Genomic DNA, 71,590 nt, shown 5'->3' with positions numbered 1-71,590 from the left:
GCTTCATATATTTCATTTGCGCTGGTATCTTGGTATAAGGCGGTATCGGAGTATTAGCCGATATAGGTTGGGTTTGCTCCATCGGCTATGCTATGAGCACGCATAATCTCTTCTTTGGAGCATGTTTAGATATGGAGCGATTTATACTGTTTCGGTGCCACCACCGATCTATCCCAGTCGTCTCGATCTAAGCATGCCCCATCTAATGGATTACGTATCGCTGATATCTACAGCCGATCGAGTACACCGAACAATCTCCAAGTTTTTGCTTGCCTATGCCGATCCGACTTAAGTTGCATCGGCGTGGCCCCCAACAAGACAGGCTTGGAGCATGTTTAGATGGTTTGATCCTGTAATCAACAAGACAGGAAACAGCAAAGAGTTAAATCCATCAACGATAGCCGATCGACATTTATTTTGGAGATGGAAAAAGGGCTTTATGACATCGGCATGACATCATCGCCGACACACACTGGACCATGAGGTCGCCAGCACTAGAAGGCTCGGCTCGGCTCGGCCTTCCGAGGCATCAACGCGAAGAGGACGACGAGACGAACTCACCGGTACACGAAACGACGATGGACAATGACCAGCAGCGAGCTCCGGCGGGCTTCGGCTCGGCTCAACGTCAGCGGCGGCGCTCCGGCAGGCTTCGACGGTGGCGAAAGGGTGGATGGTTTGCGGCTGCGCACGGCGAAACCGGCGGTGGCGACGGCAAGCAGCGGCGCAAGGCGGCTGAGCCGACAGCGGTGTCGGCAGCGCTAGGGCAACGCGACGGCGACGCTACAGGCAACGCGGAGCTTGGGACTTGAGGGAAAAGGTAGAGGGCGGCTAGGGGATGCTTTATATAGGCACGAGGAAAGGAGATCGATCCCCAAACGAGAAGAATCGAAGTCGGAAAATCCTAGTGTTAGGTGGAGAGATAAACTCGAAAACAAGTTTGATTCAGTTGAAATACGAAATAATCAGCTCCGATTTTTGGGGGGCAAAGATAGAGGACGTTGAGGGGATAAAAACCCCTCAATCAATCAGACTCGGGGATGACCGGAGGCGGCAAAAACAGCGGGGAGGCACAGCAGCTTGGACTCGGCCGGCGGTTGGAGGTTGAACAAGGGCCTGACATGTCGGCGAGAGGGAGGAGAGAGGAGGCGGGCAGCTCAGCTGGGCCAGCTTGGGCTACTCGGCCGCGCGCAAGGGGAGGAAGGGTTGGGCCAGAAACGGACCAACGGCTTAGGGGAGGATTTTAAAAAACTTTTCCAATTAAAATAATTCATTAAATGATGTTCATTTATGAAAAATACTTCACTTTCTCAAATAATTCCTAGAAAAATCCAGAAATTAGATAAACAATTAAAGTATTTAATGAAATTTTATCTAGCTCAGTTTTATGTCGCAATTTTTCCTAGCTTTTATTAGGGTTTACCTTGTAGGCTTTTAAATTATTCTAAGAAACGTATTAAAGAATGAATTATTACATTAAGCGATTTTTTAGAGTGTGACATAGTAGCTATGTGCTACAATACATGAGAGGAGGAAAGGGAGAGAACAATAAGAGCTCTTGCATGCGCATGCAACGATGGGGGTATTGAGTGTAACATGAAAGGGGTAAGCAGGTGCCCGAATTGAATAAATCGGTGTTCGATTTTCTGGGAGGTCTACTTATTCCTACAAAGTACGTCCTTATTTTTGCATGCCATCCAAAAATATCATTAAATTTGTAAAACAAATTTAACAAGATATATCGATACATATCACTTCACAAAGATGAAAAAAAACTGAAATTCAATTTATATAAGTAAAAGAAAAAATAATAATTTTTATTTTGAATAGAACGCGTAATTCACATATTGATATATCTTACTAAATATTTTATACTTTTTAGATGACATGAGAGCATATCTTACTATGGACAAAAATCCATCTCCCTATCCCATAAAAGCTACTCCCTCCGTCCCTAATATAAGGGATTTTAACATTTTGCTTATACTGTTTGATTATTCGTCTTATTCAAAAAAAATTTGGAATTATTATTTTTTTGACTTTCTTTATTATCCAAAATACTTTAAGCACAACTTTTCGTTTTTTATATTTGCACAAAATTTTTAAATAAAACGAGTGGTCAAACAGTACCAGCAAAATATCAAAATTTCTTAGATTAAGGGACGAAGGGAGTAGTAGCGATTAAGGTACAATACGATATGAATTCTTATTCAATTAACTAGAGAATTAACCGATACAACTGGAAAATTAATATTAGGATGAAGAGGACGCAACTAACGTAGCCAAGAGCCTAAGACCGCGAGTATGAGCTACACACATTTGCAATCAGATGCAATAATGCATGCTCGTAAGCATGGCATGGCCGCGTACGTAGCTAGCGCTTATTATCCGAGATGAAGACGAGCAAGCTAAGCTAGCTAGGTGGAGGTGGAGGTGGAGGTGGAGGTGGCGGCGGCGACGCTGGCGAAGATCTTGTCGATGGCCTGCAGCGCCTGGATGGCCGACCTGACGTAGAACGCGATCTGCCCGGCGACGGGCGCCAGCGGGTTGGCGGCGACCTCCTGCCTCACGTCCTCCTCCGCCGACGGCAGCGCCGCGCCGCCGGGGTCCTCGTCGAACCGCCACGCCTGCTCCAGGTACGCGTCCATCCGCGGCGTCGCGAAGAGCCGCACGCCCTCCGCGTCGCCGCGGGCGGCGAACCGCTGCCGGTCGTGGGACGCTAGCGACGACACGGCGTACGCCCGCCCCGCCCGCTCGTACGCCTCCTGCGTCTCCATCAGCCGCAGAAGCTGCAGGAGCTCCTCCCGGAGCATGTCCACCATCGGGTTCGCCTGGTCCAGTACGTCCTCCAGCGCGTTCTGCGCCTCCACCAGCCTCGTCCTCGCGCGCTCCAGCTCCTTCCCGTCCGCCATGCTCCGCGCCTCCCGGATCGACTCCGCGTGCCGCCGCCGCGCCATCTCCGTCTCCACCTCCGGCTTCCTCGCCGGCGCCTCCTCGCTCGGCTCCGGCGCGCTCCCGCTGCGGCGGATGCTCACCGGGTCAGGGTTGGACGCCACCGTCGCGCCCTGGAGGCTGTACCTGAACTGGGCCTCCACCACCTCCGCGTCGTACGGCGGGAAGGCGGTGCTGTCCTCCAGCGCGAGGTAGACGAGCACCCTGCGCACCTCCGCGCTGTACAGCGTCCCGAACTGGACGGTCACGGACGACCCGTCGGCGGCGGCCGCCTGCGGGTACGTGCCGGCGTCCACCTTCTTGATGGCGGCCTCGCCATCGACCCGCGTCACCGTCAGCTCCAGGTCCTGCGCGATGATGGTGAGGAGGCCGCCGAGGAGCTGCGAGAAGGGCGCGGTGAGGTTGACGCCGTCGGCGACGTAGTGGAACATCCCCTCCCGGCTCTTCCCGGCGATCGCCTGGAGCACGGCGGGGTCGTGGTCGGCGCCGAGGCCGAAGGTGTGGACGGGCACGCCGCCGGGGTCCAGCCGCGTCGCGTCGCCCCGGTTCTGCTGCCCGTCGGACATGAGCATGACGTTCACCGCGCGGCCGGCGGTGAGGCGGCGGCCGGCGGCGACGGCGAGGCCGATCTCGAGGCCCGCCCTGATGTTGGTGTTGCCGTCGGCGGCGAGGCCGTCGACGAGGGCCCCAAGGTCGGCCCGCGCGGCGTCGCCGGCGACGAAGCGGAGCGGGCAGAGGCGGGCGGCGTCGTTGGAGAAGGTGACGATGGAGAGGCGGTCCACGTCGGCGAGCTTGCGGATGACGAAGAGCAGGGCGGCCTTCATCCTGTCGAGCTTGTTGCCGGCCATGCTGGTGCTGACGTCGAGGACGGCGATGAGGTCCAGGGCGGCGCGGGAGGTGGCGGAGGAGGTGCCCTTGAGCTCGAGGAGCACCTCCTGGTCGTTGGGGTCGAGGGGCGCCTCGGCGTTGTGGTACTTGGTCAGCTCCACTTGCCCCACCGGCACGCCGGTAATTCCCGGCGGCCTGGTCGTCGTCCCGCCATTGTTGTTCGCCACCGGAGCGCTTTGCTCGTCGTCGTTGAACGCCATAGCTCTAGCTCGCTTGCTTTGTCATCATAGCAGCTACCCCCTGCTCCTATATATACACAACAAATTTGCTCCGATCTAGCCAAAAAAAAATATCTTAAGGAACGGGTACCTTGTAGTACTAAATAATTTTCAATCGTTGGATCTAGCTGGACAGGATATATATTGTTAGATGCAATGATTAGAAACGATTTGGTACCGTAAGGTACTAGTACCTGAGATACTTAATGTTGGACCAGAGCAAATCTCATATACACAAATAAAGGTTTTCCAAAATAGTTCAGAATGCAATTTCCTAAACTTTAGGAATTTGGGGGAAAAAATTGGTGCAGCCCGGCTATAGACGGCCTCCCATACAGCATCCTTCTGCAAGGGTGCACTAGGTTGGATACTTTGTGTAGAATGATGCTTGTAACGTTTGGGCGCGCGTCCCTTCTCCCAGCGAGAAGTTGCAAACTTGGAATTGGGAGAGCTCAGTAGTTTCACTTTGGGTTACATTTTTGGGTGAATTTCACTTTTGACCGTGCTTTAACCAATAATTTTACTTCAAAGCTCGAACAAGGTATTTTTAACCTCCATATAGTATTTTGGATTACCCTCAATTCTTTTATCGATCTACGTTCAACTTTCATGTGTTAGAGAAATACGCTACATACAAAAGCGGGAGTTCAGTGATGAGTAGGACCTGACATAGTCAAGATCGTTCATATGCTTAAGACAAGAGTCGGAATGGTACATTCAAAGTTCAACAAAGCTAAGATTCGATCGGTACAAAGTGAAACCATTGGTTAAATGATGGTTTAAAATGAAACAACAGTAATAAAAATGTGACCTAAAGTAAAAAATTATTTATTTTTTCCATAAATTTGATCCCTAATAGGGTACTCTTTCAGAAAAAAAAAACATTTTTCTCAGAAAATTTGACTAAAATGTAATCAAATCAATACAAATTTAAACGTTTTTAAATTGGAAATTCTGCCTTCTCTCCTTACCACTAAAATAAATTTGATTTCAAGATATAGAACTGTCTAGTCAATCGGAATTAATGATAAACTTTACCTTCAAAACTTGGAGAGAAACAACACAACATGAACTTTACCTTCGAAGCTTGAGAGAAACAACACAACACCTGTTCCATCCCGTCGAGTAATAGTTTCCCGACAGAATTTTTACACTAACGATTTTTCCTAGCCCCTACTTCTTCCACAGACATTCTTGATAGATAGTAAATTTTTTATAGGGTTGACTGAACAAAGATGACTACTGAAATAAGTATTTATAGGTGGTCACAGGGTGACGCCGATCGATGAAGAGATTATAACGCACCTAGTCACATAATTATATACTATTAATTCATGATAGGATAGCTATGGTGTTTAGTCAAATACTATGGGGGTGTTTGGGAACTAGGGACTAAATTTAGTCCCTCTCATAAAAGCATAAGAGGGACTAAAGTTTAGCCCCACTTTAGTCCCTCCAACCAAACACCACCTATAATTTAGTGTATAGACCTTATTAGCACAACACTCCAACTCTAACATTTTTTTGAGCTTGGTGTCTATAACCGTAAAACTTCTCAGTGTGCACATTTTATCATTTTTCGCATACTATATTTGAAAATTCTACGTAAATTGAGGAGTTACATGATATAATAATTTAATAGATAGGCCAATATGGTTGGTGACTTGGTGCATCCTGTCAGATAAAGTTTTTCCTAATAGATTTTTATATCAATAATTAAACTACTACCTCTGTTTCAAAATATAATAAATTTTAAATACATATATATACAAGGCCAATATGTAGTATTATTTGTAAGATCTGATTTGGCAGGATGGTTAACTCACCTTAATAACCACAAATAACGTACATCTTGGGATATCTATGCAATTGCCAACGGTCAGCCCCTTCCAAATAGGAGTAGGAGAGAGTACTCTATATATTGCCGGCGGCAGACCGATTGTCAGGGAATTTCATAAAAATCCAACAGCAGTCTGGCAACTCTAGTTATGATCGACACTGTAGTGCGTCACGTAGCACGGCCCTACGAATTAACGTGAATTAATCAACATTGAATTGTTACAGCAATTGCCAGCTATATCCACACATGCAGTCACATGGGCTGACCTATATATACCAATTAATATATAACCTCTGTTATTGATTGAACTGCATTGGTACCGCGCAAATGACTTTATTCCAAATATTTCATACGTTTTTTTTATATAGTGCTTGAAAATACTTTTTATATATTGGATTTGTGTTATTCTGTGTTTCCATATTTATGTTATTTAGAAACTAATTCGTCATGAACTCCAATTTGTAGTTAATCTGAATTTCTATATTTTGTGATGTAGAATTGAATTATTATTAAATCATTCTCAAACTTAAAATATGACTCACATTAGGGGAAAAAGAGATAAAACAAACATATGTGAGAAAATTGTCCGGAATGCCGGCCTTTTATACTCCCTCCGTTTTTTAATAGGTGACGCCGTTGATTTTTTCTCACATGTTTAACCATTCGTCTTATTCAAAAAATTTACGTAATTATAATTTATTTTGTTATAAGTTGTTTTATCACTCATAGTACTTTAAGTGTGATTTATATCATATACATTTGCATAAAATTTTTGAATAAGACGAATGGTCAAACATGTGAGAAAAAATTAACGGCGTCATCTATTTAAAAAACGGAGGTAGTACTATTTAGCAAATAAACACCAATCCAAACACTTCACTACTACTGGTTTATTTATAATTGTTATGAATAACATTCATTGTTGTTTAATTAAAAAACTATCATCGATAAATATCGTCCAATAAGAAACTTGTTGAAGGCGGCTGGTCAAAAGATTATTGACTTCTACCTAATTCAGGTCCCGAGGTGTCCTACTGCGTGCTGTGCTAGGACGCAGACACGAAGTAGCACACGTGACCCTCGCGCTGGCTGTGCCCTCCGGCCGCTACTCCCAGCGCTTATCTATAACAGCAAGTTTTATATACTCCCTCCATTTCAAACTATTTGACACCGTTGACTTTTTAGCACATATTTGACCGTTCGTCTTATTAAAAATTTTTATGAAATATGTAAAATTATATGCCTACATAAAAATATAATTAGCAATGAATCAAATGATAGGAAAAGAATTAATAATTACTTAAATAAATTTTTTTAATAAGACGAACGGTCAAACATGTGTTAAAAAGTCAATGGCGTCAAATATTTCGAAACGGAGGGAGTAGTATATATATCATCCACTCATTAATTAAGAGGTAATATGTACAATATATTAGTTGTTACTAATACACAAATATCAACAATCTTCTTTTATTAGTTCACTCTCACACTATCCCACTCTCTTTGCACATTTTTAGGGTCCCTTTTATTTGGAGAAAAAACATGGAGGAATTTTGGAGGATTTTAATCCTATAGGGAAATTTCCAATAAAGGTTTTTGAAAGAAAGGATTGAATCTTGTGTTATCCTTTGAAATTCCTATCAAATGGACAATCCTATAGAGATTTGGAGGAAATTAGCGAGAGCTTCAACCTTTTGGAAACTTCCTTTTGAGTCTATCTCTCTCATCTCTATCTCTCACATCCGATTCATACGTTTTTCCTGCGGTCCAATCAAACGATCATTCCTGTGTTTTTCTTATATTTTGCAATCTTTTGTTTTGCACTTACATTTTTATTAGAATCCTGCGTTTTTTCTATTCCTTCATTTTTGCATTCCTGCGATTCAAAGGGACCATTAGAGTTTGTATAGAGGCTGCCCGACCTATACATACATAAGGGGTGACTCATCCTCTCTCTCCACACACTTTTCTCCTCCACCTCATCACTCAATGCTACGTGGCACTTTTAGTACTTGTTCTAATACTACCACTATTCTAACATTTAGTGTTCTTACAATAAAATAATAAATATATAAATAATTGAATCAAAGGAATAAAATATGATTTGTAAGTTCTAAAGCATTGGCGAGACGTGCACAATTGTGAGGGCCCGCGTGGGCTGTGTGGCCGGTGTGCGTGCCAAGGCACAGCTGCATGAAATAGGGATTTCGTGCGAGAAAGCTAATTAGCGCATACGCGCTACCTTCGTACCCGGCACCTAGTTAGGCCCACGAAGCCCACACGAGGGTGTACGGCAAAGAAAACAGGTTCGTAAAGAGAGTGATACGGAAGCGGAGAAGAATACGATGTTCTTTTTTCTCCCCTGAAAGTATATGCATGTCTCATCTGTGTCAACTCATTTGTTTTAGGGTGTATCAACTCAAATTTGAAAAAATGATTTGAATAAAATTTTCAACTAAATTTTTAAAACTTTCACTTTAACTTTCAAAACTTTCAACTCAAATTTTAAAAATTTTTATCTCAAAATTCAAAAATTTTCAACTCAGAATCCAAAACTACCATCTTAAAATTTTAAACTTTCAAGTCAAATTATGAAAACCTTCAATTCATGTTTGAAATTTTGATGTCTGAATTTTTCAACTTTTAACTCGATTGTTTATTAATTATTTTATTATAAAAATGCTTACGCTAAATCATTATTAGCGGCTTAACGCTAAGCGCTTTGGAGAGGCAGGCTACGTGTGGGGTGATGCGCGCCAACTTCGCTCCTAGCGCAGCCGCACACGATAGGATCCCCCCCACCCCTCCCCCCATCACCTCCTGTCCCCCTTTCCTCATCTCCTCCACTCCCATAAAATACTCCAGAAAAGGTGTGAGCATAGCAGCAGATGTAGCAAGCAGAACCACATACGATATCTGAATTGGGGTCAGGTGCAGTTATACTTGCAACTGCAAGATATAGATTCGTATTACCGAAATATATTATATCTCATAATAGATTTGTTTATTTTGGGATAAATAAAATATGTGCTATTTGGCGGCCCTCAAACACGATCCATACAATCTTATCACCTGCTCTTAGTGACTTCAATTAGACAAAGCAGAACAAACTTGCACTATAATTTACTCATTCGGAAAATTGCAAAAATCCATCATTTGCAGAGCTTGTCAAAAGAGAATCCATCATTTGAATAACATAATTTAGATATTTCAATCCCATGGATCCATGGATTCAAAACAAACTTGCAGTTGATCAAAAGAGTCCGTGTCTTTGCTCGTTTGATCTATGGCTAAGAAGCCGTGGAATAATGAACTAAAACAAAATTATAAGCGAAACTTTTATATTTTTATGTTTTTAACGGTTTAAAAGCTAATCTGAAAATAAACTATCATGAAAAAAACCTTAGAAATCCAAAGTGTAAATTTTGGCTGTGGCTGATAAGACCATTGTTTGAAATTTCGGAACGAATTACGGAAATTTCGCCCACCACCGAAATGCTCATATTTCGTCCAAAAGTTTCGGTTTTTTGCAACTTTTTGTTAATTTGGTCAAATTTTATTCAAATCCATTCAAAATCAGTCAAAATTTCAAAAAATTTCGTACGAAAAAAATCCTAAATTTCCGGAAATTTCGGAAATTTTGGTTCTTTCGCTCCCCTCCGAAATTTTGGGGCATTCCGAAATTTGAAACCCTGGATAAGACAATAACCGGACGATAAGAGGCAAACACATGTATTCCCAGACATGGACTTCTCAAGAAAAATGTCTTTGGAAATAATCTCAGTTGCAACTGAGAATTAAGCAGATAATATCTGCGGCCCTCCCAAACAGGGCCTTATTACTATTTCATGTATCCAACAGCACTCCTAGCAGAGAGCTCACTCGGATCGGTTGGAATGGAAAGAAACTAAAAAGTACAGGGAATTTCAAATTTCTCATTAATTATGGCTGGATAATTAGGCATTGCTTAATTAGCTAGCTAGCAGCATCTCTTGGGGAGGAGGAGGTGGCCGGTCATGTGCCAGCTGTCGCCGCCGTCGGGGTGGGCGTAGGGGCAGGCCGGACGGTAAGCCGCCGCCTCCTTGGTGGTCACCAGCGTGCTCCACTGCGCGTTGGGGTCGTCGGTGGCGAACGTGGTCCACGCCGGCGTGGAGTTCTCGTAGCGGCTGTGCGTCACGCGGTGGAACGCCCTGACGTCCCTGTTCTTGCTGATGTCGTCGGGGTCGATGTCCACGGTGAAGATGTCGCCGTAGGGGCGGACGGAGTGCAGGAACAGCGGCAGCGAGATCGGGTCGGCGGACACCGCGGCGAGGTCGGCGGTGACGGCGATGCTGCGGCCGTCGGGGCTGAACACCGGGTGGTTGACGTGGCCGGCGACGCTGTCGGCGCTCCTCACCACCCTGACCACCACCGTGGGGTCGGAGGCGCGGACGAGGAACACGGCGAAGTAGCCCGGGTCGAGGCCGTTGTCGTCGGCTGGCGCGGCGGCGGGCTTGTCTCGGGTGGAGGAGAAGACGATCCAGTCGCTCCCCTCACGCGGCGACCAGCTGCAGTGGGTGTCCGTCCACGCGCCGCTGGTGAGGCGCGTCACCTTGCTGGTGCCGAACTCGCCGACGGCGGCGTCCTCCATGACGTACAGGTTCTTGTGCCGCCTGCCGCCGCCGCCGCCGTCGCGGGTGGAGCGGAACACGAGCCTGCCACCGTCGGGGCTGCTCGAGGGGAAGGCGTTGTTGGAGGCGCCGGCGGTGAGGCGGCGCTGCTGGCGGCCGCCGAGCGCGGACACGTCGTGGATGGCGTAGATCTGGAGCGGCTTGTCGGCGCTGAAGGAGGGGCCGACGCAGACGTAGAGCGTGTCGAGCGCCGTGTTCTGGTTCCACGCCGTGGAGAACACGCTGTTGGGCCCCTTCTTCTCGTACACCACGCGCAGGCCATGGCTGTCGGCGAGCCACACCGCCTTGAACTCGTTGTCCACGAACGCGAGCTTGGAGCCGTCCTTGGAGATGGTCGGGCACACGCCGGACACCCTGAACAACCCCACGTCCTTGTGCGGCGACTGCAGCTTGTGGAAGTTGTTGGCTACACTGCTGCCGCCTCCACCGTTATTCTGGTGAAGCTGCTCGCTCTTGCACCGGTGGTACCCGATGCGGCTGCCGCCGTCGAGGACGAAGGGGTTGAAGTGGTCGGTCTTGGGCCTAGTCTTCTGCGTGATCTTCACCGGCTGCTCCGGCGAGGCCACGTCGAAGATCTCGATGTGCCGGTACTGCTCCTCCACGCGGACGTCGCTGAACTGGGACTTCCTGCGGATGGTGGCCACCGCGACCTTCGTCTCGCTGATGGCCGCCGGCGTCACGGCGTCGAACTCCTCGGGCGTCACGCGCGCCTCCTCCCCGGTGCTCATGGAGAAGCGGAACACGCCCCAGGTGGTGCCGACCCGGCGGTGGAAGAAGATGACGTCGTCGCTGCCCCACGTCGGCCACCCGGCGTTCTTGACCACCGGGCCCGTCCGCCCCAGCGGCGGCTTGTGCACGTTCATCACGTAGATGTCCGTCCTCAGGTCCTCGATCTCGCCGTCCCACAGGCCGGGCTTGCCCTGCCACGACGCCACCGCCACCCTCTTCCCCGACGGCGACACGGCGGGGCTCAGGTCGAAGGTCCCCCTCGGGGTGAGGCGGGCCGTCTCGCCGGTCCTCAGGTTGGTGCCGTACACCACCGTCCATGGGCTCCGGCGAGCCGCCACCGGCTCCCTGGTGGACACGTACACCAGCGTGTGGTCCACGGCGCGGCCGCGCTCCCTGTAGCCGCCGCCGAAGCAGCCGCTGTCCTCCATGCGGACGCCGCTGAAGTCGCCGCCGGCGCCGAAGATGTCGGCCAGGCCGAACACCTTCACCTGCTTGCCGCCATCGAAGCGCAGGGCTACGTGCAGCGTCTCCAGCCCGCTGTCCCTCTCGGAGACGAACACCAGGCCGGTGATGCGGCCGGCGTCGACGTCGGCGGTGGTGGCCTCGGAGGCCAGCTTGGGGCGCTGGAGGAGCGCCCTGAGCGCGGCGGCCGGGATGGGGCGGCAGCTGTGGTTGTAGGAGACGCCATCGGTGAGGTGGAGCTCGTCTCGCGGGGAGGACGGCGGCGGCGCAACCGGGCAGGAGAAGACGTCGAGCGGCACCGGCGGGCGGTAGGTGGCGAAGAAGGCGATGCTGCCGCGGCTCTCTCCCGCCATTGATCGTCGCTCTCTCTAGCTTTGTTTTGCGATGAATCGATATCGACTCGATCTGCTGGCTACTGAAGGTTCAACTAAGTCTCATATCCATTTATAAGTTATAACTCATAAAATCACACGATCTCTTTTCATCTCTGCTGATACCACAATTTTTGATGCGCGCGCGCACATACATACATACATACATACATACATACATACATACATATCCGACGGTCAAAAATCAAAAGTTTTCTCCCAACAGTATCTTACACTCTTTGAGAGTACAGTACCTATATAACATTGAGTTTTTTTAAAAGTAAATTGCATTGGTGGTACATAAACTTGTTAGGTGGATACAATTTAGCACATGAACTTGTAAAATGCTCGTTTTAATACACGAACTTATCTAATCCGTGCGAACTAGGTCCAAATGGCTTGGCAAGTTTAATTTTACCTAGCTGATGTTGATTAGAATGTGATGTACATACGTATAGTGAGTATGCATAAAACATGCCATATTTATAAATTTGTTCTATACTTTATCTTGAATTTCGTATGTTTTCTAACCCATGTTCCATTGCTCGGTATTTTATATTTTTCTCTACAATCACTATATCTCTTTCTATTTTTTTATTGAAAAGTGTATAACCAAGTAGTAACCTTCTCATATATATATATATATATAGATATATATATATATATATATATATATATATATATATATATATATATATATATGTGTGTGTGTGTGTGTGTGTTTAAGTAGCAACCTTCTCATATATATATATATTTACGTACTCCCTCCGTTCCAAAATATAACAACTTTTAGCCCTCAACATTTGTCCCAAAATATAACTTCTTCACCAACATTCTCTTTCCAACCAATCACAACCCTCCACCATTCACTTTTCCCACCTACCTCTACTACTCAACCAATCACAACCCTCCATCATTCACTTTTACCTACTTCCTTAGTAACCGTGTACAACTCTAAAAATGATTATATTCTAGGACAGAGGTAGTAGTATTCTAATCAGCACCTAAATCAACAAAATTAGTCATGTAATGTCCTTTTGACTTTAGATCGCACAGGCAAGATAAGTTCATGTATCAAAACGAGCATTGCATAAGCTCATATACTAGATTGCACCCACCTGACAAGTTCGTGTACCGCTGATGTAATTTACTCTTTTTTTTAAAAAAAAAGAAGAACTTTTAGATGTAAGTATAATATAATAATAGTATAATTGCATTGTAATTACTGTGCATTTACAATATAACTATTATGTAAAAAGTGGCAGGTGATTGTTAGAAAACCTCACCAGTAAAAACGGCGCATACATGCCTTATGCAAAGGGTCACGGGTTCAATCCTCTCCGAGCGCATGTGTTAAAATCACATGGTTTTTTTTTCCTATCTACTGATAACAGGAATCTTGATGTATACATCTGATGATCAAAAAATTAAAAGTTTTCTTCCCTATTATCCGTCGACGACGGTAATCCAGCAATTTCTTTTTTTGGCAATTCATATCCAACTATGGCCTTAAGGCTGCGGATGCTAGATGGGCGCGTGATTAATTGAGTTTTAATTATTAAAAACTTAAAAAATAGATATATTTGGTATTTAAAGCAATATTCATACGGAAAATTTTCGTACAAGTTGCCGTTTTGTAGTTTGAAAAGCATGCTAACGAAAACCGAGATAAAAACTTTATCTTTATGAGAAAAAAACGGGGCCTTAATGTAATGCTGGGAGAGGCAAAGCCTTAGGAATCGAATGTGTAAGACCGGACAAAGCATGCAATACAGTGCTAATAACTTTCTCGTTTTGCGTGCCCGCTTTTAATCTTCATCTTAAGAAGATTTGAACGGGACCTGAGATAATTGATGGTGTTTGAAACTGATAAAGATGAAGATTAAGTTGACGTAAAACGAGAAAGTTATTAGCATATGATTAATTATGTTTTATTTATTACAAAATTGACAAATGGATATATTTGATATTTTAAGGGAAAAGTACGAATTACACCCCTAAACTATTGCGATCGATCGAATTACCCCCTGAACTCAAAAGCCAGACATTTTACACCCTAAAGTATATAAAACAAATAAACCCCCTAACTTAATCCGGAGTTGATGACGCTCTCTCTCGTGGCCCGATCTTCTGGTGAGGGGATAACTCTCGCTTTGATCGAGTGACGTGGCTACCAACCAGAACAAGTCCAGGACGCCGTGCAATCGCTACACCACAAACGATGTCGTACCAACCGTGACGCGCGGTTGATGATCCCTGCAATGCAAACGAGAGAACACTGCAAGAACAAGATAAGATGCAATCTAAATATTGCGAATAGGTGATTAAGCACAAAGGAATAGTTGCGATTGAAGTGGTAGATCTAATCAACCCGGCAAATCAACACACCAACTATTGGGGGCTCTGAATCTATAGTCGCCGACTAATCGAACGAGGACTAGAGACAAGGTGAATGGCACTTGGCAAAATTCAACTAAATAAAACCCAATGTTTTTGAGGATGTACAAAGCTATTTATAGAAGAAAATAAAGCTAGGGTTAAGTGCTAATTCGTAGAGGTGGAGGGAGACACTTCCGAGATGGGCCTAGTTTATTACAAGGCCCAAGGCCCGAGTTCGGTTTCACCAACAACGCTGTCTTGTTTTGGCGATTCCCGTTGACTCGAGATGAATTTGGACATGAGACTAGATGCGTTTGAAAGGTAGAGAGATAAGCTTTCCATAAGTCCAAGATCACCCAAATTGGAGTTGGCATGAAGGCGCTAGGTCCGTTTGAAGTCAGTGCTGTCTCCGGAGGCCGAACTGGATTCCAAAACTCATTGGACTTTAATATCTTCTAGATCCTCCATTCATCCGATGTATTCTTTGGCAATGTTTTATATTTCTCATGCTTGGTTGTATGCATATACTTGATGGTCACATCAGGAGTGGTTTTGGTCCTACGTGGCAGTCCAATCAGTAATTTTTTTATTAAAAAATCAGTGGGGCCTGCATGTCATACTCTCCCTCTCTCACCCCTCTCTCTCCCTACTCTATCATCCTCATTCTCTACTCTATCCCTCTCTTCCTCAATCCCCATCCTCTCTCTCACAAAAAAGAGCAAGGAGGAGGCGATGGATCCTTGCCGGCGGTCTCCAAGGGCGGCGTTGGACAGCGGCGGGGCAGAGGAGCTCCCTATCCCCTCTCTCTATCTCGCGGCTGGGAGCAACGGGCGGGGTGGTCGAAGGCAGCTGGGGGAAGTGAGCAGCGGTGGCGAAGGCGGCAGCCACGACGATGACCACCTCCCATGCACTCGCGCGGATGGCCTCGAGCAACCTCCCGTAGAACACATCCGCCGACGATGACGATTCGATTGCGACGGGCGCAGGGAGATTTGGAGGATGTGCTTGCGGTGGGGTCGGTATGCGTCAACGACGGCTGCGAGCGAGAGAGCTTGCGGAGCGGGAGGTGTCGTGGAGGAAGATGAGGGGCGCCAAACATTACGGACGCTGAGGCATTATATATCAGCACCAATCTTGATGGTGCTGAGCCGATGACTCATTTTTGCAATTAGTTTTTAGCATGGATCAATCTTAAAATAAGTTTTCTTAAAGGGTCGATTTGTCAAAATTTCTCAGCTCGACGATGACGAAGACTATTATGGGGTGGCAACAGGGCAGGGCGGGGTCGGGGTGGGTCGGAATGCCCCCGCCCCCGCCCTCATGCGGTATCCCCGGCCCCAACCCAGCAAAGAAAGTCAGGTGAAAAACATTACCCGTCCCCACCCCCATAGGGGACCCAACAGGTGACCGGGGCCCCGCATCACCCGAATGGAGCTAATACTACATAAAAATATTGCAATACACTGAATAATATTATGATAAAATTTCAATAGCCTTCGGTTGTGTGGGTTGGTTGAAGAAAGGAAGGGATTATGGTTGAGGGGAACTAGGGTGTTGAGCTTTTATATATGTCAATTTTGAATGGGTTTGTTGGGTCTATATTATTGCAATGAGATACTTTTAGAAAAAGTAACTCACATCCGGGACCCCTTCGGGTCACCCGCAGGTTAATTCTGATCCCTACCAGGGGCGGATCCCATGTGATTCATGGGTATTCACCTGAATACCCATAGAATTTTACCAAAAAAAAAATTATATGTAGGTATGTTATGCATATATACATAAAAAGTTAGAGGAAAGTGCATCATGTATAGCCTAAATGATAAAAAGCCCACTTATTAGCAGCAGCCTATAAATTCCTCCCCACCTTGGCCCAGCGAATAAGCCCACTGCCACTGGCCCAAAAAGAGACTAAACCCTAGTCCCAAGTCCCCACTCCTCCCAATCCCAATTCACGCCTCCACTCCCCGCCGACGGGCGACGGCGCATTGAGGGCTCGGCGCTCGGAAGTTCGGCGACGGCGCGTCGCCACCGGCCTCATCTCCCTGGCTGCTGGCTCCCTGTCCTGGTGTCCCCAGTCTAGTTCCCACTCCTCCCAATCCACGCCTACACTCCCCAACGACGGGCGACGTCGCGACGGCCGATGGCGCATCGAGGGCTCAGCGCTCGGCAGCTTAGCGCGTCACCACCGGCCTCATCACCCTGACTCCATGTCCCTGATTCGACACAGCGTCGCCATCACCGAAGCCGAGCCGCCGAGGCCATCCGCTGCCGCCGCCGCGCTGCCGAGTCTGTCCGCTGCCGCCGCCGCGCCGCCGAGCGGCCGAGGCATCGTCCGGTCCTCACTTCACACCTGAGGCCTCGACAGCGACTGCTGAAGCTGAGCAGCTGAGGGATCAAGATATTGGTAATGCAATTGAACTAATTTATGATACAAAGATGCAATTGCAGCTATTGCGTGAGGATGATGAAGATGAATGGGAATCTTTTCTGAAAGATATGTCACTTCAAGCCAGTTGACATGGCATCAAAGTTGTTGATATGGATGGCTTCTACAAGCCAGTTGGAAGATCTAAAAGATTATTCAAAAAGGTCAAGAATTTCCCTCGCTTCCATGTTGACATGTTTTATGTTTATAAGCATCATTGATAGACAACTTCGAGAGTTTAATGATAGATTTGATGAGGTAAATTAACACAAAGTTGCTTCTTTGCATGGCATCCTTCAATCCTATTGATTCATTTGCTGCTTATGACAAGGAAAACTTGGTTAAGCTTGCACAATTTTATCCAAAGGATTTCACAAAATTAGATCCAAAGGATTTGCACAATTTATTTCATTTGTCATGTAATTAATTCAAACCATTTATAATTTAGACATCTTTACTTTTGTGCTACTGTTTGTACCTTTAAACATGTCATTGCCACTATGTTGTTATGCTATTATTTATACTTTAAAATTTGCCAGTCCAATTTTTTGAGTTCTGTAAGATTTTTTTTCAACTTTGAATATCTTTTGCTGAAATCCTAGCTCCGCCACTAATCCCCGCCCCTGCCTCCATAGGGGCGGATCCCAGGCGCCAACGGGAAAATTGCCACCCCTATACGTACTCATGCATGCGTGCACATATGCCATAGTTCTCCGGTGGTCTCTCCCATGCATGTGGGCTACCATTACTAGCTACCAACCATCAAGTCTTGATGAGATTAATTGGGAAGACCGACGTCCTCATCCGATCCGGTACAAATGGCAGATGGATAAGGTCATAATAATAGAATCAGTTAATGAGCGAGCTCGCTAGCTTGCTAAAACTATTCATCGCGGGGCCACAGATCCATGCATGCGTACGTTCCTTAATTTGCTAACAGGTGTGGTGGTAACGAGGATAGACGTGCGGTATCGAGGATATCGCATGTCCAAATTAAGAGGAAACGGGACATTGGGAAGCCGAGATCGATGACGCCGCATGGCACATAGGAGGCGAATGAGCTAGCCGGAGTGCACTAACAAGCAGCTGCGCGCAAAGCCGTGAGGAGCTTGAAGATGGAAGACCAGGAACACACGGAGGTGTCCTCATCGGCGCCGTCGCAAAGGCCGATGAAGCTGTGGCCTATTCAAAACGGGTGCGATGCATCTCAGTTTGTAAGATGGGAGATTGGAGAAGACATGAACATTATGGTCACATTTAACGGAAAGAAGAGTAGGGTGACGGGAATGTGGGACGTAACTTTGGATGTTATTAAACCTTTATGTGCTATATAAAATTAAAATTAGGAACTTCCGGCGCTAGCTACAGAATCTATTTTGCATTAATAATTTGGCCAACTTATATAGCTTATTACAATTACAACTGCACTGTCATTGGAGCGCTCTGCATATGTTTAAAAACTCTAATAAACATAGCTCTTAATAACCGTTTAGTTTAATTAGATGTGAGTAAAAAAAGAAAGATCTATATTACTCTCACAACATAGCACGCATTACTGTTGGGAAGAGTTTTGTAAGAAACACTTTTCCCGTCGATATAGAATGAACAATGAAGTGCAGAATTCTCTGGCTCCTCATCTATATGTTGTTTATTCTTTTCCATTTTCGGAAATTGTTAAAAAAACACAGTTCAATGATTTTCTACACATATTCATTTTGGTCGAATTTCTGACTGTACGATCTGATTCATGAACCGTATTGCCAACACATGATCTGTCAGGCAAGTAGGCCAGGTGGTGGAATTGCTGACAGACAGTATGTTTGTGCCCCTAAATTATGATTTCCAACGGACATAGCTTGAATTTGTATGGATTTACTGACCGCTTGTCGTTAGTTGGTATAGTTTGTTCCCCTAAATTGAGGTGGCATCCACGAGCGTTGCAGGCTGGCCGGTTTTAAGACGATCAGACGCCGAGGCGAGACCAGAGGAGGAGGAGGAGGACAACGAGAGTATTGACGCATGTGTTGCACATTCCATAGTACGGCGTCCCATGCATGTGAGATGCTACGTACAACTCCTAATTAATTGGAACGACCTTATCCGATCCACAAGTGGCAGATGGGGATAAGGTGAATAATGCAGTTTAGAGCAAGTATAATAGAGGGCTATAAAAAGAATGAATGTTGAGATGGATGAGAGAGGAGAGGAGAGAGATGAGAAGCGGGCTATAAGCTTACAGCCGGCTTAGCCACAGGAACCAAGAAAATCTGTGAGACAAACAAGTGTACCATATATTTATATATAGTGAAGGAGCTGACCACTAGAAAGATCTATACAATAAGCAATTGCCTGTATTATTAGCCTTGCTCAAAGCGCTAAGAGCATGGCTAGTGGTTTCACCGGCCGCTGGCGCAATGAGGTGGCCATGTCACTTTAAGCCTTTGAGAAAGTCATTGCATATAGGCTGTGTTTAGTTCATACCAAAATTGGAAGTTTGATTGAAATTGGAACGATGTGATGGAAAAGTTGAAAGTTTGTGTGTGTAGGAAAGTTTTGATGTGATGGAAAAATTGAAAGTTTGAAGAAAAAAATTTGAAACTAAACACGGCCATAGTATCGGTTAATTCTCTCCTTAATTGAATAAGAATTCATATCGTATCGTACCTTAATCGCTACTAATCTCTCTCCGTCCCAAAATATAAACTTTCTTAGCATAGTGTCAAGTTAATCATTTTTATCTTTAACTATTAATAGCAAAAAAAAGATCAATCATGTCAAATTGATGTTACTAGATTTATTATTAAACAAACTATCATGATATGCAACTTCTTTTATTTAAAACATCTTATTTTTATAGACACTGTTGATCAAAATAACATCTCGAAAACTATATCAAAGTCCAAAATTACTTATAATTTTTGGACGGAGGGAGTAGCTTTTATGGGATAGAGAGATGGATTTTCGTCTGTGGTAAGATATGTTCTCTTGTTGTGCATGTCATCTAAAAAATATAAAAAAATTAGTAAGATATATCAATATGTGAATTATGTGTTTTATTCAAAATCAAATTTATTATTTTTATTTTACTTATGTAAATTAAATTTGAGTTTTTTTTCATGTTTGTGAAGTGATATGTATTGATATATCTTCTTAAATTTATTTTAAAATTTTAACGATATTTTTGGGTGGCATGAAAAACAAGGGTACATACTTTGAAGGGGATAAGTAGACCGCCCCAAGAACTAGCGGCAAGACTTGCTAGCAACCTGGCTCCTGGAAGGCTGGAACTATCAAACAAAGACTATAAATTGAACACCGATTTATTCAATTCGGGCGCCCCCACCCATTGCATGTTACGCTCAATACCCCCATCGTTGCCATGCAAGAGTTCTTATTATTGTTCTCTCTCTTTCCTCCTCTCATATATTGTAGCACATAGCTACTATCTTTTATCAAACTTTAAAGGTTATTTCTACTAAATTACTAATCCAATCTATGATCTATTCATATATCTGTTGCGATTAAATCTTTACAACAAGATCTCATATGATTATATTTTAATAAAAATATGCTTTTTATTAATCTTTCAACATATTTATAGTTTCGAATCTAGTAGAATTTTTCAACCAATAGTTATAGCCCGTTTTAAATAAAATTAATAAAAGGAGAGACAAACATGTCAAAAATCATAAATCTATAGAAAAAAAAAAGTTATTGTAAAATCTAATTTCGATGCATTGTAACTAAGTGTAAGTGCACTGTAACTGAGTGCATTTACCTAAATGTAACGGTAAGTTGGATATACAAGAATATGAATCTTGATGCAAGATCCTATGGATGAAAAAGTGAAAGATATTTCCCAAAAAAATTGAAAGTAGTAATCAAAAATCTATCGCAATTGAAATATATAGCAAATCCGTAAAGAAAAGTACGTCTAAAAAAATTAGCTTTGTTTCACAACTGATATAATTGTTTTATAACTTACTCCAGTGCTTCAACTTATTTTATGAAAATTTTCAAAGTTGTCACATGAAATATTATTTACGGCAACACCAATAAAAACTACACGAAACACTGAGTCCCAACAAATGAAACATCAGAAAGAAAAATGCTACATACATGTATTTACATATACTTAGATTTGAAGCATTATTATATCATGGTTGGAACATTAAGCTGTATCTATTAAAACATTATATTCCAAATGATGATGGATGGTTCATCTAATTAATAATTAAAGAGTAAATACCTCCCAATTAGTAGCTCAAGCCAGATATTAGAAATGAGAGAGTTTGAGGATAAACTCCACATCCCAAACCCTCTTAAAATTAGTTTGTATCAGAATTAGGAGTTGACAGAAAGCTCGGGCTCATGAGCTTGGCTCGAGCTCGCGAAGCACGGCTCGGCTCGAAACTTAAACGAGCTGAGCCCGAGCTGCCTCCATAGCTCGTTTCTGAATCGAGCCGAGCCCAAGCTAGCTCGTGCCTGGTCCATCAAAAACCCTAACCCCACAGTTGCCATCCCACTCCCATGTCGTCTTCGACTCTTCGTCTCCCCTTCCCATGCCGTCAGGCTCAGGCATCACCGCGTTCTCACAAGTCACACCGAGTCCGCTGCCTTTCAACGTGACCGCCGACCGCTCGAGGCCAAGGGCGCGAACGCCGTCTCCCTCCCCTGCACCACGGCCTCCCTCCCCAGCGTCGCTCCACGGTCAACGCTCCCTACACCACCGATGTCCCTAACTCGATGTCGTATGCTACTGATGGTACTTGTCCTTGCTGCTGCATTGCATTATTTGAGGCCAACGTGACCTGTAGGAGTTTGATCCTAATGCATACTTGATGTATACTTGTTGAAAATTGATTGCTTTATTGCTGAAGTGTTTACTGCTGCTAGTATCACGAGCTGGCTCAAGCTTTGAAATGAGCCAAGCCAAACTACTACTTTAGCTCGTTGTATTAATCAAGCCAAGGCAAGCCTATTCTTTGCCAAGATTTCACGAGCCAAGTCGAGCCGCTCGATTCCACCCCTAGTCAGAATGGGCCTTCAGCTAGACGAGGTCTACACATCGACAATATACTGTACCAAAATAAATACACTGTGCCAAAGAACAAATCAAGACATCTGACTGGTATTTAAGTCCAAGATAGTTTTTCGCAAAGCTTTTTTTTTTCTTTTTTGATATATTGACTTCCTGAAAGCTATGGATGCATACAAGGAAACGATGGTAGATAAGGAGGAAGGAAGCAAATTAACATTGGAGCATACAAAGTAAAGCGTTTCCACTGTACAGCTCATGTGAAGCTATTGGTTGGTATGCTTCTCTTTCTTCCTTGCACTTTTGTCTCCCTCATATGAAGAAAGAAATCTAAGCTACCTCTCTTCTGTACAGAAACCAAACATATCCCGACTCCTGAATGATGTATAGGTTCAGACGTTCATTGCTGTCGTCGACATGTTTACAGCTTGCCTTCTTGCTGCAAAAGCTTGTACCAACAGTGCTTGAGCTCTGCTTGACCATCGTATTTCAAGTTATCCTTCAGTTAACTTCAATCGTGGAACAACGTTCATTGCTTGCAGCTCCTGAAAAGGAGGGGAAAAAACGACCAAATTAAGTTAACTACGAGCTATGAAGCACATAAGAATATTACCCGCACTTAAAGAAACATTAGGCAATCCCCAAAAATAGCCGAGAGGATATTTGATCAACACAAAATAGGCAAGCATTTGAGCCTCAAGTCCTCAACTAGCCGAGCAAAGCAAATCTTCCAAGTCTCAAGAAAACAATTAAGACTAAGTACTAAAGTCCTCAATTAAGACTTGAAGGACTAAAGGAAACGTTTTCACTTCCCCAGTTCCCCCTCCTGCAGTACCTGGAATAAAAGCTTGCAAGCATACGGCATCCTCATCTTGGCCATATTTTCTCCATTTTTGCACATGGAACAGTAGGAAGCCTTCAGTTTATGATTGTAATAGCCTAACAAGCCACATTTTCTGCAAACCTGGCAGACAAAAAAGACATGAAACTTTTGGTCAATTGAACTAACGTCATTAGCAAAAGGACTTGGCATGATGCACAAAGTTTGGAGTTCTCAAGATAGTTGCCAAGAACAATTGGCCAAGTAAGCTCCTTAACAGATCCCAAATACTAGCAGAATGCAACCTGATAAAAGAGAGATTTTTAAAACATCTGAAACACTGTGACAAAAAACTACTCTATCTATAAAATTGTTTACTTCTAGGTTTGTCTAACCAATCAAACACAGAAATTAATTTTTGTTGAGCTAATTGGACTTGGGAATTTCAATGGTCTAAAGCATAGAACAAACACCCTAGAGTAATGGGATAGATACCAGGGTTTCAAATTTCAAAATTAGGGTTTCTGCTGAGGGGGAGCGATAGAACCGAAATTTCAGAAATTTCGGAATTTTTTCGTACGAAATTTTTTGAAATTTTGACTGATTTTGAATGGATTTGGATAAAATTTAACTAAATTCACAAAAATTTGCAAAAAAACCGAAAGTTTCGGGCGAGATATGAACATTTCGGTGGGGGCAAAATTTCGGAAATTTCGAACCGAAATTTCAAACACTGATAGATACAGAAATTTCTATTAAATGGCATCTCCAGCCTACAGAGAAGCACAAATTACTTCAAAGATTACCTGTACTTGATATGGATCACTAGATATTAGTAGACGTTCAAAGATTAGCATGCTAGCACCGTATGCGATTAAACAGTCACGCTCCATCTCACCAAGACGTAGGCCTATGAAAATACAAAACAGCAGGAAAGTTACTAGGCTTCACAGTGGTTTAAAATTGCAGCATATATAGAAGATGTATAACCTCCATCACGACTTCGCCCTTCAGTAGGTTGCCGGGTCAGCAATACTCGTGGTCCACTAGCTCGAGCATGCATCTTATCAAGAACCTGCAGAAATCCATAAGTACAAATATATTTACAGAATTGTAGAAAAAACTATAAATACAATCTCAGGCAACCTGAAAAGGCATTCATAGGTACCACTATTAGCTTGAAGAAACCTAGAAAAAGAAGTGGCTATCGTTCAGACAAATATTGCTCAGGCCTGCTAATAATACCTTTAAACAAATTAGTATATCATGTATTTTACAACCAAATCTATATTACTAAAGCTGGCTGGTCCTCCAACCAGATTATTGGACCACGTGGCACATTTACATTTGGAGATAAATAGATGGATTAACACCCTAAAAAAATTAAAAAAGAGAGAACTGGCAAGTTTCTTAGCAGTTGATTGGTGGTTGTGGTGCACAATGAAATGCTGACACGTGTCCCCCCTCTCCCTATCAGTTTGGGTAGTGGATCTCCTGTCATAAGTGATGCAAGGAAAAAAATAATAAAAATAAATTAAATCTATAGATTTCAATGAACTCAACATCTAGAGAATTCTGGCCTGGTTGATCTTATGACAGGAGATGGTAGACAAAAAGATTTAAGACATTGGCAGTAGCATGGAGTGTTCTCTTTTATAAATAAAACTAGATGATGCCTCGTGCTTTGTTGCGGGATATATTTTAGATATTGCAGAAATAATTAAATGATTTGAATTGAAATATTGTGAAAATAATTTGAGAATGATGATTTAGCATGTGTATGTTTAGTTTTAGAATGAAATAAAATGTAGATATAATTACGATATGCTTGTACGTTGAGCTTTGTGTGTTTAGTGGGTTGATGTGGCATGTTTGTATGTTAGGTTTTAGGAGTGCTAATAAATATTATGCTTGCATTTGAGTTTTAGATGTTTAGTGAGCATTAGCTTTATAAAAAGAAGGGACATTGTACCTCTTTTAAAATAAATGTTTTTAATTAAAGTACTTACATCTGTAGTACACCTCACAATTGAAACATAATTTCAAATCCATAATCAATTCATTATCTTAAAAAAATCATTATCAATTTGAATTTCTTTATACAAGTTCAACGTTTTAAATTTAAATACTAAATACATTCATCCGTTGAACTCTGATTCATTCTTTAAAATTAAAAACAGACAAAAAAGATTCATTCAAATATAAAAATATACACGGGCTATCAAGAAGACACATTATTATACGCGATATAAATTAGGCGCACCAATGGGTGTGCCCATTTTCTAGTTACACCAGAATTTTGCTAGTCAGTAGGAAGTGATATATTGATATAAACTGTGATAATAAACACATGTTCATTTCGTGCCCTGCTGAAATCAACAGAGACAAAACAAGTCGTGGTATGTCAGCCTACCAGACAAAGGGAAGTACTCCCTCCATCCAGGGATTTTAGGTTCTTTTGGAGAGATTAAGGTTATGAGGAAAAGACTAAAGTGCCCCTCAATAAATGAGGGATAGTTGGGGAGTGGGAGGGTAGATGGGGGTAAGATTGGGTAAAAAATTAAATAAGGGGTAGTTGGATGGGACAAGAAGTACCAGAAATCCCTAATATTTGTAGACAGAGGGAGTGGTTTCGAGGACACTTAGTAAAATACAGATCAAAGTCAATAAGATACGTGAACATTGTTCATATAAACTTAAGCTACAGTTCATGCATGAAGCCTTTGTTTAAAGACAAGTAAAAAAGAAACAACATGAAAAACAGTATGCCTACCATGTGCTTCAACTTCTGGTAGTAGATTGGCCCCATGAATACATATGCCTGACAAGGATGGCCTAAAATTCCTGAAAGACAGAAAAGGCTCTTAGGAACAGTCTTAAAGTAACGGTCTGCAGCCGCACAAAGCATAAACAATAGTCTAAAACCTAAAAGGTAACAGTAATAATTTTGCAGAACCAAGATCTACAAGGAGATATGCAGTATCAATGAAATTTGCATAATCATAAAATAAGAAATAATAATAATTTTGAAACAGGTAGGCTCCAGGGATATACAAATACCAGTTTACAATTAACTTTCACCACGCACTATTCTCATCCAACTACAAGTGGGGAGTGGGGAGAAGTTGTAAAATATGGAAGAAGACACGGAAATGTGACACTTGTTTTCACTAAGCATGCACACACACCTAGCCAATGTACAATAACAGGCAATAAACCAGCTAGATGTTATCCGAGTTATCTTTTTGTGAAGTGTTGAATGTTTTTCTTAAAAGAAAAAAAAAATCAAGTTTTGAACTTTCAGAATGCTTATAAAGTAACTACACGCTCAAGGATAAATAGCATACAATAGGGAGCATTGAGGCATAAAGCCTGGCCACTTTTTTTAAGAAAACAATGATGAAGGGTATGCCCGTAATCTGGTTGCTAAAGGTTGTTTATAACAAGCCAACACCATTCTTTTTTGCTACTAAGAACTAAATTTGCATATTTGGCACTTATAAAAAAAAATCGACCTGCCGAACCCCTGCCCTACCCTTACACAGCGGCACTGTAGCCTGTGTGAGAACGAGCAACGACCTGAGCCGGACCTTAGACCTGTGCATTGGCGTGGGACAGACGAGGGGACTTTTTTAACCCCAGCCTGAAATTTGCTCCCACGGGGAGTCGAACCCAGGATCTGAGTAGTGCTACTAGAGCCACCTAACCAACTCAGCTAGAGGCCCGTTCGCACTATTTGGCGCTTATAAACATCGAACTTTTCAATCTTAGTAATTATTAGTTAAAACTTGTTTTATTTGAATACTAGTTTCAGCACCACGGTTTTCAGTTTAACGGGAATATAATCTATACACACTTCCAGTAAAATGGAAATTTAAAATGTATCAATTAAGTTTGCATTATAAAAAATAAACCTCACCTGAGTACAAGAGATCTTTTCCATTATAGCTGAAGCCATGCTTTACCAGAGTACGGCTGATTTGCAAACAAAAACAATGTTAAAGAAATATTGTAAACCAAGTTACCAGCATTACCATGATGAAAGAATACCTTATATCTTCAACCTTATCAGCATTACCACTTGGTTCCCCAAATGCACTGCCATAATGAAATTGACCACAAGATACGCCAGCCTTCCCCCCAAGAAGTTCAATCATTTTACCTATTGTCATTCGACTGATTCGCAAAGACATAGTCAATCCAGATAAACATTATAGAAAAGAACGTTACAAGGTTAGGAGCATACTAAATAATGTGAAAAACCATCAAATTTGGATTCTCTAATGGTTTTAAGCATGCCTGATTGCTCATTACCAGTATAACCCTCTACTCTAGAGCTAGTATTGTTAATATAAGGTTGGAAAAACCTTTTTGATAGGTTTATCTTGCATCTGAAAGTATCAATGATCACATGCACAACTCAGAAGTTATTATAGTGTTCCAGTTAACTATTTCCAGCATTAGGAACACCAGAGTCCTCTAGGATACATGAAAAGTGCCTCGTGTCTGAATTGCTTTGAAGAACTACAACTATCAAAATGGATCTGCTAGAACTAATAGTACCAAAGTTGCCAAACAGAGTTGAACAAGGCATGAACAAAAACTTTACCTACTAAATGGTTCCAGAAACACATATACTACTACTTTGTTCTTTCTTTTCTTTTAGGGAACACATAAAAGCTATGCACGCTTTTGTATTAAGAATGGAATAATGTAACTGTACAAAATTTCTAGCTGGCCTCAACAGCTATAACGACTAAAGCAAACAACAAAACCAAACTTAAGGTGACATTCACAAAAGTTCCTTTTTATTTGACTTTGCTCTGTCTACAAAATTGTGTCACCGGCCTTTTCTAATGTTTGACTTTGCTCCTAATATAAGTAAAAAATACACTATATTTTCAGCAATAAGCCTTATTACTAGATATTTCATGAAGAATGCTTTAATATTATTGTAATTCTATTTTTATGTTTTAATGTAAAATTATAATAACTGAGGGTCAGATTTGAGCAACCGCTAGCATGTAGATTATGATACCGTAGTCCCTAGGTTAAGGAAATCACAAGAAAGATGAAACAGACATATAGTGTAACTAAAGAAAATATAATACCTTGGAAATCCATGGGGATTCATAATCAAATCAGGGCATATTCCTCTCTCAGAGAAGGGGAAGTCTTCCTGCTGAACAATGGTACCACAAACACCTTTCTGTCCATGTCTGCTACTGAATTTGTCACCAACCTGGATCACAAACAAGAATTCCGAATTTTACATTCAACTCTGGAGATGAAATCAACAGAATTCAACAAAAAAAAAGGGCATACCTCTGGACGCCTAGTGTGACGGATAATACATTTGATGATTAATTTCTCATCTGTATCTGAACAAAGCATTACACGATCTACAACAGTGGTCTCGCCATCAACACCTTTGTAGACAGCAGGCGAGTCCTTATAGTCCCTGGATGAGTAAGCAATGAAGTACATAAAACATTATTTAACAGCAAAGTATTTAAGCCAAAGGATTTGCCATCCCTAAGCCATGTGGTCCTGGCCACACATGTCATTGACATATGAGTGGCAAATCCTCAATTGGAGCTACCAGAAAGTGGCAAACCTCAAGTCCCCCATTACAGGAACACAAGAAACAAAACTCACCTGTCTGTTAAATGAGCACCAGAATCTCTCTTGGTATTTCTGGGAGTTTGCTTGTTCACATAGATATCATGATTGCGTATTATTAGACCTGGTGCAGCAAATCCATCTTCATCCAATGCCTGTAAAAAGAAGTCCTCGTTTTCTTTACAAGTTATTCTAAAATGCATAATAAATTTATTGAATACATTATATGGATAATCTTGTTCATTAGGAACTGCCAAGATAACTTTTTTATCCCATCCATTACAAATCAAATATATGGATAATCTTGTTCATTTGGAACTGCCAAGATAACTTTTTTATCCCATCCATAACAAATCAAAATGCCCTCCGTCCCACCCATAAACCAAAAGTAAAAACAACTAAGAGCACACATGAACACAAAATAAAATATATAAGGGAATTGGGGACGAAAAACTACAAGTGCACTTCAAGAAACAAGTCCAAGCTAAACTTGGATGTTCTTGCAAGCAAGGTCAGCAAAATAATGCATGGAAACTAGCTAGGGGAAGTTCTCATTCAATTCGACCTCTTTTCGACAAATCTAAATGGATGGATGGGTTATTTCGTATGGACTTCTACCTTCTTACTATGGAAAACTAGGCATAAGAAAATCTCAGAACAGTGACTAGAATAAATAATATTTATACCCGCATGTTCTGTTTTAACAGAGCACCATCTTTATCCCTCTGGGGCTTAACGATCCTGTCTGAATAACCACCTTCATACTTCTCCTTTGTCACAGTGTACCTGCAAGATGATAACCAAATACAACTACATAAATGAATACAGCAATACTACAGGCATGTTCCCTCAAGCACCTCAATGAAAGTAAAAGAACATTATTATTTGGAGTATAACATTACTTTTTCATTGCAATGCAACGACCAAAACCTCGGTCAAGGGATGATTTGTTCATTACAATTGCATCTTCAATATCGTATCCACTATAACTCATGACAGCAACAGTTGCATTCTGTCCAGCCCCAAGCTTATCATATCCAACCTGAAAATATTTGCAGGTAAATATACAGCATGCAGACATACTTTTACAAGAAGGAAATGAAATGAGGACGAACCAACTCAATAGTTTTTGTTGTAAGAAGGGGACGCTGTGCATACACTAGTAAATAGAGTAGAGAATCTGCTCGGAATAACTGCAGCACATTTCAAAGAAATATTATTTCATCTCAGTCAGAACAAAAACCAGAATATAACACCACAATGAAGTCAAAAATTATGCATAAGAAAAATATTTTTATCCAATATCCTTGTGTACGCAAAGATGCTGCTAAATGTCTGAATGCATGCAATAGTTGCAACCAGCCTTTTCATGTAAAATTCACTTATCTAAGATTTGTTTTCTGCAAAGAAACAAAAAAAATATTTAGCAGCATTTACTTGTAAAAAAAAAGTCAATCAGCTTCTTGCCTGATTATACGCGATATTTCCCATTGCTTGCTTACCCATTGCACACTGCAAACAATAAACTGTGAACAAAATATAATCCTAAAATTGTTGAGATATATATTTGTTATTAATAATCTGCATCCTTGCCTGGTAAGTGTTACGGGGAGACTGGTTATGATGTGGATAAGGAATAAGTCCAGCTACAACCCCTAAAATGGTCAAGGGCTCTATTTCAATATGTGTGATACTGCTTCTTTGAACATCATCTTGATCCTCATGCTCATACAGGGCAATCTGTTTGAATCATCACAAAACAATATCAACAAGATAATAAACCACAGAAAAAGACAAAAGAATAAAAGAATCCTGATATACCAATGCATTGTTTTCTTCATTAACGTCAAGATATTCGATCAACCCATCACGCAGAAAATCATCAAACGAACGAATACCATCCTAGAAGATATAATATGATGTGAGATTAAGAATAAACAAATGACAATAGAAAAAGAAATTATGACGTGCAAATTGCTAACTCTCAATTGTTTCATATGATGCTCTTTGACTCTTGGTATCCCCTTATCAGCAATTATAAGTGGGCGACAGACACGACCGCCATCAGAGGCAATGTGAATGCAATGCTAGAAAAGACAGTGACAAAGTCAGTAAGTCCAACACAGTTTTCTTTTAACAAAAAAAGGTGCTGATCACAGTACAACAATCAACAGGATTATATTTGTACCAAAGTAAACAGAAAAGATGGTATGTTTATTGTACTGTCTGCAGTTCCATAAAATGTGTGTGTACAAATAGCACATTGCTGGTCTAATGAGAATCCTAAACCGACAAACTGAGCATATAACCATTGCTAGCTTCATGAATTTAAACTGTCCCAAGATCTAGAGGTGGTACAGATTTTGTCCAATTTGGAGGGAAAAGGATTAGATAAGAAACAAGTATCAAAGAGAAAATGCCAAATGAATTTTGAATATGTTAGGGAAGTATTCACCAATGCAAGATGATTTAATCCACTTCTCAAATTAAGTGACAATATTTTTACCAAGTTGGTAGCAATTATATATCTCAAGGTTCCACAATCTTCTTTGGCCTTAAATTGGTACTGAAATTAAGCTTAAAATGGCGATCCATTCATTTGAGGACAAAATAGAATTAATAAACACAAATTTTGATTAATTAAAAAAATTTGGACCCTAGGCTTTTCCATCATTATCAGCTGCTAGGCCACAGTTTTCATAACCATGATGCTAAAACATTCCAGCTAGTAATAATAATCAAGAAAATGAACAATACCTGCTTCTCGTTTACAAAAATGCTTACGAACTCTCCAATTATACCCGAACGACGCAATTTTCTCATAGCATTAGCAAATCTCTGGAAAGTAAAATCGACATCTCAATGAAAATAAACAAAGTCAAATAAGTAAAACACAAATATGACATTTATAGTTAACAAGACCTGAGGTTGTCTGTGTTTCCCCAGTATTAACCCATTGAACATGACCAAAAACGAACCCGATGCATGGATTTCTTCTCCAGACAGAAGTGATAAATCTTCCACACCTAGACTATAACACTAGTAAACAACAAACAAAAAAAAAGTAACAGATATAAGATTATGCAGAAAAGTTACACTTCAATCATATATCAAAGGATGGAGCGAAAGTGAAAGTAAACAAAGAAAGTATCAAGGCAGTTCACAGAAATAGACTTAAATAGGAATGAAAATGAAGTATGTGCTTTGCAGTAGAATGTAGTCAGCTGCAGGGAATAATTCCAGCATACTTTTACTTTCTTGATTACAAAATTATAAGGCACTAAGTTTCATCAGCTATCTTAAATCGCATGTGCATGAAAGGGATAGCCCATGAAAAAGGATAAGGGACAATAAAAATAATGTCAGTTTAATAATATTAGAACAACAGAGGGACACACACGGTTTACACTTCACACAACAACAGAAATGAGTACACAAGACTAGTATTGTAGAGAAGACATACGAGATTCATGAGTGGGCCTTCCTCTTGATCTGTTGTAACGTGGGTCAACAAAGCTAAATTTTTTGTCAAGCCACAAGCCTCCCCTTCAGGAGTATCACATGGACAAAGCATACCCCACTGTTATAGAAAAAGTATGAAATCTATAACGTGATAGGCAAATTTTAAATTTTGACAATTACTGCCTCTTTATGAAGTACAAACACCGTTACCATTTTCCCCCACCTGACTAGGCTGCAAAGCACGAGGTCCACTTGTTTTCCGGGTCTTCTCAAATTGTGGTGTTATCCTTGTCATATAGCCTAAAGATGCCATGTAGGATAATCTTGAAAGAACCTGCATAAAAGGAAAGTATAAAATAGGACCCCTTAAGATCTGTAAAAAAGAGGAGAAATAAAACACATGAATGAGTAGATACCTGTGATACACCTTTTCTATGCATCCTAAATCGTTTAATATCCCAATTTCCTGTGGAAATAGCCCTCTCCAAACCATGGGTTATGATATTTTCCTTTATATGCTGCAGAATAATGAAGAAAATTACAGCTAAGATACCATGTCTGAGCATCACAAAGCACTTACTTCTTAGAGTCTAAGCAGATAAACAAATTCATTTCAATATAGTATGCACATTAAGAACAACAGGGTAACCAATTTCTCCTGTGCATCTTTCAGTATCCAAACAAACCTAATTGGAAAAAAGAACCACAGTACAAGGAACCAGTTACTTTAACCTACACGTTCCGTGAGGAATAGAGTAGTAGTACTAAACTGCACCAGCACACAACTAAGGATTATAAAGAGAAATGTTCAAAGAAAATAGTGAAAAAACTAATTGAGTGCACTATACAAGTATGAGATTGTAAAACACAAAATGATCCATAAATATGCATAAGCTTCTCATTACCAGGCTTAAATCCAATGGGCTAGAATGGATCTTTTCACTTGTTTTGTTCATAAGCTCCACAGCATTGGAGTTCATCGTTTTGAACAAATCCTTCACGAAAGAATGATGTGAGAACATAAAAAATGACATGCACTAAAATGATAAGAGAAAATACCTCAAAAAGCAGGGATATTAGTTGACCAGACAGCTCTAGCCTCTTATTTCCTACATAATCCTGGAATAAATTCAACAAAAAATGCCATATGGTAAATATATGATCCATCATGAGTTAAATTGCTACTCAATTTAGAAACCTATCTAAAGTCTGAAATTAAGAATATTGCCACTTGATTCATGAAGTCTACATTGACACCATCAAATGGAGCATAGCGGTTCATAAGTCAGACAAGGTGTGATTAAGAAAGCCAAGTTAATTATTCAATAGACCAAGTCCATATTTACATACATTTTCATTCCTTGTAAAGCATTGATGAAGGAAAAAATATGGATTATCTTATGTTAGATGGAAAATTTTACATTAATTAAAGCAATGCACTGGCAAACTCACCTTATCATCAAAAGTGTCGGCATTCAAGATTGCATCCATCATGCGCCTTAACATAACAGCTGTGTATATGCACTTTGGTCGGAAATTCCCGCTTTCAACCTACAGGAGAGCTTGTCATGTGTGTGAGAAAAGACTTTGGCTGCAAAAACCTAGTTAATTTATCTTACCGGAACATGTGCAACAAAAACATCACGGAGGATTGATTTTGAACGACCTTCCTGAAAATGAGAAACATGGGGGGATGTAGATAATTTTCAAACCAAAGTTTGATACATGTAATGGAGGCAGTAACTTAATGTGTAGCACAAAAGCACAGTTTGACATATGTAGTCTCTAATTATCAGTTTCAAAACAAAAATCTGGGAATTTAAATTGTAGCATATATATTTTTTAATTATCAACAATATGTAAGAGACAAGAGGAAAATATGAGCTGGAGTTAATTATTACCTTCTGATTTCCTGCACCAGGATACATCACCTGGAAAGAATAGCATACCGTATGAGTACAGGAAAGATCCACATTCAATACATACATGCAACTAAACAGCAAAATTAGAATTCCTTTTTCCTCTATATGCCGCCAGATTGACAAAATGGGAAAAAAAACACACCATAATATCTTTCAGTTGTTTTATGGAAATGAACTAATGGATGCTGCTGAAACATAGCCTCAAAAGAGTATTCAGTGTGCTCTTTCTGTTTAATGATCCTATGGAATTGAATTAATGGATGCTGCTGAAACATACTCACTGTGCTCTTTCCATTCATAATTCAAACCACAATTAACAGTTCAACTCGATGGTGATATTAAATTATGCTATTCAGATTATCGTTTCACCTTGTCATCCATGTACTGCAGAGCTTGCTTCTGTGTATAGATTCTCTCAAAGGCACATTCCTACAAAAGATGAGAACATTTTAAATAGATGTAAACTCATGTGGAAAACATGAAATAATGACATGAAAACTGTTGATAAGATGTATGATTGTTATCTGGAGTACTTGAGAAAAAGTGAACAGTTTTTACTAGTTCGAAAGAGTTATACAGCCACAGATTTCCAGTGTAGTACAGCCATGAAAAGAACTACTACCGTCGTCCCAAAATAAGTCCATCTTTGGCCATTGTACGCAAAATTAAGATTTAGTGAAAAAGACCAAAGTGCCCCTTATCAATAGGAAAAGTAGTATTGGTGGGTGAGTAGGTAAAGGCATTGAAGGAAAATTAAAACTCAACGATTTGCAGATCGGGCTAGGTAGAGGGAAATAAGTGAATTTATTTTGGGACAAAGGGTAGAGCCTAAAAGTGAACTTATTTTGGGGCGGATGGAGTTTTAAGTGAAATACCTGAATAGATGGATATAGGAGATCTCCATATCTTGGATCTCTTCCGACCATTTGTGCAACCTCTTGGTCACTTTCCATCCCCATCGCTTTCATAACCACAATTATAGGTATCTGTAAACTTCCAAGCTTAGAAGTAGATCATGAAACATCCAGAAGGTCTTAACTCTTGAGCACATTCATCAAGTGTCAGGTGTGAAATCAATGAACCGGAAGGGTTTTTTTTTTCTCAAATACATAGGAGAGCTGCATATCATTTCATTAAAGAAGAAGAAAAAGGAACTATGTACACAAACCCAAAAAAAGGCTATTCATATCATACAATAACAATAACATCAGCCTTTGCTCTCAAAGTCAAACCAAGTCAAACCACATGAAACAAAAGGAAAAAAAGAGGGGAGGTTCTAGTTAAACAAAAACGATTTTCTAGCCCAATTAAAAGAGATTCAGATCACTTAAAGTTGGGCATTATGCTAAAATTTCAGAGATCCCTGAATTGCAAAAATAAGGATCCACGCAAGGCAATGTTGCTTTACAACTCGCACGGTTTTTGCAAATGGGTCGTATGAAGACCTGAAACATTACTTTAATGAATTGCAGTTACATACCACGCACTATGGTGGAAGTGGGGGGGTTGTAGAAACTGGAAAGCCATAGCAGGGGCACAAATGTGCTATCATGCCACAGCCATAAGAATGCTCCAAGAGTAATTGCATAGCACCCACCACCCTGTCTACAATATCAGGTTGGTATACTTGTATCGATGGCTGGGTTTGATCCTAAGCAGTTCTTCAGATTCCGCCAAGCCGATGTGTGGCAAGTAAACAAACAAAGGCGATTCCACCTCAAATCTACCTGTTTAGTTGCTTCCTTACACAAAATGTGTTGCAATCCGATCTCTATCTCACTTGCTTCTGCCATGTCTAGAATCAAGGGAAAACATCCCAAATCCCCCTATGAATCATACCACCCACAGTTTTTATTTAATTACTAGTTACTGCCATATAACATTTGAGAAATAACAAATAAGTGAGAGAATTCATTAAATAGACACTTGGTTTTGTTTTGGTGATAACCACTAGGCAAGCCTTAAAAAGAAGTAGGCTTCATATGTGAAATGGAAGTAAAATCCCAGTTCCACTTTATTAGCCTATCCTTATATGCTCCAAGGATTCAGCCTGCTACTATATCCAATCCATCCGAGTTGTCCCAATAAAGCGGATTTCACTTTAGTACATCTCCGTGTACTTTCCCCATTGGTCTTACTCAGATATTTACTCGGGTAATTACAATATGGGCATAGTCATTTATAGCCTAGTCCACTTATCTTTCTCCTTTTCTTTACAGTTAAATCCGTCCTATGTTTCTGAGACCCAGAAACCAGTCAAGTAGGTATTTCTTTATCTTTTTCTTCTTATTTTCTTAGGGGGCCACTATAAGGGTGCCCGCAAACCTTACTATTCGGGGTGGTCTCCTATATCTCACTCTCACAAGGCTGGGGTGAATGAATGAATTTATGGTGTTGCCTCTGAAGTCAATCGACAGCAAGCGATACTTCACAGAACTTAACTTCAGTTCATAGAAAGATCCACCTCAAACTAACGAAAGGACCCTTTTGGGGTGGTATATCGCCTTAAAAAGTTTAAGGGGTAGTATGAGATCTGTAGTAGGTAAAAGAATTTGTACCTTGATTGAGTATGCTATTTTTCCTCCTTTACCGTGCATATATACGCTTCTAGAAGAGCACGTATGCAGAGAGGAAATTACAGTTTAATAAAAAAAAAAGTCGTATTCATGTGGGAAATCAAGCTATTCTAGTTGAAATTCACCGGAAAAAAAATGCACGCACTTCAATATGCCAAAATTGCAAAGGAAAATCCTTCAATTAACAGTGGAATTCAACCAAGAAATGGAAAGGTATATAGGAAATGCATTCCAACCACCAACCAATAAGTGATTCTGGTCAATCAATTCTACCCGCATGTTGAGAAAACTTTTCTTCTTCCAATTCTTCTTCATTCAATTCATTTCAAAAAATTCAATTGGTACTCAAAATAGTTCCATTGGTAATATTCAAATACCCCCAAAGAGCCAGCTATATTAGGGTAACTATTTTAGAATTTAGCTGTATAACTTCTCACTTGTTATGGCTTGGACTTTTTATGGCAGATCTCAGTGCGCAGACTCCTTTTTTATATATTTTTAGAGAGGAAATGAAATCATAGGATGGTGATCAAGAAAACCTACTGGGTTTTAGGGTGTTTGACTGGTGGCGAAACCAAGTGAATGAACTACTGAACTCCGGTTCTTCAAAGTTTTGGGATACTAGCCACCCCTCATTGAGTATGAGCTGAGAACCTGATTACCTTAGCGCGATAGTATGTTGGGGAACACTACTCCGAGTAGGATTCCGAGATGGATTGTTGGGAAACACCACTTCAATGCTCAAAGGATGACAATGGGTTTAGAATTAGAATAGAATGAAGACCCTATCGAACAAATAGAGGAAAGGACAGAAAGGGGAAAAAGTAAAGTCTAAGCGACATATGGCACGAAAAGGAAATCCAATTTCGGTAAGACTTGATCTGAATCGTAGTTCAGATCCAAGTCGGTTCAGTGAGGGCGACGGCGAAAGTCTTAACAAGAAGTATTGCAAGCCGCCCTATTCCATTACCAGAGAAAATAGTTAACAGGTTGAGACAGAGCATCAGATGCATACCGGCTTAGTGAATTGATTCAACTGTAGATAAATTTTCTCCTTCTCCATAAAAATCACAGTTTTGCTTTTTATTTCATGTGTGCTGCTCGTAACAGATGCAATCACCCTACATGAACGGAAAATATAAGTCACCGGCATAATATTCTGAGCAACAGGTATTGAATTGTAGCCCATTTTCCTAGGGGACTAAAATATAGAAGAAAATGAACAAGAACTGAAATGCCATTCACAGAAGAACACAGAAAGTAGTAACTTCAGCAACGAGTGAAGAACAGAATTCAAAGGATATGGATTTAATCTTGATGGTCGGAAATATAAACAAACTGTTTCCCCGGCACTACTAAGCTGAATCAAACTTAAAATATGATAATTCAACAAACAAATTGTACAGTTACTCAGAAAATAATTGGATGTTTCTAGCTAAGAAACTTCGAGCATTCTTGCCTACAACACTAGACTAAACATGGCTGGGACAACCAGACATCAACACAGATCAAATCATTCAACTGATTATCGTCTAATACATCAATCTAGAAGAAACAATTGACGGAACTTGCATAGTTTCTAAATATTTGATAACATGAAACAGGAGTGAAGTCCTTGTTTACACATTTCAACATTCAACAAGACACTGAACCACAAGTTTAAACATGCAAATACAGGACAAAAAAGGTATACTGTATACCACATGACAAAGGTGGGCACACCAAGTAACACTGAAATTTAGAAATCATAAAAACATACTACATTCGTAAAGATAAGTTGTTTTTTATTATTTATTATGGTCTCCATTGAAAGATTTTTGGCTACATTATCACAAGCCATGGAAGCTATACTGCCTTAAAGTCACAGCATCATTTGTTAGCAAAATAGCAAATAATAGTAGCTTTTACTGCCACATCATTCTAGAACATGTACTTTATTAAATTACAACTAATATCCCTCTTCTTTTAGCATTCGTTCGCTCTTTTGCCTTTCATGGAGAAATTATGTATTTTCAAATGTATGACTTAATTAAGTTACCCAGACTACGTGCACAACAGTAACTTAAGGGTATTCCCGGAGACAAAAAAATGACAAATTGGATGACTTCCCATTGACTAGGTTACACCTTAGAAACATAGGTAGACACAGTACATGAATAAGTTATTCAGAAAAGAGTTTAACCTTCCTTTACTATCGGTGTCGATAATAATACGATTCTTTGATAGCTGTTCTTGTATAAGAATGACCTGAAATTCATCATGTACCACGAGACATTAATTAACACAGAAGGTAATTGAAAAGTTGGACGAAAGAATATGCACTTCCTTTAGCTTTCAAACGTTAGCTGTGGCATGGAATACTAGTCAAAACGAAAGCAACACGATGAGCTAGAGAAAATTGTGTCAATATATTTAGTTACCTTCTCGGTTCCCTTAACAATGAAGTAACCACCAGGATCAAGAGGGCACTCACCTACACACACAATGACAAAACATCAAGTAATCAGCAATATAAAACGATCATTGTGTCCAAAAAAATATGAATAGTATAAAAATGGCTAACCATATCTTGCTAATTCAGCTTCATCCTTTCCATTCAGAACGCATGCATGACTTCTAAGCATAATTGGCAAGTACCCAATGATGAAATTAGGCTGAAAATTGAAACTGGAAGCTTAGTTCTTTAGGCCCTAAAGCATATAACAAGCATTTCATGCTACCATGGTCATATTCATTCAAACTAAATAGCAGTATTTCCAGTTGGGCTGGGGGAGGGTGTTAGAGTGCTTCAAAAAGACGTCTGACAAGTTACCTTCCTTTTCAGCTCATACTGCTTTCCAACTGTGTATTCAATATCAGCCAACACAGGAGCAGAGTATCTGAACGAACAAAGGAACATATTCAGCAAGCATTATAACTTTTATAGCTGACAGGAATTTGTGATTGCCACAAGGATTGCACTCGAACAAATGACTAGCACAACACCACCGAGGTGATCAATCTAGTTTATCTGATGATTCAGCTAGTTACGACTTACGGACACATATTAATACACCTTGGATTTCCTACTATAGCGGGCTCCACAGCACCATTTCCAACATAAACTCTTACCTTCAGACAGTTCTAAACCATCCGTGGTTAAAAGCTCAATTACAGAGGCACAAAAGAAACATTTCCAGTGATATACTGATATTCATGATAAACGTCTATAGTTGGAATCTTGCTATAGCTTGCCGCAATTATGGCAGGCAAGAGTTCTGTATTCACCACCCCTCTCCAAGTAAATCCATGTCTTTACATTATTCTATCTAACTCTAGCTGAAGCGTTTTTTTATGCCTAGCATCTTGAATATGAGGCAGTGGGGAGGCTTACGTGCGATCGGTAAGGCGGCAAAAGTGTGGCGTGATTTTTTCAGCGATGTATTGTACTTGTACGGAGGGCACACCAACCCTTACACTATTGTACCTGCATGAAAGACATCAAGATGAAGAATGTAAAATTCATATGTGCTACAACTACGTAAGAGAAGACTAAAAAGGAATTGCAGTGGAAACTGAGAGGGAAGGAAACTTGCCTAAGAAAAATAGAGGGGTTGTTGCGCGCTTCGATGCGATTGTTTGCCTTGACAATGTTCCTAATTCCCTTGGTGATGAAGTAGTTGAAGGAGTCGATGTGCTCCTTAACGAGGCCTCTAACCTAGATGGCGCAAACAAGCACAAAACTAAATAGATGAAAACACACACGCACAGGGATTGAATCGCATCGAATCGAATCAACAGAGAGGCGGGGATTATGCAGGTGGGGGGAGGGGCAACCTTGAGGAAGGCAGGAAGGAGCGCGAACTTGTCGACGGGCTTGGTGACGGGCGCGGCGAGCGACCTGTACGTCGGCGACGGCAGCGACGCGTTGGGGTCCTTGGCGGCGGGCGCCTCCTCCTCCTCAGTGCTGAAGAAAGAGAAAACGAGGAGAAAGAGGGAATGAGGATGATGGAAGCGAAGGCTCGTCGGAGCGGAGCGGAGCGGAGAGGGTGTACCGTTCCATGTCGTCGTCGACTGCAGCGGCGACGGTCGTGACGGCGGCGGATTGGATGGGGTGGAAGTGGGAGTGGGAGTGGGAGGGCGGCGGTGGCGGTGGCGGCGGCGGCGGCGGCGCGTACCGGAAAGAGAGAAGCCAAAAAAAAAGGGGGAAAAGGGGGACGGTAGAGATGCAACAAAACATAAGGTGGGCCTGGGCTGGGCCGGTATGGCGGTATGTAGTGTAGGCCTTCAGATACCTAAGGTATAGTGCTATTGGCCTGGGCTACAGAACGCACACAGGCTTTTGTTGGGCTTTGGGCTATATTTCAATTTATTCGGCTAGTTCGGTTAACCGAGAGAAATGACCGAATTTACCGGTGTAAACTAGATGGGTGTTGCGGAGCAATTGTACGATAAAATAGTACTCGTACTTTCTCCATCTGAAATTGTAATGCTTATAACTTTTTTACTCGGTCTTCAGTAACATAGTTTGACTATTAATTTGTTTCATGTAATGTTTCCAACGAATATGAAATTATCATCAAATAAAATACTTTAAAATATGAATCTATCTAGTAATATAACATGCATAATAATCCTTTGTCCTAAATTATAAGGCTTATATTTTTTTATAGCCTTTGATAACATATTTTGACCATTAATTTGTTGAAAGAATTGCAAATATGTCACTGCTTTTACCCCTAACTCGAAATAGCCATTATAAATACGCAAATTGCATTTTGCCACAAAAGTTGGTGTGTATGGCTTCAGTTTGCCATTGCAATCTGAACTGGTACTTGTTGGTATTTCTTACGATCACAGATAGAATCTGTCAGGGTTACAGATAAGGTATACCCTCTATCTTTAGATGTACGTTGTATACTGATACGATATACCCGTGCGTATACGGATAGTTTCCGTATACATTAAGGAAATCTATCATGTGATAGGGATGGTATCTACGGATGGAAGGAGTTCTACTCGGACAAGACTAGGTCTTTACCATATCGTGAGGGGTCCGATATCTCCGAGTCCTACTTGGAGATCACCTGACCCGCGGTATATAAGAGACCCCCTGGGCAGGACCTAAGGCATCGAATATCACCGCCAACACACCCACCACAGCCTACAGAGCCGGAGAGTGCAGGAGCCAAGTCGCCGGAGATCTAGTCGGACCAACTCGACTACGGTCTCTTCGGTATCATCGAGTTCTGCTATTCCCTTTGTAATATGTGGTTTCCATCATATAATCCCATACCAACTGGATTAGGGCTATACTCCTCAAAGCGAGAATACAAGAAGGTGCCCGCGCTATTACCTACCAAGGGACCTGAACCAGTATAATCCTTATCTTTTGTTTGCTTGATGTCGTACTACGTCGATCCTTGTACCAACGGACCCCAATACCCTTTATATCCGGTCTACGGGTATTCCCGTCGACAGAATCCGCAAGCGCACGGATATACCGATGTAGCACTTCCCCTATGGAGTATTCCAAGGGTATCGAATCCAAGGAAACGTGTGTAATTATCTCTTTCTCTGGTTTATCCAAGGACACAAGATAAATATGGGCAAAGGGCAGAGAGGATTTCCTAGTGAGAAACAGTGTCTAAAGAAAGCTTAAGTTTAATCCTAACGCGATACTTCAAGCACTAGCAACTCGTTGTTCCCAGATGTTGCTCTACTACATACCCGAACAGAGAGGACTTAAGTGCTCTTGAGGGTTATCACTACCTCTACACCCACCTCAAACGTACAGATAGGATACGCAACAACCACTGGAAATTAATTACCTAGACATCGCGTCTACGCAATTAATTACTTCCTCCGTTTCATATTATAAGACTTTCTAGCATTGCCCACATTCATATAGATGTCAATGAATCTAGATACATATATATATGCCTAAATTCATTGACATGTATATGAATGTGGGCAATGCTAGAAAGTCTTATAATATGAAATGGAGGTAGTACTACTCTAGCACTGGCCAAGCACTAAAGCAATCACTATATATTAATGGACTATAGTGAACAATGATCTTGTATGCTAATTACGAACTAACCAAGAATAATTCTCACGAAGCAAATCTTAATTACTCAGAATGATATTTCTATTGAAACAGAGTAATTAACAAAGTACAAGAATAATGAGAGGATTACCGACAACTCCGGAATTCCTCTAACTTCTTCTACTTCACTCTCTCCCCATTCTAAATATACTATAGAACATATAAAGAATATAAAGTATACTTAGAGCCTCTTGTAATTCAGCTCTACATCTTGGTGTGTGTTTACAAGTGAGAATGAGAGGGGTATTTATAGGTGGAGAAGTGCCTTAGAAGAGTGGAGATCCTCCAAGCATCGAATGAGCATCTTCATCCTCCTAGTGTCATGTGTCCAGTTATGATGGTTTCTACCGGTGAAAACAACCATAACCATCATTGGGAAGTGGATTGCTACCGAAATGAACTTGAGCCGAGGCAAACGGCCTCCGTGAGGGTTCGGCGGTTCGGCCGAACCCGGGACGGCTCCGTTCACTCCGGTTTTCGGCCTGGACACTCATTTTGGGCCCCTCAATTCATTGGTATGAATGTTTGGCCCCTTGGGTCCAAAACTCCATAAGTTCGGATACGAGTTTGATTCTCATCCTCCTTCATGTATACTTCTTCTCAACTTAGGTAGTTTGTCACTTGCATATGAATATACTCCAACACTCGTGGAAATTGTTAGAAATAAACCCTACCGCTATGTTGGATGTTTCATATTTATGGTCTTATGCAGGTATTGATGGCATTAATTTGGTACTTAACAGCCATCAACAGTACAATTAAAACTGAACTTCAGCTAGGCGCAATAGCAGGAATGGTACTTCAGTGTTCTTGAACCACACAAAAACCCACAATGTGGTTCCAGGACAGCAGCAACTCAAAATGGATAAGGATTTCGGTACAACATCAGTTGAAACATATAGGTATGATCAAGAAGCCTCTTAACGGAAATTTTATTTGGCAATTATCATGCATGAGTATCCCTTCATTATTGTTGAGCATGAGTATTTTGTTGACTTCATAAAATCTCTGCGGCCTACCTTTCCTTTGAAGAGTCATATAACTATTAGGAAGGATATACTTGGTATATTTTCAGAAGAATGGAAAAGGTTATATGAGCTTTTTAAAAATGTCAATGCTCGCTTTAGTGCAACAATGGACATGTGGACCTCTAACCAAAACAAGGGTTACATGTGTATCACGGTTCATTGGGTTGATGACAATTGGTGTATTCAGAAAAGGATTATCAAGTTCCTGCATGTTAAAGGGAGGCATACTGGGATAAATTTAGCTAATGTATTTTCTTCATGCTTGCATAAGTGGTTCATCGAGAAAAAAACGTTCTCTCTTACTTTGGACAATGCAGCAGCAAATGATGTTTGTGTTAAGGATGTGATTAGGGTGCTGAATAGAAAGAGTCCCCTCGTCTCTGATGGAACATTCTTTCATGTGAGATGTGCATGTCATATACTTAATCTTGTTGCTAGAGATGGTTTGGCACATATTGGACAAGCTGTTCTGAATATTCGATCATTTGTGATTCTTGTGAAGTGCTCTCCTTTACAGAAGGATGAATTTATGAAATGTGCATCTGAGAGTGGATTGGATACAACGAGGGGACTCTCAACTGATGTTTTGACAAGGTGGAATTCAACCTACCATATGTTGTCGGATGCCATATATTATAGAAAGGCTTTTGAAAGGCTTTATGAAATTGAAAGAGAATTGTATGATGAGGATCTTATTCCAAAAGCTGAAGATTGGGATAAGGCAACTACACTCGGCCAGTGCTTAAAGAGGTTTGATGATATCACTAACATTTTGTCTAGTACTTCTTATCCAACTGCAAATCTATTTTACCACAACTTTTGTGAAATCAAGTCTTTAATTAATGCATGGATGAAAAGTGACGATGTTACCATCAAAACAATGGCCACCTCAATGAATAAGAAGTTTGAGAAGTACTGGAAGAGGTCAAATCTTGCTCTTGCTATGGCATATTTTCTTGACCCTAGGTTTAAGACAAAGGCAGTAGAGTATAAGATGATGAGGTTGTATGGTAAGCAGTCATATCATGTTCATATGGAAAAGTTTACTGCTGTTATTAATCAATTTTATCAAGAATATGCTTCTTTTTATAAGACTGCTATTGCACCAACAACTACTGTCAATGCTGAACCAAAAGAAATTCATACCATAGATGAAGCAGATTCTGATTTCATGAATTATGTCTATGCCTCAAGTGTGGATGGTGGAAGTGATGCAAGTGACTTGATAAATATAAGGCTGAACCATCCCTGTTGGTTCCTAATGGAGATAAATTTGATGTTTTGTCATGGTGGAAAGCTCACAAAGATGTATATCCAGTGCTATCTCTTCTTGCCCGCGATGTCTTGTCCATTCAAGCTTCCACTATTGCTTCAGAATCAGCTTTTAGTGCTGAGGGACGTGTTCTTGATCCATTTCGTACTAAACTTGAACCTGAAATGGTAGAATCACTAGTCTGTACCAAGGATTGGATTGCTGGATGTAGAAGAGGTGATCACTTGTGTCATTTCTCATTTATATTTTTGTAAAAGGTATTCTTGGTTAGTTGGTTTTTTATTAATAGTCTAATATAGCTTTCTTCCAAATTTTTCAGATCCTAATAAAAGGGTTGGATCTATTCTTAATGATCTCGAGGTTGCGGAGACCTTGGTTGCTAATATGACACTTGACGAGATTGATGATATGGTATGACATTTTATTGCATAAATTTTGTTGCAATACATTTTGTAGTCCTATTGTCAAAATAAATGGGGTGAATAGCTAAGATGGTCCTCCAAGTTTTATCTGAGGCTCAGGTTAGTCCCTGATGTTTCAATCTATCCATATTAGTCCTTCAAGTTTTTATTTTAGTTCAAACTTATCAATAACCAACAATTCTCTTGATAAATGACACTTATACCCCCTCATCATTCACATATATAAGAGAAAAATTGCATGCTTGAATTTTTTTTATAGATAATGCATAGTAAATTATATAAAACAAAAATAAATTATGTACTAGTAAGTGTATACGATAGCAATTGCTTAAGTTTCATGTGCACATGTTGAAATAATGGAAAGTACATTTGTAATGTTGTTTATTTATCTTGGTTTTATAGTTGTATACAAATTAAGGGCAAAAGGGACATTTTCTAATAGAAGTATTGACTAGAAATAGCTATAAGGCATATTAAGTGGGCCCAAGGATGATTTCAAGCCAAAGCAAATATTTAAAGGAGCTATGTGAACAAAATGAAACGTGAAGGACTAAATTAAGCCTTCGGTGAAACTTGAGGGACTAAATTAGCTATTTACCCAAATAAATGTATATTGTTTGCTCATACTTATAGGAAAAGCAACAGAGCAGTGATGATGAAAAATAAGTGATGAAGTGAGGTGTGAAGGCCTGAAGGGCATGTTGGTGTGTGGCTGTGTGTCCCTGTCTGCCTGTGTGTATGTGCATTGTTCACTGCTATATCTGCCGTATGCTTGTATGCCTATTGAACAACTGTGTTGTGTGCTGTGCTATATAAGATGTGTGGTCTGTGCTGTATTGCTGGCTCATATGCTGCATGCATGTCGTACTGAACTACTGATGAGTGATGACTTATATTCTTAAATTTTAAGTAATGCAGTGACCAGTGACTGATTAGTGATGGATGTATCTTGGATTATTTTGTTGGATGTGTTATATTAAGCAAAATTATATTATTGATGTGTTTTGGTTGGTTTTTCCTAGAGAGCTGAGATCATGTTTAGATGTTATTTTGCCATCGTATTGCGGCTAATTGTATTGGCGTCCTCTTGTTGTATGGATTGAATACAAACTTGACATCCGATAACTTTTTGTTCGTTTCCGAACCAAGTCCGCACCGACTCCGCACCAAATCCGACGTCCGAAATAATCCGCTCCGCATCCGCATCCGCATGTCATCCGCACCCGCTCCGCATCCGTTTAAAGAAAATGGTTTAGGATATGGTATAGCTATTATTCGTCCGAATCCGATCCGTTTTCACCCCTAAACTGAAGTGAGCGTAGCTCAACTGGTTAGGTTCCTTGTGGTGGAACCAGCCCACCCGGGTCCAAATCCTAGATTTGGCATGGGTGTTCGCATTTACAGCTAATTATTCTTTCAGTGCTAGGCGACGTACCCGTCAACAGCGAGGCAGTGATGACTTCGTCAATCTCAAGTCATACCGGCCCAGTTTTCCGGAGGTGCTCATCACAGGGGTGAGTGTGCGCGTGTTGTGAGAGCGTCTGCGTTTGTACTACTTCGTCAATCTCAAGACATGCCGGTCCAGTTTTTCGGAGGTGCTAATCACAGGGGTGAGTGTGCGCGCGTTGTGAGCGTCTACGTTTGTACTATGTTTCTATAAAAAAAGAGGTCAAAAAAATTTCATAAAACTAATGTAGAAGACAAGGAACATGGTATGACCGTTGTGCTCTTGGCTAAAGTAGATCCCTCGCTACCTTCTCTTCTAATTTTTGAACGAATCACTGCCTTCTCTCTTCAAGAGCCCTAGATGGCTAGATCCTCAAATTCCCGCATCCTTTCCTCCAAATCGGGAGCAAAACTATTCAAAATTGGGCCCAGACTCTAGTGAAATAGGAGGAGATCGATGGCAAAGGAGGAATGGTGGCTTGGGTGGTAACGGCAGACGCAGAGGCGGGGAGCTGCTTCGGCGGCAGCAGCATGTGGTAGTGGTAGCAGCAGCAGCAACACAGGGCACTGTGGTAGGGAGCAACAGCACAACTTGCGGCGGTAGCAGCAGCAGCGCTTGTGGCAGCAAGGGCAGTAGCAAGAGCAGCAACCACGCCGCAGAGTAGACAGCACAGCAACAGCGGGATATAGGGGTATCCACATCCTAATTTTCGTGAAAGCTCATCTTCTAACAGTGTTAGTTTAAGCTGGGAGTTTAATGGTAAGTGTTTTGGGTTTCAACGTCCGAAATATGCAATTGTGTTTTTTAAGACGGCAAATCTATAATATCGGGTCCACATCGATTCGTGCTAAGTCTAGAATGCACCCACGTCATCCCCGCGTGGGCAGCTCGGGCGACCGAACCCTAACCGCCGCTGCCCAAACCTCCCCCTCGCCTTGCTGCCACTAGAGGGAGCCACTGAGAACCAGGCAATGACCTAGGACGGCAGCGGCGGGGCTTAAAACCAGGTCCCGCGCGCTGGATCTGATGCGGCAGTGAGGACAGCAGAGCGGCGGCTGTCGGGGAGGGCGGCAGTCAAGGAGGCGCGGCGACGGGGAGTCGACAACCCCTCTTCTGCATAGGAGCCTAGGCCAGCGCGACGAGGAGGCGACAAGTCGGAAGGTAGCCGACGGCGGTACGGATCTGGCCGTGGCTGCAGTGTGCAAGGATGGAGGTCGTCGTGGCCATGGCGTGCCCAGGGGTCTCTTTCAGTGGCCGACCATGGCGGGGGCAGCTCGCAGCGGCGCTACTAGTGTCCCTAGGCCCATGGGATCATTTGTAATACATGGAAAGGGGTAGTAGTCAAGGAAGCCTATCTCGTATCTGTACATGAATGGTATGCACCCGGATTATAAGGGATACCATATCACACATGCCGCCAAATCCCCCCAGCACTATATAAGGGGCGCCGACATGAACCATAAGGGGTTACGCTTTCTTTCACACACATCGGACACAGATCTAATCCACATACAACTGGACTAGGGTATTACCTTGCATTGAGAGCCTAAACTAGTATAAACATCTGTGCCACCATCTCTCCTTGATTTAGAGCACCCTATAAATTATATTGTCGTTCATAAAAATCGATAGATTCCCATAAAAAGATTTAGGGGATTGAATTTTGACACTCTGCTGGTGATGCTTTTATGCACAACATCAATAGATGTATTATGGTTACAAGTGGTTTTAAAAAACAACGGCAACCATATGGTTAAAATACCTTAAAAGTTTTATAAGGCAGGTCATTCGCATAGAGAAAATGTACTCAAGCTCCCATAATATTATTCTTTTTTTATATATAGAAAAAAAGGTACTCCTTCGCAAGGGTATGAACATATGAGTTGAGCCAACAACGAGGATGAAACCATGCCTTCGTAACGGTGCGCGTACCTTGTAGAGGGCACGGTAGCCTCACTCTACCATAGGGACCGCGAAGAGAAATGAGAACCCATCCCCACAGCCATGCACATGACTCGGCACCAGGACACCATTACAATGATGCAAAGAAGGAGTTGGTGGCTGACATAAAGAGGGAAATGCTGGCGTCAAGCTTGGACTGCTCCGACGAGATCTGAGAACCTCAAGGCCAGATCCGATGGCATGTGATGGAGACGGCAACGGGGGCAGCAACCAGAGCGGAGGAGGAAGTGGTGATGGCGAGTTCACAGTGATGAGGATGGCTAGCTTGAAGCACCAATGAGGACTGGGAGATCGAAGTGGAGATTTGGATGGCGAGCTTGAAGCACCGAAGCCAAAGAAGGTGGGAGCCTCCTTGACTGGCGCTCGTCGATCCCGGAGCTCGGTGGTAGAGAAAGAAGGGGTGCCCTTGACTGCCGACGTAGCCTCGTTGACTTGTCCAAAGTGGTGGAAGGAGAAGGGATTAGGAGCAGCAGCTTCCACCACCAATGAAAACATCAGCTTGCCGCCTCGATTTGTGTTATCACTGAGGAGAGGGAGGACATGGGAGGAAAGGGCAACGAGAAGGGAGCAACGATGAGGAGGGAGGGAATGTGGTAGATAGGAGAGGATGACGAGCTTAGAGAGAGGAAAAAAGAGTATGAGAGTGGTTGACAACGTGGTCCATAGGAAGCCAAGGATACATATATATTTTTTATGTTGTCATAGGTCAGAAATATAAATTTTTTTAATATATTTGATAATAAGAAATATTCTTAGGGACTTAAACATAAAAACATCTGAGTTGGCCTGAGTCCACATGGGACGTTGAGGATACTAATGTAAATAGCTTTGCGTCGTGTATGTCTCTATAAGACGGTGATGTATACAAATCATATGCTCTCTCTAGAGTAGCAAACAAGTACTACTTATATACCATTTCTTCCGTGTTAAAATATAGTTATATAATAATATAGATTTTGATAAAGTTTTGTCCAGATTCATAGTATTATGCAATAATATAGCCCTTTGGATCTATTTAAATTCGTAATATAAGGATATGATGTGTCTAAGGGTGTCTTTGGTTTCTAGCTATACTTTGCCGCCATTTGTCAACACATATTACCACACTTGCCTAAGTTGAGACGATCAAATTCTTGGCCACACCTTAGCAGGCCTAAGGGAATCTTGCCACACTTTTTTGAGTCAAAGACGTGTGGAGTCCAATTTGTTGGAAAAGAATCTTGACACAATTGTGCCTACAACCAAACAATTGCCAATATGGTCCAGCCCGGCTAACATTGGGCGTAACAAACTATGGCAAAGTGTTGCTGGTAACCAAACACCCCCCTCCCCCTCCCTAAATTGTACTCCCTCCATCCTAATATAAGTGCAATCTAGTATATGACATATTCTAATAATACGAATTTAGACAGCCCTTTCGTCCTAATATGAGTGCAACCTAGTACAAATATGACATATATTAGGATTACGAATCTGTGCAGACAATTGTTCAGATTCGTAGTATTAGGATATACCATATATGTACTAGGTTGCACTTATATTGGGTCGGAGAGAGTAAGTGCTAGTATTCCATTCATTTCATAATATAAGGCACAACTATTTTTTAGATGTTTCATAATATAAGGCATGCATGAATGCATGCCATTAACTAGCACATCTTTCGCACTATGATTTTTTTTTAAATCCTCCATCCTCAAAATCTTTAATCCTAGAGAGAATCTATTCTATACAATTGAGTTTGTTCGAGTTCAACGATTTACCATCGACATTGTCGATTTATATTATATACCAACGACTTTATCAATCGTTCATCAATACGCCATTGGGATATGTCTTCTTTTCAAAAGTACCCAAATTCCTCTTATGGACATATAAGATTAACAATTGATTTATCTCATTAGGAGTTTAAAAAATATAAAAAATTTTATGTGACCTCCTTGCATAACATGGAAATTTGTATAGAAGTTTCGAGTTTTTATATTTCTATTTTTTAAAAAATATAACTTATCTATTATATGCTATATAAAATACTTTTTATTGTTGTTTTAATATAAATCATCTTTCATACAATGCATAAGATATTTTTATGATATTATCTCTTGCGTAAGCAAATTCTCTATCATATACCACATAAAAATATTTTTTCTAAAATCTAAATATACCATAAAAAAATTTCAAACTTGTATACAAACTTCCATATTGTGTAAGGAGGCCACTACAAAGTTTTCATATTTTTTTAAAACTTTAGATGAGATAAATCAATTGTTAATCTTGTATGTTCGTAAGGGTATTTTGGATATATTTGAAAAGAAGGCCCAACCCAATGACATATTGTAGAAGAATTGATAAAGTTACTGGTATATTATAAAAAGAGATAATGTCGATGGCAAATCGTTGAACTCGAACAAACTTAATGGTATAGAATATATTCTCTTTTAATTCTATTGGTGCATACATTATAGTTATTTGGATGATCTAAACTATGAGATGATAATAGAGTCTTATATTCTTATATTTTAGAATGGAGACAGTATCTTGAGATGAGGAAGGAAGTACTACTCCATCCAAAAGAACGAATTCATAGCTACGAACCTGAACACATATATATATCCAGATTGGTAGGTAGGATTGGTTTTTTCTGGTACGGAAGGTTATGCATTTTAGGACGAAGGGCCCCACTCCTTTGTCGGCCACGTTGCATCCAATCAAACCTAACGTCACGGCATACCACACCGGCACACAGTAAACACAAACCAGGAAAAAGATAACGAGAGAATAGGAATCTGCGCACCTTGCCAATCTCCACAACAATCACGTGCTCAAACAAAGGCACCAACACCCAAACTAACTTTTTTTTTTCCCTCGCAACTTGCGATTACAAAAATCGAAACTTTTTCGTCTTAAAGATAATCCCCACCATTATTGTTATTGTTAGTCTCGTGCGTCCCTTATATAGAACCTGAACCGCCGGACGGAGGAGGAAGACAACTCAGAGACAGACAAGGACGAGCAACCCGCAACCGCGACCAGAGGAGAAGACTCGATCGAATCGAATCGAAGCGGGAGGATTTCGGGGGTCCGTGACTCCGTTCGGAGAAAAGGATTCAGCTTGTGGGCAGAAGAAGAAGAAGAAGATGGCTTCCGCGAAATCCGGGGAGAGGGGGAGCAGCAGCTTCGCCATGGCCTGCAGCCTGCTCAGCCGCTACGTCAGGCAGAACGGCGCAGCCGCCGGCGAGCTCGGCCTCGGCATCAGAGGTCACCTCCCTTTCTTTTTCTTTTTTTCCTTCTGCAAAGTCTGGATCTTTATCTTTACGGGTTTTGGGTGAAAAAAACCTCCCCTAGGAAGGTTTCCGTGAGATCTGGTCTAGTTCTTCGAGCTTTGGAAGCGAGAATTCCCCCATGTAGAATTTTATTCGGCTTAAACCAGTCTCAACCATTCCAATTCTGCGCATCTAGCTAGCTGTAAAATTCGCAACATTTTTTTTAAATCTGATGTTGTGAATCTGGGCTGAAAAACTATGTCATATCATTTTTCAGGTGAAGCCGATGCGAACAAGGGGAAGGAGACCATGGAGCTGTTCCCCCAGAATTCCGGGTTCGGCTCTGAAGCTGCTGCCGTGAAGGAGACCCCGGATGCGAGGTACTCAACACAATCTTTGTTCGAATTGCTTCAGCTATCAGTTCATACGGTTCCTTTAGCTGTAGTCACATGATAGGAGAAACCAATAGCAACAATCCAACCAAACAAAGTAGTGGTTGGTAGGTAGTGTGGAGGAGGAGGAGAACATCTTGCCTTGTCCTGACCAGATCTTAGTGCTGCCAGGAGCTGAGCTGGTCAGCTCTCGGGTCATGGTCTGAAATCTAATTCGTGTGTAAAATGGATATAATTTAGTTTAGAGTTCTAGGGATGGATTTCGGTGTGATGGAAAGGTTCGATATTTAATCCAATATAGAACTGGTGCTATGCAAGTCTGCAGTTCCTTCTTCTGTTTTTTGTGCGAGTCGTTTTTTGTGCGAGTCAACGATGTATGTCTCGCAACTAATAACCACGGGTTTCAGACTTAGTGGGCTCGCACGATCCGAAAGTGAAAATGTTCTGACTCGAGTGATTCATGAACAAAAAACCCAAATATTAGTTGGTACTTACTACAAGTTATTCTTCTGAACATATGCGTAGATGGCGGGTGCTTGCTGACCGATATCAGTTAGTAAATAGTTTCTGTTGTGTAAGCTTTAAAATTGGTTAAATGGTTGTGTTTGTCTAAGCTTTCTTGTATTTCCGTTGTCAGGGAGCAAGAGAAGCGCCAATTAACCATCTTCTACGGTGGGAAGGTCCTGGTGTTTGATGACTTCCCAGCTGAGAAGGCCAAGGACCTGATGCAGATGGCCAGCAAGAGTTCCTCCACAGCGCAGAACTGTGTCCTTCTTCCATCTTCCGCTACTGCAACCGTTGCCGACAACACTAAGGTGTCTGCTGTACCAGCCCCAGCAAGTGCACTTCCTGTTGCTCAGGCCAATGCCCCGAAACCTGTTCGTCCAAATGCTGCTGGTAACTACTCTAACCTCGGCTGTTATTGCTTGCTCTGAATGATGGAATATACTTGTAGCATGTGAATCCATTTTATTGTACTAACTGTTCTTCAAATCCTGCAGATCTGCCTCAGGCTAGGAAGGCGTCGCTTCACCGGTTCCTCGAGAAAAGAAAGGATCGGTAGGTTATGCTTGCTATCATGGCAGCACAAAGTATAGTCAAATTCTACAATTCACAATTCTAGATTTTGGATCTAACTTTTGCTGCTCCTTTATTTCAGCCTTCAGGCTAAAGCACCCTACCAGGGTTCCCCTTCAGATGCTTCTCCGGTCAAGAAGGAGCTGCAGGAGAGTCAGCCATGGCTTGGGTTAGGACCTCAGGTTGCCGCTCCCGACCTGAGCTTGCGGCAGGAATCGAGCCAATGAATCAATGCTCAATTCTGAGATGCCCCTCTCATCAGATGATTCAGTCATAGAGGTTATCACAACTCTTGAATTGGGTGTTTTGTGTTAGGAGATGATCCGATGACAAGGCGATGTTCTTCTGATATATATACTAGGATTGAATGTAAAGAAAGTAGCTGATGATTATGACCAGTAATCTGAATCAAATTGCTATGATAGAAAGCAGAAGATTCTGTAATCAGTACAACCCAAGAAACCTCATTTGTACCAATTCAATATCGTTTTGCTTTGGCATTGCCATGTAGAAGCAAAGCAAATGTACTGCTAATATATACACATCACAAGATTGATTGTTATTCACTTACGCCTGTTTCCCCCCCCCCCCCCCATTAACAGGATGCATCTCCTTTTGCTGTTTCCAACATGCATTCTTGTATGAATTTTGAAGCTCTATTCAGAAACTAGAATGTTATTTGGACATGCTGAGTAGTACTAGTGTACCATGATTTGCAAGCCTTTGCTTGGCCTCAGAGGTTAGAAGACAGACAGCTCAGAGAGAGAGAGAGAGAGAGAGAGAGAGAGAATTGTGGCTCTTGGCTCTTGCACGACCTGAAAACTTGATGGAGACGAGGCACGCACACACACACACTTGTGCATACTCCGTCCAACACAGGAAGAAAACGTGTTTTGACTCAGAGGCAGCATCTGCCACTTGCACAAATGAATAGAGAAAAAAAAAAGATAAAGATAAAGATAAAAGAAAAGGAGAAGAAAGTGATGTATAACGCGGCAACGGCAGGGCGTCCGGGGAACACGCAAAAATGCGCACGTCGCTCTCCGGCTACATTCAGCAGCAGCCCATGGTCGGAATTTTTTAAAAATTATTTTTTTGGGATGAAATGACTCTCCATTTTTTTTTCTCCAAGGGAAAAGAGAAAAAAAAATAAAATCATTTTGGTGACATTGAAGAAAAACTGCATGTTCTGCGCATTTTAAAACCGGGACCAAACCGGGTTCTGCCGGACAAACAGTGGACGATCCACGTACATTAGAGTAAAGCTCACGTTCGGAAATGAAGAATAGTAGTATTTTAACATGGCTCTTGCCTGAGACTACGGTTGCCTGAGACTACGGGTGTGTTTAGTTAACGCCAAAATTAAAAAGTTTGGTTGAAATTGGAACGATCTGACGGAAAAGTTAAAAGTTTGTATGTGTAGGAAAGTCTTGATGTGATGAAAAAGTTGAAAGTTTGAAGAAAAATTTTGAAACTAAAATCGGTCTACAGATGCATGGTGGCCGGCAGGAAAGCAGTTTGTCATCCAATATAATGCGAGCCCATTTGCTCGTGCCCACTTCCAGCAACTTTATTCATTTCGCGTAACGTGCATGACCACTCTGCCAATTGCCATGCCAGCCTATGATAATTCATGGGTCAATTGCATATTTGCCACTGGATTGAACAGGTATTGTGGATCTACCACTAAAAAAACTGTAATTGCAAATTTGCCATTAAAAACAGTTTGAACCCAACATAACTGCCACTGGACTCACAGCTTAGACTAACACCGTTATATGGCTGGTTTTCATGAAAATTAGGACAAGAATGCCCCTGCCCATGAAATTGTAATATTGACAGCATTTTGGCATCAATAAAACACCATTTGAGACAACAAGCAAGAGAACATAGTCAACTAGCGTCATTCTGGCATGAACACGGTAACATAATCAAACTAAATGACAATAGTTGAGGTTCACATCATATGATTCATCCTCACATCCAAAAGACAACTACATCTGACTAATTCAACCAACACAGTTAGAGGTTTACATCATATGATTCATCCTCACATCCAAAAGACAACTACATCTGATAGTAGTGTTCTACATCATATCAATTTGATAGGACAACATGGTCCAGACCATTAGAACCTTCCCAAAAGACAACCGCATCAAATGGATGCCGCAACAGAACCTTTCTTCTCCTTCCCCTTCCCTCTTGCTCTTGGTGGTCTTGTTGACACATCATTTGCATTGCCACTGCAACAACAATTCTATAAGTCAGTACCTAAATCTGAATACAAGATGCAAATAGATTGCAAATGAGGATGGAATTAACTAGTAAGAAATACTAATTACATGGATGATCCAGTAGTATTTTTTTTGTTTGACCTAGGTGTTGCACCAGGAGTATTGCTTCCTTGATCTGAGGATGGTGTTGATGAAGATGACCTTTTCCTGTATAAAATCTGGAGTGAGCAGCCAATTTACAAATGAAAGGAAAAAAAAAAGATGACAAGTACCTTTTGCTAGCTATAGGTCCTCCCTGACATGTCTTTGCAAAGTGGCCTTTGTCACCACATTCAGGGCATGTCCTCTTCTTTCTACAGCCAGACTCATCTGAAGCTTTAATCCTGTGTGTCCTAGGCCTTCCAGGCTTTCTCCTCAACTTTGGCCTCATCAATTTGAAACCAGGATCTACAAATGTCCACATATTCTTTGATGTCATTGGGTTCCATATCCCAGCATATGTTTGCCTCAATCTTTGCACTGAATAGCACTCATCCACATAGCCATTCATGTCAGGAAACCTTAGAGAGCCTATGAATGCCAATGCATGGTTACAAGGTTTCCCACTTACTTGCCAGGCTCTACAAGAGCATGTATGAGCCTTTAGGTTCACTGCATGCCTCCATACCACTCCCTTATTGGACACCACAGAAACTTCAGCTAAATCATCGCAATTACTCCTTACCACATTGTAATCTTTTAGATTCTTGCTCTGTTCATTCAGTGTCTTAATAATAGATGGAATTATTCTTCCTTCCATTTTGCTTGCAAGTTGGCTCCTCAAGTGAAATTTGTCAATTATCATTTGCCTAAGTGTGTCAAATAAGTCCACTATGTGTAATTCCTTGATCTTCATCACCCAATTGTTGAATGACTCAGAAAGATTGTTGTTGATGTAGTCCACCTTTGAAAGCTCTGAGAATTTGCTCCTACTCCAAAAAAATGGGTGATTGGTTTTTAAATATGCAATAGCTTCAGGAGATTTCTCAGCAATCTTGTTCATGTGATAGTTGTACTGCTGGCTGGTGTAGCACTTAGCAGCAGGCCACATGTTTTCACCAAAAAGTGGTCCATGGTACTGCTTCTTGAAGTTCTTCCACAGGTGTCGCATGCACTCTCGGTGCTCAGCAGTTGGATAGACATCACTAACAGCTCTCTCTAGTCCTTTCCCAGCATCTGTGCTGATGGCTAGCCCAGGAGGATTACCAATAGCATTCTTCAAGTTCTGCACGAACCATGTCCAACTCTCCGTTGTCTCAGCTTCTATCACACCAAATGCAACAGGAAAAAGCCAGTTGTTTCCATCTATTGCAACAGCAGCTGCCAGCTGTCCTCTATGCTTCCCTGTCAAGTGTGTTGAGTCCATTGCAATATATGGCCTACAACCTTGTAGGAAGCCATCAATGCAAGGTTTCAGAGCTATGAACAGCCGCCTGAAGCATACTTGGTCTTCATGAATCTCGGTATCAATATCGACAATACTTCCAGGTTGTGCCTTCAAAAGCTCCTCTCTAAAAGTGGGCAGCAATGCAAAGCTGTCTTCCCACTTCCCAAATATCTTCTCAAGGGCCTTCTCTTTGCCTCTAAAAACTTTGTCATATCCTATTGTAAATTTGTACTTCTTCTCTAGCTTGACCTTCAATGCACTAGCTCCTAGAGTTGGAGTCTCCTTCAGCCAATCTATAACTCTTTCAGCAACCCAGCTATTTGTTGCCATGGCAGCCCCAGTCTTATTTATGGAACAACAATTGTGGGCAGGCCTATTTACCTTGACCTGCACATATAACAATGTAATTATCAGCTTTTTATGCATCAAATTTAACCATGAAATGATAAAATAATTAACTGAACATTTCAGCACAAATTTACCTTGCAGCCATAGTATTTCTTACTTGTAGAGGCATGAAACCTCCATTTACAACCCTGCTCTTTTTTCTTGCAAAAAGCTCTGAATCTATGCTTGTCCTTTTTCTCAGTTTCAAAAGAATAGTCATAGATTATAGCATGGTGTGTAACAGCTTCCTTGCAAGTAGTAGTATCTGCGAACACCTCTCCTTCATCAATACATGGGTTATCAAAATCATATGCAAACACATGCTCAAGGTCAGAGTCATTGTCATCGTCATCATGTATTTGGTCATCAAGATCATCACAATCATATTCAGAGTCAGAGGAGGCTGCTGCATCACTATCATAGCTGCTTTCACTATCAACCTCTAGTGGGTCACAATTTGGGCATAGCTGGGGCTCCTCCTCTTCGTTCTCTTCCTTCTCATCATCCCGAACCTCTTCATCATCGTCATCGGCTTGGCTCCTCCTCTTTGCACACTTTTTTACAACCTTCTTTGCACTCTTTTTAATAGGGGATGTGGCTTCATCATCAGGATGTGAAGTGCTCTCCGGATGGGTGGTGCTCTCATTTTGGGTGGATGGTACTGGTTGGATGGAGTTCTCAAGATGGTTGTAACTCTCAGGCAGTGTTAGTGGCGTAGCATCAACCAATAGGTCAGTAAATAGTGGTGGAGTACATGGAATAGAATACCTCACAGATGGGTGGCACCTTCTTTTAGTTGGTGAAGGTTCAACTTGCAATGGACCACCAAAATCATTGACAATGGCATGAATATTGACAACCCCGTGCTGATTACCCTTATCCAACCAATCTAGCAATTGTGAATCTGTGGTTATCTCTACTTTACTCTGAGTTGACACATCACCCAATTTCCAAAAGCTGATGTATTGATTTGGCCCCCAGTTAAAATTTTCCCCTACATCGTCAACTAGCGCAAGCATCGAATACCTATCCCTTTCGATCGAAATTTTGACATTGTTTCCCTTAACATATGTCCTTTGACTCAAAAGCGATGTGGTAAAATAAGACTCAACCTTAATAATGGCTGTCAAGAAGCCTTGGTCATTCCTACAGGATAAGTAAAACAATGGAGAAATATTCTAGCAGCTCAACGAGGAATAGATGAAAAACCTACATCTAAATATACAGGGACTGAATAACTAATGCATGGAAGACCTATCTAACAGAAATATCATACCAATGTAAAAACATATCCAGCTTAAACTACTTTTAACAAAGTTGTAAACATATGGCTACTTTCTTATATTACTTCATGCTACCATTGTTTGATGATTAATTTATTAAACTCACTATCTATTAATTCAAATAAGCACCTAAGGTGGAGAGGCCGTTGTTTAATTACAATGCACAGCATATTCACACAAAGAGATATTGCTAATGCTTGATTATATCCTGAAGATACGCAAGCAAGATATGGTTAGCTATGCACATGCTAAGGTTGCATAGCAAACCAGCAAATTCGGACTCTTGAACCAGTTGAACAAGGATTAAAAACATTCAAAAAGAATTCCTCAAAACACACACATATATTGTTGGTAACATCCCTACATGATAGATAGAACAAGTAGGTCACAAGCATAAGTATAGATTATATACCTTTCCATGGTGGTCCTGCTGCTACTGCCCACAGTAGCCACCATGCTGCTTGAAGCAGCTGATGCTGCAGCCTGCCGTCGATGCCGACACTCGCTGCAGCCGCGTGCCGCGGCCGCGCGCTGCAACCTGACGCCGCCCGACGGAGCCGCCGCAAGCGAGGTAGCCGCGCCGCAGCCTGACGCCGCCCGCTGCAGGTGCCGCCCCAAGCCGCCGCAAGCACCGCAGCCTGATGCCGCCCGCTGCAGCCGTCGCCCCAAGCTGCTGCTTGACTTGCTCTACTCGCCGAAATCCATCTGCACCTCTTCCATTGGCATCTAATACTTCAAAGCGACCGATTTTTGGTTGATTTGCTCCTAGTTTGAGAGAAGGGATGAGAGGATCTGGGGTTTAGGGTTCGTCGTGCGAGAGGAGAGGAGGAGTTCTGATGCGGTAGAGTTGGGGAAGAACACGGATAAGGTTGAATCTGGCAAGGGCAATATGGTCTTATCGCGTTGCCTTGTTTTTTAATTTAATTACATCAATTAATTTTGTCATCTTACTCATACGGAATGGAACGGTGATGGCATACGGAATCCACGCACACTGCTTTTGGTGGTATATTTGCAATTCGTGATTTTATAATGGTTATTTCGAGTTAAGGAGTGAAAGTAGTGGCAAATATGCAATTCTCCCATAATTCATCACATGCTGCAGATCTTATATATTTCCTTTTTTTCTAATGTACGACATTATTGATTTTTAAGATACATTTTGATCATCTTCAAAAAAATCAATGTAATTATTATTTATTTTATCATGACTTAATTTATTGTTGAAGGTTCTTTAAACACTATTAAAAAACACACACACAGATCGGTACTATAGATGCCAGAACAGTTAAAACCGACACTTATAATGTTTTTTCCACCTACACCGGCTGAAAATACAAAAAATGACACCTTTAAGTGACTATAAGTACCAGTTCTAGAGAAAAACGACACATATAATATAAGTGTCGCTTTTTTTTTAAAAAAAAGCCGATACCTTTAATATATTATATTTAATATATTATAGGTGTCGGTTAACTTAAAAAACCGGCTCCTATAATATGTTATAGGTACTGGTTTTTCAAAAAAAAATGACAATCTATAAAACGAGCCGAATCGAACCGAGAGAGCCGGTTTTTGTTTTTTTAATCGCACGAGACGGGTGCATAAAAACGCCGTGGAAGGCGAAGGGGGCGTGGCGTCCTTATCCACTCGCCCCCTCCTCTCACCCTCTCACTCCCTCTCCTCCCCTTTCTCGTCCCCGCCCCCTCCCCTTCTTGTCTCCCTCGTTAGCAGTAGAGGAGGCATCAGCAATGGCGTCAGCAGCTCCCGCGGGTTGGATCCAGCGGTCCTCAACCCCCTCCCCCTCCTCTTCTCCATCCAGCCCCAAGCTTCTCCCACATTTCTAATGGTGGCGGTGGCATCGGCGGCTCCCGCTTGTGGATCCGGAGGAGGCGGCTGCGGTGGCATTTCTGGTGGTCCTCTACTCCCTCCCCCTCCCTCTTGGCCCCCAAGCTTCTCTTGTGGTGGCGACGATGGCATCGACGCTCCTGCGGGCGGATCTGGTGGAGGCGGTGGTGGAGGTGTTTTCGGCGGGCGGATCCATCAGTCCTCTACCCCTCTCCCTTCCCCTTCGTGCCCAAGCTTCTCCCGAGGCCGTGGCGGTGGCATTGGTGCTCCCGCGGGCAGATCCGGCGGAGGTGGCGGCGACAGCGTTTCCGACGAGCGGATCTGGCGGTCCTCTTCCCCCTCCCCCTTCGTCCCAAGCTTCTCTAGCGGTGGATCCGACGGCGGCGGCTTCTCCCACGGATCCGCCGGTGGTGACATCAGCAGCTCCCGCGGGTGGATCCGTTGAAGGGGATGATGTTGTTGTTTGTGTTGCTGTTGTTGATGTGATGATGTTGTTTTTGTGATAATGACTGGATTGATTTTGAGGGCCAAGTGGAGGGAATGCGCTCGATGCATCGTTTCGCCGACCCTTTTTTTCCGGGGGAGAGGATTCGAAGGTGCCGCTATCTGGGTGCCAGTTGGGAAATCCGGCACCTAAGGCCGGTTCCCAACAGGAACCTATCGCCTATTCTTTAGTAGTGAAACATTTGCTTAGGCCGGGTTTAGTTTCCATATTTTTCTTCAAACTTCCAACTTTTTCATCATATCTAAACTTTCCTACACACATAAACTTCCAACTTTTTTCTTCAAACTTCCAATTTTAGTTAAACTTACAATTTTAGCGTGGAACTAAACACACCCTTATTTTGTTTGTTTGCACTATTTTTTATAATAAAAATGATAAATATTTGTTATATAAGTCAACGACATCATATTTATAATATATTTATAAAAAACGGAGCTAGTATATTCTTTTGTGATTTCTTGGCAAATTCCAACCTATGAATCACCCATGGCTCAACGTACGCCGTAGATCCAACTTTTTGCAACCGTGCTACGGCCTTCATCATAGTTCCTTAATTTGTTTATTTGAGTTTATTTGATTTGATTTGAATAGACCTTGTGACTAAAATGCTCGAGCTCAGAAACAAATACCTGGTTTATGCTGCATGTCCAACAGTCCAAGAATCGACAACGAACTGATATATGAATTTGACACATTCGCCCCTACCTCTGGTACACATGGCTAATATTGGGAGCATATATGGGAATATGGCTTTACCTGGCATATTCTAGACCTAGGGATGAGCCCGTATGAATATAGCCATGTGTTTGATATGATAACCCATATCCTGCAGCTCTTTAATTAAAAAAAATGTGGCATTATTCTATAATTATACGGACGAAAACTATAATTGGTAAAATTGTCTGCCAATTTCATTTGGTACTAGCATGGCGTACCACCCATAGGCATAAAGAGTTCTTTATATATAATCATGGGACGACATGGTAAGAGTTATTTATATCTACTATATACAAATATCTCTAAGTGAAAAGTGAATCCCACGAATGCTAATTGGCGCGCGCGTTGCCGGTGTGCACTTCCGACCCACAAGGCCCATGGCACGCGCGCTTCTCTTCTCTTTTTTTTTTCGCAGTTTTTGCTACCGTCGTTTCTTTTTTTTTTCAGTTCGCTACCGCACTTGTATGAGAAAAAATCGTAATTAGTTTACTAGTGATTAGTTTCTTTACTAGTAAATTTTAAAATCTTAATTAAAAAATTTTCAATTTTTGGACCTGAAAGTTTTAAAATCTCGAGTTGAAAGTTTTAAAATCTCGAGTTAAAAATTTTCAAATCTTAAGTTGAGAGTTTTCGAATTTTTTGAATCTAGACTTGAAAGTTTTCAAATCTCAAGTTGAAAGTTTTCAAATTTTTGAAATCTAGACTTGAAAGTTTTTGAATCTCGAGTTGAAAGTTTTCGAATGTAAGTTTAAAGTTTTCAAATTTGAGTTGAAAGTTTTTGAATCTGAGTTGAAAGTTTCAAATTTTGAGTTTAAAATTTAAATTTTAAATCGAAAATTTTTAAATATAACTTAAAAGTTTTCTATCTGTTAGTAAAAAAATCTCCAAAAAAGAATCTTCAGAATCTTTCCTAAACTACCATTAGTACTACCTCTGTCCCAAAATAAGTGCAGCCATAGATATCCGTGTTTAGCGTTTTGACCATTCGTGTTATTTAAAAAATTTATGAAAAATATTAAAAAAATTAGTCTCACGTAAAATACTATTCATATTTTATCATCTAGTAACAATAAAAATACTAATCATAATCCTTTTTCAAATAAGACGAATGATCAAACGTTGGACATGAACAATGCTAAAACTGTATTTATTTTGGGATCGAGGGAGTAAGAGGGAGTAACTAATAGAGGTAAAGGGGAGTGCGCGCTAGCTAGCCGCCCCCACGTCATCTAGCCAACAATGGCCATGGGATTTACAAACGACAAAGTAGCGAGATGAATCACATGCCTTTGAAACAACGGGCCTTCGTCCAGAAGGACAGAAAAAACAGAGAGAAGGAAGGGAACAGAGTGAGAGAAAAAAGGAATAAGATCACTTTGACTCCCTCAACTGACCCCGAATCTAAATCGTATCCCTCAACCGTAATTCCAGAAATCTTGACCTCCAAAGTTACAAAACCGGTGCAATTTGACTCCCTCGGTGATTTTGGAGGGTGGTTTCGCTGACGTGGCGCACACGTGGCAGTGTTGACCTAGTCTTTGCCCCACGTGGCATTGACGTAGCGCTGATGTGGAATTAAAAATAAAAAATATACGGGCCCATTTGTCATTCACAAAAAAATTGTGGGACCCACTGGTCCACATGTCATCCTCCCTTATCCCTTCTTCCTCCTCCCTTCTCTATCTCTCCCTCTTTCTCTTCATCCGAGAGCAGCGTCCGGATCGGCGGCGGTGACGGCAGGCGATGGATGGAGCGGCGACGGCATATAGTGGGGGTCAAACCACCCCACAAGCTTTGGCGAGATTTAGAACACGGCGGAGGACTTCGCCGTCGCCGAGATGCCGCAACCACCGTCGTCGGTGCGCACGAGGAGCGTCACCTCCGTCGCGCTCCCGACGCATGGACATGGCGGCAGCTGCCGCTGCGTGCCGCTCTCCCCATTCGACGCGTACTAGGTCGCGCTGCCGCCTGTCCGCCGCCCGTCCACCGCGTCTTCCTCTTCCCATCCCTGCCGCCACCGCCGCCACCACCGTTCGGAGACGTCGTCCGCGCGCTCAGGGACTCCCTCAAGGCGGTGCTCCCGGCGTTCTACCCCTTCGCCGGTGCGCTGGTCTATTCGCTGGAGGAGGAGGAGGGGTCGCTGTCCATCGTCGTGGAGGCCGGTGGCAGCGTGGCGTTCATGGAGGCCGAGATGGACCTCGACTTCAAGAGGCTCGTCGACGAAAGGGAGGAGCACGATGAGGACGCGCTGCGGCAGCTCATCCCGGACATCCGTGGGGATGAGCTCCCTGCGCCCGTCATGGCAACGCAGTTGATGGAGTTCGTCGGCGGTGGCGGGGGCGTGCGGTGCACCACGCGGCGGTGGATGGCCGCGGCCTGTGGCGATTCTTGGAGATGTGGTCCCCCTCCGCCGCTACAGCGGCCGTGGCCACAGGGATGCGGCACTCCTCCCTCCTCGGCGTGTCCCACCCCTTCAGCTCCTCCTCCATCGCCGCCACCTCCTCACCGTGCTCCATCTTCACCTCCATTAAACTTCTCTCCTCCGGCCTCTCAACGCTTGAAGCTACTGCCGTTGCCGCTTCAACTAGCCATGAACCCTCGCAGGAGTTGGTAGAGGAGGAGATGGCCAAGGACGGGGAGGGGGGAAGAAGGGATAAGGGAGGATGACATGTGGGTCCAGTGGGTCCCACAAATTTTTTTTGAATGACAAATGGGCCAGCATATTTTTTTTTATTTTAATTCCACATCAGCGCCACGTCAATGCAACGTGGTACAAAGATTAGGTCAACACTGCCACATATGTGCGCCATGTCAGCGAAACCACCCTCCAAAACCACCGAGGGAGTCAAATTGAACCGGTTTTGTAAGTTCGGGGGTCAAGATTTCTGGTACTGCGGTTGAGGGATATGATTTAGATTCGGTGGTCAGTTGAGGGAGTCAAAGTGATCTTATTTCGAGAAAAAAAGCTAGAGAATGCTGCGCGCCGGGCGTCCGACGTCAGACAAAAAATCGGACGCCTCGACGCCCGCACCTCCTGCCACTCTAGTTTTAAAATGATTTTTCTCTTAAACTAATTATCCAATCTATGATCCAATCATACCGTTATATTCGTTACAATTAAATCTTTACAACAAGACCACACATGATTATATTTCGACAAAAAAATATTTTTGCTTCTCTGTTGATATTTTTTTGAATGTTGCATATGATCTCTTTTGATGTTTCAACCAGTAGTTTTACGATGTTTCAGCTAGTGTACTTGCGATATTTCAATATGTACGGATCAAATGTTGCAGTGGATTTTGATATTATGGAACGCGCCGTTGCAACAAATCACCCACATATTTTGGAAACCCCCTATAAAGGGAATTTGGTTTATTTTTTGTTCCAAAAAAAAATGTTTCACCTAGTGTACTCACAATATTTCACTATGTACAGATCTAATGTTGCAGTGAACTGAAATATTCCATTGCAACAAAAAAACCCACATATTTTGGAAACCCCATATCAAGGGAATTCGTTTCATTTTTTGTTCCACCGAAAAATGTTTCACCTAGTGTACTTATAATGTTTCACTATGTATGGATCAAATGTTGCAGTGAACTGAAACATTCTTTCGCTATTTGCTGAAACATTATTTTTATATAAGGTGAAAAAACACCCGATTTAAAAGAGTGAAACATTTTCGATCTATTTAGTGAAACAATTCCGATATACCTAGTGGAACATCGTGCAACATTTAAAAATAATTCAATAATAAGCTAATTTTTTTTTTCGTCGGAATATATCCATGTGTGGTCTTGTTTTGAAGATTTAATTGCAATGAATTTAATGTTGCAATCGAATCATGATTTGGATAAATAATTTAAGAGAAAAATCAGTTTAAAGTAGTTTTTGCACGTAAATCGGGTGCTGATGTCATGCTGACGTCAGCGTCCAATTTTTCTCCAAACATCGGACATCCGAACCGGAGTTGCCTCCAAAAAAGCTCCAAGCATCTCGGTCCACTAAATGGGCCTAATGGGCTGACTGGGTACATCGCTCGGAGCGAACTATGTAGCCCAAAAGTACGATGGATTTTAGGAGTGTTAAACTGTTAGTTTGTTGAACATTCTAAACTGTAATACTACCTCCGTCCCAAAATAAGTGCAGTCGTGGGTATCTGTGTCCAATGTTTGACCGTCCGTCTTATTTAAAAAATATAAAAAAGTTAGTCACATAAAGTATTATTCATGTTTTATCATCTAATAACCATAAAAATACTAATCATAAAAAAATTTAAATAAGATGAACGGTCAAACGTTGGATATAAATAGTGCAAAACTTACACTTATTTTGAGACGGAGAGAGTACTTGATTTCCGTAGCGGCTAGCTTCACGGTCACACGCATTCACACACATTTTTTTTTCTGCTGGATTCTTAGTGCACACATTTTGTAAAGGTTGAATGGCCCTTTACATCCAATGGACAATCAATTAAATTTAAAACAGAAGAGAAAAGTTAAAAAAAATCCTATGTATAAAACCTTTAGCGACATTTCAAATCAATCAAAATAAAAAATAACATCTTAAAATAACTTAGGGGTTATTCAAATTGTAGCCAAAATAAACCATACCAAATCTAGCAAGTTGACAATATTACCAAAATTTTGGCAGGATTTATTGTGTATTTACTAAAGTTTGGCAACAAACTAAATGTAGGCACTTTTTTTTTCCAGCAACTTTACCAAAGAAAATGGTATGGTTGAAAATGACATCAATTGAAACATCCCCTTATATTATATTTGTTATTATGCTTTGTGTAATTTTACTCATACGCATACCCAAAATATTTAATCCTAATTGATCCTTGGCCGATATATACAACTATATATTCAAGTTCAAATAATAACCTGGTAAAAATTGAAAACATAGCAGATTGTATAGAGTTACTTAAAATTGATTATTCTGAACCCTAAAAGTAATCAAAACTGTGTATTTGTACAAAATGTATGTCCATGTAATTAATTCATTTTCTATCAATTAATTAGAGACATGCTAGAGATATAAATTTACTGCTAGCATCTTTAGTAAAATTTATTATAATAAATTATCCTTTTTTGAATGTGTTTGTTAATATAGGTGACATGCATACAAGTAAATTCAATAATTCCGGCTTTTACGATAAATTTCACAGGCTCGCATAACTACAATAAATTACTTAGGGTGTGTTTGGATAATAGGAAATGTGAGGTGGGATTGGAATTGGGAAATGAATGAAGGGCTACGATTAAATGGAAGAGGGAGAATGAATGGTTAGGATTTAAAGAAGTCCTTTGGTGGGTGGGAAACCATTTCGCTATCCCACTAGCCAAACAGGGCCTTATTGTTATTGTTATGATAGTGTTTTATTACGAATCAAGATAAATATATTTTGGACTAATAATACACTCACTGTTTTGTTTAGCCGAAAGATAGGCATGGGATTTTAGGTGAGTAAATCGTTAATACAAATCTAAATTAAATTGCTACAAACAACATTGTCAGGGTTATGGATACCACATACCTAATAGTAGTTGACTAAATCTCGGCAGGACCCACCACATACCATGTCCTATACGGAAACAACCTGCAGATATAGGAGGAGTTCCGGATAAGGAAAGACAACCAGAATTCTACATGGAAACGACAAGGATTACTCGAATTATATCCATATTGGTTTCCCTAGTTCTACTTGAACAAGGGGACACCTATGGGTATAAATACAAGGACCCCTAGGAGGAGAGGGGACACAATCAACTAGTAAAATGTAGCAATCTCTCGCACCTTAACTTCAGATGGTCGAGGTACGACTACAGAAATAACGTAGCGGTCCTCGCACCGTGACTTCAGATGGTTGAGTGTAACACCCTGAAAATTCGACCGACAAAATCAAAACTCTAAAAATACGGATTTTCAAAAACTTTTTAAACTAATTGCATCATGCCGATCTTATTCGTCTATTTTATCTGGATTTGATCTCGAAGATTATTAATCGTGAGTAAAGAATAGTTAATTAGGAATAAACCTTAAAAAAAAATTGGTAAAAGAAATACAAAATAAAGGTTAGGTGGGATAGAAATAAATAAAATATTATCGTGACCATATTTGGATCAATTAAATTTTAATACGATGGAATAAGAATTAACCCTAATTAAAACTCAAATAAATTATATAAAAATAAAATATGAGTAATATTAATCTAGGGTGAATTCATTAGTTAAAATAACACAAATATTGAGTAAAATGCATATATGCAAAATTAGGGATTGTGGAATCAAATTTATATGGAAAATACACTAAAATCGGGATAAATAGGAAAAGTCACTGTTCATTGCACCTAAGGTGTTCGATGCGGTTGTCGCGACCGAGAAAATTGCCTTTTCCCGAACGCTAGTGTATTAATCCCCGTCCCAGGAAAAGCCGGGGTACACCACACAAACATGTTATAAAAGACACATCTTTATTATATCGATAATATTTACATTATTACAAAGGCGCTTCAGGCCTGGCAATCAAAAATAAACAGCAGCGGACAAGCGGGCCTACGGCTCCATCTTCACAGGCGCTCAACTGGGGTATAAGCCAGGACTCCACCTAAGACTTCTTCTCCAAAGCTTCTCTTACTGAAGGGGGGGGGAAAGATTGAGCAAGAGTGAGTACAACCACAGTACTCAGCAAGCCACACCGGAGATGCGTAATTAATGCAAGGGAGTACAAGGGGATAATAATATAGGGGTTAAGTTTTGCAGTAAACAGCATTTATAAGTCACTTAGTTGCCCAAAGCTATTTTATAAAGACGATCCTAGAGCTACACAAAATTATTAATCAAGGCCGTGAACCCTCACGAACCTGCCTTAACCCAAGGCCTACGATGATTCAGACCGAACTGGCAACCCGACCCTGGGTCCCAGCTCGTCCCAAGCCAACCCAGGCCAACCATTCCACATTTTAGTTGTTAAACAAATTTTAAGAATTAAACACTAACTTGGGTACATTGCTCGGCTTGCCCATAACCGAGGGCGCGGCTATTCGAATAGATTATACTCTGATCAGAGGTGTACATCTTTACCCACAAGACACATCTTTCTCACGTGTAACCACGTGCCACATACCACCACGGTATACGGACGGAAGACGTGACATAGTTCCCAACCCATCCTAGCCATAAACAAGAGTACCGACCCAACCCCACCTACGGCCGGAACCCCCGGGACAGGCAGGCAGGATTGAGCCCCCTAGCAGCAGGACACCAGCCCTGTGCCATGACATCTCGACTACCGGGCCGCAGCTCGTGTAGCCTTCATTTGTCCTAGAGATGTCCATCGACCCCCGACTTCGTCCATCTCCATCCGTGTACTTTTGTTTATAACCAGTCTGAGCTACAAACTAAGCCTTACCCACTAGACATGTGGAAGTACGGTAGTGCTTTGCAACAGAGGCCCGAGCTTAATCCTTATAGTGGCCGGGGTGCTACTTCCCACAACTAGCATGCACCCAAACCCCACCGAAAAACAGGTTTTAGGGGCTTTGAAAGAGGAAGAGAGGGGTATGTCCAATTCCACAATAAGCCAACCATTCCATAGTATCCAAGTGATATGAGAATTCCCAAAGTCTAAAGTTATAAAACCACCTAATGTTGCCTAATTAACCAGCGAAGCATCTACCTAAGTTCACACTAGTGGAACCATAAATAGAGTACCCACTAGTTGGGGTTTTATTTTCCTAGGGTGAACAAGGTAATAATAACAATAGCAATAATAATGTCTTAACAATGATAAATAGGCATGGCTAAATAAAACAGTGATAACGCGGGAATTTAAATAAAGCGGTAATGCATTAATTTAAATCAAAATAATTTTATAAACTGGGATTCAATATGCTCAAGGATGATGTGACTTGCCTTGCTCAGAGAGAACGGCCTTCCGAACCTTCGGCGACGACCACGAACCACGCTTCAGGAACCTCCGGAACGACGAAAGCTACGCGAAGCACACAAGCAAAGCTACAAGCCTATAAAGAAGCAATAACAACACATAAAAAGAAAGCAAACAGTTCTTTAGGTTATAACAAACATTAGGAGACTTGAACGGGTCGATTCAGAGTTCGTATGACCAAGATATGATCATCCGAAGTTTAATGCGGTTATATGGAGATTTGCGGATTATTATAATTAAGCTTTGCAACTATAAAACATGTGTAAGCGCTAGCCTGGAAAAGACAGGAAGGCTGCGCCGTTGACATGCGGACCCCACATGTCAACCTAAAGGACCGCGGTAGACCAGGTACACAGAGACGGTCCACGGGTCGACGGAAGCGGACCCCGTGTGTCAACCGAGGCGAGTAGCCGACAAACGGACTCCACTAGACACCACGCGGGCTGCACACGTGGAAACCACGCGGCTACCGAGCGAACACACTAACACGGACACTACACGGTCACCACCCGCACACGTGAACGACTACCGACACCGGTACACGGGTACCGGGGTCGACGACCGCACAACGGGTACGGGGCGACACCAAAAGGACGAGGACGGGGCAGCGAGAGGACGGATCCTTACCACCACGCGACGAGGCGTGGGAACGACAACGACGAACGGGCGCGGCGGACGGCGAGGGAACGACTTCGGCGGCGTTCCTGGGACGAAGGCGAGACACGGCCGGCACGAGGCTTGACGACGCGGAGGCGAGGACGAAGACGATGACGGGGCTGCTGCACACTTGACGAAACGCGGGCGGCGGACGAGAACGGCTTGACGGAGGGACGAACGCCACAACGACCGGGAACGATGAGAGGACGACGACGACGACGACCGGGGCCGGCGAGGAGACGACGAGGGCAGCCGGCAGCGGCTGCACGGAGGCGAGGATGGCGTGGAACACACCGCTGCGATGCCGACGACGGAGGCGGCGCCGCGAGACGGCGAGCCGGCGAGGATGAACGGTGAAGACGACGACGGACACCGGCGGTGTTCGGTCGGAGGGGAGGCGAGGCCGAGGACGACGTCGCGGCTGCGATGCCGAAGATGGTAGAGGTGCAGCAAGCCGACGAGCCGGGGAGGAGGAAGGGGCGGCCGAAAGGACGCTGGCGACGAAGAGGATGGAGAGGCCGGCGCGGCGACGGCGTTCCGGCGAAACCGAGGAGCAGCCGGGGTGGAGGGCGATGCGGCGACGCCGAGGGAGGGGACGGCAGCGCCGGCTGATGCACGGGCGCGGCGGAAGGGGCTGCCGGAGGAGACGTCGACGAGGAGGAAGGAGAGGCCGGCGCGGGCGTCGGTGTTCCGGCGAAATTCGGGCGAGGAGGAGGTGATGCCGGGGATGAGGGCGGCGTCGCGGAGCCGAGGGAGGTGGTGGCGACGTCAACCGGCGCTCAGGCAGGGAGACAGAGGCGGCCGGCGCGGAGGAAAGGGAAGGGCGACGGCGGGAACGCAGCTCTGGGGGTCTCCGCGGGAAACGGAGGGCAAGCCGGGGAAGAGGAGGCGGCCGCGATGCTGGAGGAGGCGACGGCACGGCCGGCCGACGTGCTAACGCGGCGGCAGGGGCGGCTGAAGACGGCCGGCGGCACGGGAGAGAGGGGACGACGGCGGGGAGGTGGCTAGGGACCACGGGAGAGCTCGGGAGGAGACTAAAACGGTAGAACGCAAAGAGGGGGTTCTATTTTATAGGGTGGGGGAGGGAGCCGGGCACGGGAGAGGGCGGAACGGCGACGGGAATGACGGCCGACGGCCATGGAAAGCGGCCGGACTTGGCGCGTCCGTTCCCGGCGATTGGGGCACCATTCAAGGGGGAATTAAGGGGGAAAGAGAGAGGAGGGAAAGGGGATTAATTCCCCCTAATCAATT

The 71,590-nt window shown here is 42.1% G+C and overlaps 5 protein-coding genes and 1 pseudogene across 7 annotated transcripts; 2 read left to right on the top strand and 4 right to left on the bottom strand.

Moving 5' to 3' along the window:
• Positions 1 to 2,181: 2,181 nt before the first annotated feature.
• LOC4333068 (E3 ubiquitin-protein ligase WAV3) lies at positions 2,182 to 4,063 on the bottom strand. The gene has a single exon (XM_015774750.3). It carries the CDS (start codon positions 4,038 to 4,040, stop codon positions 2,418 to 2,420), a length of 1,623 nt encoding a protein of 540 aa, XP_015630236.1. The 5' UTR covers positions 4,041 to 4,063; the 3' UTR covers positions 2,182 to 2,417.
• Positions 4,064 to 9,609: 5,546 nt separating this feature from the next.
• On the bottom strand, positions 9,610 to 12,234 carry LOC4333067 (uncharacterized). The gene has a single exon (XM_015774736.3). It carries the CDS (start codon positions 12,110 to 12,112, stop codon positions 9,878 to 9,880), a length of 2,235 nt encoding a protein of 744 aa, XP_015630222.1. The 5' UTR covers positions 12,113 to 12,234; the 3' UTR covers positions 9,610 to 9,877.
• Positions 12,235 to 22,087: 9,853 nt separating this feature from the next.
• Positions 22,088 to 40,510, bottom strand: LOC4333066 (DNA-directed RNA polymerase III subunit 2). Of its 3 annotated transcripts, XR_010740251.1 has the most exons (39): positions 40,412 to 40,510; positions 40,194 to 40,323; positions 39,953 to 40,074; positions 39,751 to 39,843; positions 39,190 to 39,256; positions 38,941 to 39,031; positions 38,798 to 38,850; positions 38,560 to 38,624; positions 37,393 to 37,498; positions 34,677 to 34,787; positions 34,171 to 34,230; positions 33,781 to 33,810; positions 33,499 to 33,549; positions 33,332 to 33,430; positions 32,939 to 32,998; positions 32,785 to 32,874; positions 32,296 to 32,397; positions 32,103 to 32,213; positions 31,881 to 31,997; positions 31,340 to 31,456; positions 31,175 to 31,255; positions 30,400 to 30,504; positions 30,239 to 30,319; positions 30,011 to 30,157; positions 29,885 to 29,929; positions 29,533 to 29,610; positions 29,320 to 29,459; positions 29,104 to 29,203; positions 28,454 to 28,572; positions 28,121 to 28,256; positions 27,907 to 28,037; positions 26,846 to 26,971; positions 26,715 to 26,770; positions 25,569 to 25,639; positions 23,964 to 24,289; positions 23,786 to 23,870; positions 23,602 to 23,705; positions 22,811 to 22,939; positions 22,088 to 22,520 (listed from the first exon to the last, which is right to left on the bottom strand). XR_010740251.1 is itself a non-coding variant. In XM_015777324.3 (38 exons), exons 1-38 carry the CDS (start codon positions 40,417 to 40,419, stop codon positions 22,470 to 22,472), a joined length of 3,468 nt encoding a protein of 1,155 aa, XP_015632810.1. In that variant the 5' UTR covers positions 40,420 to 40,510; the 3' UTR covers positions 22,088 to 22,469. The 3 variants fall into 3 exon arrangements, 1 of the variants encoding a protein (XP_015632810.1); XR_010740250.1 differs by lacking the exon at positions 23,964 to 24,289 and having other exon boundaries at positions 22,811 to 23,100; XM_015777324.3 differs by lacking the exon at positions 23,964 to 24,289.
• A 10,995-nt stretch (positions 40,511 to 51,505) lies between these two features.
• LOC4333065 (protein TIFY 10a-like) lies at positions 51,506 to 53,916 on the top strand. The gene is made up of 5 exons (NM_001402175.1): positions 51,506 to 51,852; positions 52,135 to 52,237; positions 52,887 to 53,146; positions 53,251 to 53,308; positions 53,409 to 53,916. Exons 1-5 carry the CDS (start codon positions 51,732 to 51,734, stop codon positions 53,551 to 53,553), a joined length of 687 nt encoding a protein of 228 aa, NP_001389104.1. The 5' UTR covers positions 51,506 to 51,731; the 3' UTR covers positions 53,554 to 53,916.
• A 1,338-nt stretch (positions 53,917 to 55,254) lies between these two features.
• Positions 55,255 to 57,362, bottom strand: LOC107280429 (uncharacterized). The gene is made up of 3 exons (XM_026024238.2): positions 55,833 to 57,362; positions 55,669 to 55,767; positions 55,255 to 55,569 (listed from the first exon to the last, which is right to left on the bottom strand). Exons 1-3 carry the CDS (start codon positions 57,314 to 57,316, stop codon positions 55,482 to 55,484), a joined length of 1,671 nt encoding a protein of 556 aa, XP_025880023.2. The 5' UTR covers positions 57,317 to 57,362; the 3' UTR covers positions 55,255 to 55,481.
• A 6,202-nt stretch (positions 57,363 to 63,564) lies between these two features.
• Positions 63,565 to 64,393, top strand: LOC136355638 (uncharacterized; annotated as a pseudogene).
• The last annotated feature ends 7,197 nt before the right edge of the window (positions 64,394 to 71,590 follow it).

The sequence above is a fragment of the Oryza sativa genome, chromosome 3 (genome assembly GCF_034140825.1).
Source record: "Oryza sativa Japonica Group chromosome 3, ASM3414082v1".
NCBI lineage: Eukaryota > Viridiplantae > Streptophyta > Magnoliopsida > Poales > Poaceae > Oryza > Oryza sativa.
The sequence above is the reverse complement of the archived record's forward strand: the minus strand, read 5'-3'. Positions and strand labels throughout refer to the sequence as shown.

Bases quoted from the DNA above. Each gene is read 5' to 3' on its own strand.
- LOC4333066 (XM_015777324.3), bottom strand. The intron at 39,032-39,189 runs GTAACTTGTCAG...TTCAATTTTCAG, and splicing joins AGTATGAGCTGAAAAGGAAG to CCTAATTTCATCATTGGGTA. The intron at 33,811-34,170 runs GTGAAACGATAA...TATTCTTTCCAG, and splicing joins TGCAGTACATGGATGACAAG to GTGATGTATCCTGGTGCAGG.
- LOC4333065 (NM_001402175.1), top strand. From the start codon at position 51,732: ATGGCTTCCGCGAAATCCGGGGAGAGGGGGAGCAGCAGCTTCGCCATG. The intron at 52,238-52,886 runs GTACTCAACACA...TTCCGTTGTCAG, and splicing joins AAGGAGACCCCGGATGCGAG to GGAGCAAGAGAAGCGCCAAT. The intron at 53,147-53,250 runs GTAACTACTCTA...CAAATCCTGCAG, and splicing joins TGTTCGTCCAAATGCTGCTG to ATCTGCCTCAGGCTAGGAAG.
- LOC107280429 (XM_026024238.2), bottom strand. From the start codon at position 57,316: ATGGCAACAAATAGCTGGGTTGCTGAAAGAGTTATAGATTGGCTGAAG. The intron at 55,768-55,832 runs GTACTTGTCATC...GATTTTATACAG, and splicing joins GGACCTATAGCTAGCAAAAG to GAAAAGGTCATCTTCATCAA. The intron at 55,570-55,668 runs GTAATTAGTATT...TTGTTGTTGCAG, and splicing joins AATACTACTGGATCATCCAT to TGGCAATGCAAATGATGTGT.
- LOC4333067 (XM_015774736.3), bottom strand. From the start codon at position 12,112: ATGGCGGGAGAGAGCCGCGGCAGCATCGCCTTCTTCGCCACCTACCGC.
- LOC4333068 (XM_015774750.3), bottom strand. From the start codon at position 4,040: ATGGCGTTCAACGACGACGAGCAAAGCGCTCCGGTGGCGAACAACAAT.